The following is a 72,089-nucleotide window of genomic DNA, read 5'->3' as shown; positions in this document are numbered from 1 at the left end:
TTTTATTGAAGGAAACAAACTCAATATATCAAACTAGCAAGAAACTTTTTTTTTTTCCAATATTGTTTCCTTTATTAAAGAAGAACCCCATTCTACATCTGCCATTAAGATTTGGATGGTGGGTTGAGATCACACTGAAAGTCAGGGTGGCCTACATCAGAAAAGTTGCATTTCACAGAACATTTGCTATTGATATGTTGGGAAAGTGTCAGACTTGCGGGAGGACTGGAGAGTATTTGCATGATACATTAATAAGAAACAGTTTATTGTGCTAGATTACTAAAGCATGGTTAATTTTGAAGCCAAAGCCCACACATTCTTAACTTTGTTTCCCAGCTGAAGAGCCAGTGTGCTCATGTATTGTACAGGAACCCGAGCCTTGTTCTTTGAAAGCAAACCCACTGTTTAGAAAATCCAAAACTCAGCTAACAGCACAGCATAAAGGCAACACACAGGATATTGTTTTAAGCTGTAATGAAGAAATGTCACTACATTTGATAGCTTTATTTGCAGCATGTGTGTTTTGAGAAAGCAGGTTGCATACGTTCTTGCTTCACAAGTCCTGTGAAACTGAGACCACTTCAGTTGTCTCGGGAAGTTCAGTATCTGATAGACTGACAGGAGATCTACATAACAATTCTGAGAGGTTTGAAAGATGCACTGACACATACTCCTTCCTCTCTTTCAGTTTTGAGAAGGAGTTGTTCTTTGAGACTGCTCTCCTTATCCCAGGAGCATTTTGAAAACCAAAGTCATTTCTGACCTGCAAAGTTTAACTGAGTTTGCTGTATGACATCCCCAGCTACTACTGCTCTTGTCTTCTGGAAGCATTTGTCATCTTTCCCACCTTAGGGAAAAAAAAACCAACCTATGGAAATGCATGTGCTCTAGAGCTAATATTAAGCACACTATTGACAAAATAGTCCTGTTTCCTGTGATCATATGTAGAATTAGATTTAAGTATATTCTCAGTTTAATCAATGAAATAAAATTGTGTAACCATGAGTTCAAAACTGATCGTGGCAGCCACGATTCTGCAGAATCAAAATGATATCAAACATTGCTGCAATTGGCAGGATCTCTAAAGTCAATGTTTAGGAACTGAGCAGTACTTTTTATAATAATAGAGTGAGAGTGTGTGTGTGAGCTTCTAATCATCTTAGCATTTTTTTGCCAGGAGGGAATTTCCTCTCTTTGATAATGGTAACAGGCAGTGGCTTTTGCTGAGGCATCAGAGCTCCACCTCTCAACCACTTCGGTTAACATAACATTTAACTTCACTGTTGCTGCAGTGAGAAACGCTTGAGTTGTAGATGGTGTCCCTTGGGAATTGCCCTGGGTTCTGACTTTTCTTTCCTTTTTTTATTCCTTTTTTTTTTTTTTCTTCCTGAAAAATACCTCTGATAGTAGCTTTCTGGATTCCTTTGATGGTTTGTTGTGGGTTGTGTGTGGTAGCAAATAAAAATAGTACTCTCATGGCCTTTAACTGGGTCACAAAATAGTCGCATGCAATTTGGGAAGGGGTTATTTCCACCAAGGTAATCTCTGCTCCTGCCCCCGTCACATTGAGTTTGTGATCATCTATAAGCCAGTGGGGTAGAGAGATAGCAAAAAAAAAGTGCAGTCAGACAATAGTATGCTAAAAAAATAACTAATAAAACAGATACTGTAACAGTAAACCCGTATGAATTTCCCTTTCATTACTTATAGAATGCCTCTGAAGATACATTTCTCAGAGTTGTAGATATGATATTATCGTTTTATCACAATAGTGTGCTTGTGATGCATGGAGATGTGGATATAAAACATTTCTTCAGTAAATTGATACAGAATTTAAATGTTAATATCAGAATCCATCCTTTACTTTAATAAGAAGCCAGGAATAGAAGTTAAGACTTTGTTTCTTTCTTCTTCATTCCCTCCTTCAATACTGCAGACTATTTACTGTTGTTTTGTGAAAAAAATCCTGACCAAGAAAGCTTTAACATTTAACATGTATCAGTAGCAACCTATTTTCAGTTGGTGTGTAAAATTAGGAAGAATGCATGGTCCAGATAAAAAGTGTGGAAATAAAGAAACCCCTGAGAGTCTAAAATATATGTGAAATGTCTAAAATTGATCAGACTGATGAATGAAAAAGTCAGTGTATTGAGTTGCAGGTTTTGAACCCTTGGGCTAAAACCTATTTAAAAAAATAACCACAAAACATTTCTAGATTATTATCTGGTTTACTTCCTATGGACTCTTAGTACTTGATCCCTCTTTCCCCATCAGTGTTTATTCTCTTCCTCGCAATCTGAATTCCACTATTTTAATATTTCATTCTTTCACTACCAGTACTTTGTACAAATTTGAGGTGGTCAGTAGCACCTTTTGCAGCAATCAAGTACTTCTGGGGGCATTCAAAATCTATCCTTACCAAACTGGGCAGTATGAGTGATTTCAGTCCTCTGGTATGTTGAGGTGCAAGTTAGTATTTTGGACTAAGTTAGTATTTTGAACTAATGCTTCAAGCCTGTAGAGAAGCCTAAAAGATCTAGCTTGGGCTGAAAGAATCAGAAACATGAAATGAGAATCATTCTAAAACGTAACATTTCCATGTTTCCGTTAATTTATTATGTTTTGCTTTGGGGAGAAAAAAAGGAAAGAAAAGAAAACTCAAACATCAAAGTCCACATAGTTTTCTACACACAAACGAGCATTTCAGCTAGATTATACATGTAAATAAACTTGCAGCTTGCTCCTAAGACTTAAAAAGCAAAGGTCAGATGATGGAAATAAAGGGAAAAACGTGTAAGCCTGTTTGTTCTGCATTTCTTGGCAGCCAATACATTCAGTATTCTGGTACTTGTTATGCAGAAAAATAGAGCTGCCTTTTGAGGATAATAGCAAAAAAGGCAAAAGACCAGGTTTGCTCTACTTGTAACTCCGTTGGTGTCAATGGACTTAGACAAGGAATTCATTTGGCATGGGTCTTCAAGTCACCACTTGAGGTTCAAGTGCTAAATTCTTTTAAGACCCAGAAAAGTTATGCTGAGTAAGGCTGTCAAAAAGATCCAATTAACTCTTTCACCTGGAAAAATCTGGGACAGAGCAGGCCCTGGAGCACAGTGCTAGGAAGAGTCAAGCTTTGGGAAGGAAGCTTCGGCTGAGGTTTACATAGTTATTGTCTTTGAATTATCAAAGCCCGGAGTGGGGCTGAGGTACTTAGGCCAGAATGGGAGTAGATTTAGATGCTCTCTGGGATATCTGTGTTTTGTGCAGTGATGCAGGCTCCCTTCTCTCTATTGCACTGGGCTGAACACCATAGAGAAGAGGCTCCTCTTCCTCCCTGTTCTGATTTTTATCTTGTTCTTACCTGTGACTACTGAGCTTCACAGTTGCTCTCCATCACCTGTGCAACTAGCCAGGAATAAAGCCTGCATAGCTTGTTAAATGGCAGGGAGGCAAAAAGAGTCCCATAATTTCAGATTTTTCTGTTGCTTTATTTAGCAGACATATAGTCAATGACTTGAAACTTTCCACTCCCCCCCCCCCCCCCCCCCCCCCGGCTTCTGTCCACTTTAAGCAGCAGATACAGCAAAGAGACTGGGTATCTTCAGTGCTACCTTCAGGCTCTTTTTCTCTGCTATGCAAGAGTGGGATACTAAGTTATTCTTTTCCCACATTGTTGAAATTTGCATACAGAATGTTATTTTTCTTCTTGCACAACAAATATCATGTGCCCTGCAGAGAACACCTGCTGGCATTTCAATGGAGAGGGTATTTCAATTGACATGAATTGAAATTGTTAAAAATCCCAGAAATTAAATCCATTTGCAACATGAAATGTTCCATTTTATATTTTCCAATTACCTTTTATTTAGACTTGATTTATATATATTATTATTAATTATATTTATATATTATTGCATTTCATTAAGAAAATAATAAATGTTCCTTTTTATAGACACTTATTTCTGAAGTCTACATTTATTTTATTTACTTATTTTAGTTTTAGTACACAACCCAATGGGAGAGACAGCTCATAAGTGATTAGTACCTGATTCTTAGTTTACCAAGTGCAGTCACATTGGCCCGTTGGTACGACAGATTTTAACTCTGTTGAACTAACCTTGATTCTTTTGATTCTTGATTCTTACATTGCAGATAAGGAATTTTTGCCATATCATGTTATCTCCTAATGTTACATCAATATACTTGTGCCAAAAAAAAAGGGAAAAAAAAAAGAAAGGTGGTCTAGATGCAGAGTAAAATTGAACAGAGAAAGAAGGAACCTCCTTAACTCCCCTTTTTGGAAAGCAGAGCCTCTACTCTCTTTCAGAGCAGGATATTTATTACACCCTAGGTAGACCATCCTAGATCCAAACCCATTTGTTTCAGGTAGGTTTACACAGCAAAGCAAATGAAGGAAAACATTTTTACATGTGCTGTTTTATAGTCTTCAGTTGTGACTGCATTTATCAGAGGACATGAGACAAATGTAATAAAGAGCAATCAGCTTTTTCAGTACTTACTATAGCTAAGGTTGCACAGTGGTTTCCAGTTTAATTCTCTTCTCAGCCTCATAATTTTCTGATGCTTTCATTCCTGAGAAGGGGCTTTTCCTTACAGTTATTTTTCTTTGGAAAGTTTGAGTGACTTGGCTCAAATATTGCGAAGAATATTGCAAAGAAAATGTGTGTATGTAGACTTGCTAATTATAAATATTTTTATTGTTTTAACAACTCTTCAATGTATGCATCTGGGGAAGGGAGGCTGAAATTTCAGCTGTTTCCATACCACGTCAGATGTCTTTCTGGGCTACTGGGAGTTTGGATTTTGGTTTGAGATCTTCTGGAATACCACTTGCTGTGCACAGACAGCATAGCTCATGTATATCTTCCTCGTGGTACTTTGTGCTGGGGAGCTTTCTGGTAGGGCCAGCAGTTGTCCTGCTCACGGAGACGGGAGGAGGATGAGAAAATTCCTCCTGACTTGCTGCTTCTCATCTGCATGTGTGGCTCATGTCACCTTCACTGTGTTTTGCTGAAACCCTTCCTTTTGGAAAGTTCTTTCTCTGATCAATACTGATCAAGTACACACTGAAGATATTTTGGAGGAAAGAATGAAGTGTCTTAAAATATTTTAAATCGACTGATTGTGTTGGCTTTCGAAGTGATGTTATCAAGGGCTTGCAGGGCTGGTGATGTGTTTCCCTTTGCTTTCGCTATCCTCCTAAGAAACTGGTGATTCACACTCCAAAGGGTTAATAGTTTATCAGAAGGGGTGATTCAAATTCTAGACTGTGAGCAACCAAGCCAGTCACAGCATACTGTGTGGCTGATTAACTGTGACACCATCTTGGACTGTTTTAATCTCCAAAAGGAGTTATTTATGAGGAATAACAGTAACGTTCAGTACTTGTCTTTCAGGAAAAAAAAAAAAATCAGCAGGAGAAAAAGTCATAAATACAGATTTCAAAACAGTTTTATTGCACCAGTTGTCTTCCTGCTCACGAGGAGCATGGCATTAGGAATTAGAACCAAAAATACAGCAACCAAAGGATGTGATCTTTCTTCTCCCGCTTCCGTGAGCGGGGCTGCCCGCTGCGAGCCTGCCTGTCTCCGGGCTGCGGTCGTGCCTCCTGCTCCGGCAGCCGGCGCGGGCCAGGCAGCAATTACAATGGCAGCAGCGCTTGCTGACAGCTCCGGGGTGATGGTAACCTTTAGAGGGAGAGGTGAACTGGGACTTCTTGATGTGGCCGGGCTGGGCGGGCACGACGTCAGCCTGGAGATACTCTGCAGCCGGCGTCAAACCCCTGACAGGGACGTCCGCGGCGGCAGCCCGGCGAGCGCTGACTGGCTGGCTCCGAGTGCTGGCGGTGCTAGCAGTCCCGCAGCACGGAGTCGACAGAGATGAAGGCTGAGGAGGAGAAAGAGCTTCATCCGCATGGCAGCCTGTCCCAGCGGCTGCAGAAGGGGCTTCCTTGCACTTTTGGGTCACAGAGTATGGCTGCGGCTTGCACATCTCCTCTGTGAGGAGGGAGCCTCGATCTCTGGAGGCGTTTCAAACCCGCCTGGATGTGTTCCCGTGTGATTTAGTCTGTGCGATCCCGTTCTCGGAGGTTGGACAGATATTGAGAGGTCTTTTCCAATCCCTACCACGCTGTGATTCTGTGAAAGAGGAGGTGGTGTGGGCCGACTCTCGGGCACCGGTCATACGTGAAGTACTGGTAGAAACACGGCGTGAGCTCTAACGAGTGGTTCCCCTGGTGCTAACATAGAAATGTTTCCCACGGTGAAGAGTTTTGTGGTGGCCATAGAGTGTATTAGTGTGGATTACTAGAGCTGTTATCTGCCTGTTATGCTTTCACATAGCACACCTCAACTTGTCCTCTGTATGCTTTCCTGGGACCACAGTCTTGGGACTTGAGGGGCATTTGGACAAAATGCTGGGGTGAGAGGATCCCCTTGCCGTTTGTCCCTGCCCTACAACTATTGCCTGTGCTCTCTTGCATTTGTAATGTCATGCAAAGCCTTCTCGGTGCGGGGGGGGCGGGCGGGAATTGAGGGGGTTTGGCTGTGAGGTGAGTCACTTTCTGTGATTTTGTGAATACGAAAATGATGAAAAGACATGAACCCTAAAGATGTCCATACAGAGAGCTGTCGGACAGAAGGGAAGGAGAAGCTCCTTAGATGTGCTTTTCAAAAAGAAAATATATTGTTGAGCTGTAGCCTTAGCAAAACGAGGCATTTCCTGATGGTCCTGATTGATTTTTTTTTTTTATTAGTATTATTATTATTGTTTTAAGCCAGAAATTAAAGACAGATTAGGCCCCAGGGGCAATGCTAAGGGAGGTCTGGCCATATCCAGGTTGTGACAGTTGCTGTAAGGGGGCATGGAAATTTAGTGCAGCTGCTGAACCTGAAAAATAATAACAAACCCCAATACACCTCTATGTTAGAGGATGTCTTTAATACAACATCTATCCCCAAATCCTTTACATAGAATTAAAAGCAGATTTAACTTGAAGGACAGGTAATTTTGTTTATTTAAAGGTAAAGGAAAACATAGGACATTAGACTGTACTAAAGCTGGTGTGAATCAAAACGCATTCAACTGAAGTGTCTTAGAGATGCTGTAAAACACACAGGATTATAATCTGGCCCATAGTATGTTGCATTTACTGTGTATAATCTGTCCCTTTGGAGGGGCTCAGGTAAAGGATCTTCAAATTTTCCTTGATTTGGGTTTTATCCTTAAAAGAAATACATTAATTTTTCATGTTCCTTTACTTTTTGCTTTTATCTTAAATTCTGCTAGACTCTGTATTTTCCAAACATTTCCTCCTTGAGAACATTTCAGTGGCAAAAGGATTTAAAAAAGCAAGAGGGGAATGAAAAGGTTACTCTTTTTTTCTGTGTCTTTTGTGCTCCCCTAAAATCTTCTTCCCCAGGAGAAATGAAAAAGGGGACACAATCTAATGGAACTCCCTGGCACAGAATCTAAAGGGAAGAGTTCATACAGAAAAATAAAGAGACAGAAGAAAAGCAATCAAAAAATTGATATTTTAAAATTAAAATATCTACCAACATAAATTTTTGGCTGTCATATTTATTTATGTACATTGGCAAGAATAAATAGTGAAACTGGTAAAATTCTGCAAAACCTTTGTTTAAACCACTCAGTTTATTTTGCTACATTTCTCATCAGGTGTAATTACAAGGAATAAAAAAGAATTTGTAAAGCTTGAAAAAATATATCTGGAACATTTGTACCACCATTTGTTCAGGGTATGAATGCTTGCTTTAGAAATAAATGCAAGCTTTACTCTGTGATGTGTATTTTCTGTGTGGATGTAAATAAGACAAAGGAAAAGGTTAGTTGCTTTACAGGAAAAGCCTAAAGATTCTTTTGCTGATTAAGTCCAAAAGAGATACAAATACCTATTTCGTTATTGAAATACATATCTATATTTAACATGGAAAGAGAACTGTGTGAGAACTTGTGGCTTGCCAATATAGTTTGCAGCTGGAGGTCTCACTGGTGTTTAATGAACATTCACCCTCTTGATTATTGGGATTTTGTGTCTGAGTTGTAACCAGCATAGCCTCTCCTTCTGCCTACTGGAAATCTGCAGGAAGAATTGTCAATTAAAGCCGAATACGGGGATCTTCAAACAATCTGTCTTTCCAGTTAGGGCAAAACTGCCACCTTTGGAAGATCCCAGAAAGATTCATGCTTACCTACACAGCTGTCAGCAGCAGGTCTGGTCTCTGCAATACAATACTTTGTGAGAGATTCTGGTGACCGTCCCATGTGTTACAAAGCCTTCGCTACTGACTGTGGGTTTTGGAGTAATACTTCTTCTGTTACTCCGTGTGCTTAGCTGCAAAACACTGTCTTGGGCAAAAGACTGGATTATTCTGAAATGTTTGACTAACTGTGTGTGGGCCTTAGCTTCTCCAATCGAGGCATCCAAACTTATTGATGCACTGAGTGGTGAACTCTTTCTCTCTGATCTTCAGTAGCTTGATATCCTCTGCTTAGTACACTTCATGCATTTAACCACTGTGTTTTGTAACTGGTTCCTCTGGTAAATCTCCATGACACTTAATTGTTTTAGAAGGTCCTAGTGGCTCTCAGAATCTAGGTAGTAGTGTCACAGTCATAAATCTGAAAATAGGAGCTGCTTCTTAGTATTTTTGCCTCCATATTACCTCGTTTGAGGAGACATGAAGCACATCTGTTTTCAAAGGACACAAGAGTTTCTTGCAGTGAGGAGCACAGGAAATGTACACCTAGGTTTGGAAGTTTCTGTTTGGCCAGTTTGAAGTACACAAGGAGTGGGGCTGAATGCAAGTTAAAAGTGAAAAAAATTCCCAAATACCAAATAGTTTATTTCTCTACAGGTATATCCGTAGATCATACATGTTAAGAAATAAAGAAATCCTCCTCCCCACACAGGTTTAGTGTTCTGTCCATCTACTTCCAATTTCTTTGGTCTGGAGAAGCATGTTGGTCTGACAGCAGCTGCCAGTGAAGTAGGTTGTTGCTTCCTCTGGAGGGAACTGTCTGTCAGGGAAGCAAAGCAAAACAAAACCCATTTCCATTTCCTCAGAGATGCTGCAAGCTATCTTCAGAGCAATGAGTTACGAGATGGATCTCACTCTGCTGGGAAGACACTTCCATTCCCACTAAATTTAAATTAGCATTTGGAAACTTGGTTGAATCCAGCTGAGTGATGAACTTCATACTTAGTGAAATTTGGAGTAATTTGAGAAAAAAAAAAAATAGTTTGGGCTCCTGCCCTTAAATATCTGAAAAGCTTTGGGCATTTCTCCCTAGTTTTCTTAGTGCTCTTCAAACTTCTAGAGGTTATGAACATATGAGGACTTTGTTATTTGCATCAATAGATATACATTTAGTTTTGACAGTCTGCTTCCGGTCTGGTCCTTTAGGTGCTGTGTGCCTCTCTTTAATACTGCACATGTCCATTTATTTCCAGAAGATCTGAATGATAGTAGCATGAGATCACCACATTGTGTTTTTTGTTGTGGTGGATTCTTTTTGTCTGTCTCATCAGTTAATTTTGTTCTCTTTGTAATCTTCTTCCCTTATTCAAAGCAACTCTGGAGGAGAATACTCCACCCACCACTGACATACCTTTCTGCTCATTTCTGGATAAGGGAAACACAAGTGAGATAACATCCCAAAAAGTTATAATTTGATGGAGTTGCTATTGTTTTTACAAAAGTTAAACAAGTCAGTGAATAGACTTAGAGCCCAGCTGAATATACCATAAATTCTGAGTTGTGTCACAGCATCTTGGAGAGAAGGAGGATCTTTGAAGTGTGAATTAACAGAGCCTCCATGTATTTTGATCAATAATCGAGACCCACCTATAATTTTATGAACTGTCTTAGGGGTGAGAAAATGACATTTTGCTCATCCAGTTTTAGTGGTAATCTCTCAATACCCTTCTGGCTTGATTTTTTTATGGCTTTGCTACCCTCTGTGAAGTAGGACGCATCAGGGTGAAGACTCCATGTTGGCATATCTGGAGAATACCAAGAATCAAGAAGTGAACTGAACTTAGATGCTCTCCCCAGCAAGAAACTCATGGATAATCCATGATAATAGGAAGAGAAAATGCAGGACTGGCTTGTTACTAGAAATCAGTGAGCTACTTCCAGTTTGTGTTTCTCCATCTCAGTGCAATCGTCCCTAACTGGGTGGGTGGATGTCAGCCTTCCTGCATTTGCATGTGAGGCTGCCTACTCCTGCATGTATGAACTGGGTATGTATGTCCAAATGGGCAGCTGGGTCACAGCTCCCTGCCTGTGATTTTACCCCTTTTGTGTCTCTGTGGAGTTTGCATGGCCCTCTGCCAACTGTCTTCGAAACTATCCTGTGGCACTGATAGCTGTTTACTTTTGGGCTTGGGAGGAGTGAAACACCAGGATGACTGTGTGTCGAAAGACAAGTCAAAAGAACAATCACAGAAGACTGCTTTTTATCATTTTATTGTAAAAGTTCAAATAATTTTCTGATTTTTCAGAAACATTTGCTTACAAATAATCTGGGATGAAGACAGAAATGTGATTTTAGTTTATTTAAGGCTGCACAAAGATGGAAAAAAAGAAATATAATGAAGGCAAACTTGTGGTGGTGGTGGTTGTTTTCAATTTCTTACTCCTCGCAAAGCCCAATACTGGGGGGGGGGGGGGGGGGGGGGAAGTGACATTCTAATTCTGAACCTAGTTTTCTGAAATCAAATACTGATAAAGTTGCTTTCAGCTTCAAATCCAGTAAATACACAAGCTCATCTGAAACCCAGGTCAGAGCAAACACCATGCTCTGTAGAGCAGTTTAAAATCCAATGTAGGGACCTAGGTGTCATTTCAGTTGTTACTTTAAAAATGTTTTACAAAAATAAACGAGTAGCAATTCCTCAAACTAAGAGATAAGTAGATAAGAAATATTATTATAAAAAGTCCCCTGAGATGGTTACATTCTCCCAAACAAAACTAAGATCTCAGCTGTGGAAAGAGAAGTAAAAGAGTCTACTCCTTACCAGTACTCTGTTTAATGTAGTACAATCCCTAGTAGGACACGCTGCCAGCAGTCACATGTTGATAGATACACAATGCTGTAAAAATCTTACCCAGGGTGGGGAGGCTCATGGAGTATTTACCCCCCTGCAGAGAGCACCTAACCCTCAGGAGGGCTTCTGCTCGCTGAGAAGTACTGGGGGTCAAAAACCCAACTACCTTCTCTTTGGCTTTTCTTGCCTTAGTAACCTCCTTCTGTGTAGCTGTTAGTTTAGAAGAAATGACATTTCAGGTATGCCTTTATTGTTCACTGGCAAGGATTGATAGCTTGGAGGAGGGAACCCTCAGGAAGGGGGGAAACATGAAAATTCTCTGTCTTTTTCCCAGTGCTCATACATGAACATGTGGGACAACAAGAGGGTTGCTCTCAACATCATTTTTTTTCCCCTCCACCCCACTTTCAGGGGAAAGACAAAGGCTTGTAGCTGCTCTGTGCTCCATGGTAATGTTCTCTACACTAAATCTTTTGTAGGTTAAAGGGAAAAGTGCAGAGCTAGCTTTACCCCAGTTCTGCTGATTTGTTGCCCTGCCTTCCTGTTTACTTTTTTTTTTTTTTTTTTTTTTAATTAAATGTGGTCTGATGCTGGGATAAGAAAGTGTAAGGGGCATAAGGGCACTGGAGTGGATGGATGTTGTTAGCACCTGGATGTTTCACAGAAATCAGATGTGTGCTCATGCCAAGGAAATTGAGAAGATGAATACAATGCAAGTTTCTCAGGTTGCCAGTGGTGCTGTGGCACTGACAAGTGTCACGTCTAGGAGCAGCGCAGCACTAGTAGCTGGACATGATCTTTACCTGGGCACCAGTGGAGTGCAGGCTTGGGCAGGGTTTGCATGCCAGCCCTGCTCTTTCACAGCACTGCAGGACTGATGTCCTTTCCATTTCTGAGCTTTTTGTGGAGCTGGAGCACCTCGAAACAGGCTTCAGTTTGGCAGTGCAGTTTGGGGAGCCCATGCTGGCATCTGTCCTCCTCAGGGCTGGATCCTGTGGCGGCAGTGAGGGGCAGCCAAGAGCATGGCACAAGTGTCCAGGGCTGTGTGTGGCCATGTGGGGACCCTAGGCAGATCCCTGTCTGGAGAGAAGGGGAACCTTCTATGCTGGGGAAGGAGTGGCCTCCAGAAAGGTGGGAGCTGGGGACTTTTGGGGGTGCAAAGGGGGTGAGAGTCAATGCTTGGCATGTCCCTTCTGGGTTTGGGGGAACGGGGAAGGAACACCCACTGCTGACAGTTTTAAAAAGTGAGGCAGTGAGAGGCTGCCAGAGGTCCCTGAGTGGGAGGGGGAAGCAGCCCAGGAAGCCCCCCAGGAAGTCAGCACCTCTGACTGTGTCCTGGCGCTTCCACCACGGGTTGGGGCCAGCCCTTGCGCTCCTCTAGAGTCCCTCATCCCACTTCGCCGCTGGATGCCCGGAGCTCCTTGTCCCACACTGGCTGGGGTGCAGGAGGAGGAGGAGGAGGAGGAGACCGGCAGCTTGCATTCCTGCTGGTTGCAGAGGCTGAGGCAAAAGACAGAAAAAGGAGGAGGGGAATAAAAAGTAAAGAGGAGGGAGAGAGTGAAAGAAAACTAAGCCCAGCTTTTGCCGGTGCTGCTTGGATTGGATCTGGTTTGAGTTTCCTCTCTGCTGGCTTGTGCAGCAAGAGAGGAGGAGTGGGGGGAAGTAACTCGCTCACTCTTCATCTGAAGCTCAAGCAAACGTGCTGCTGCCTGCACTGGTGGGGAGTTGCCCTGGCTGCAGTTGCCTCCTAGCTTATTGCTCTCAGTTACTAAAGAATTGCCTGGACTTCTCGAAGACCTGGAGGAAAAAGCCATCGCTTCACAGACCTGATAGCTGTTCAGTGCTTATAGACTTGACACTTTTTTTTTTTCCTAGGGGATTTTTTTTTTGCTTCTTTTCCTCCCGTGTATCTCAGTAGCAGTTCCTTGAGTGTGGCATTGAAATCTGTTGCTTTAACAACTTTGGGAGATATTTTAAAAAACTTTTTAATTTTTTTTTTACTCTTTTGTTTTCTTTACCTTAAAAAATAAAATCCTTTTGGGGGGAGGGGAGATGATCGTGCTGATGTGGAATAAGTGCTCCTGCTGTCTCCTCTTACTAGCCGCGGTCCTGATTGTGGAGAGCTCCCAGCTAGACAGCTCCAGCTCCAAGGTGAACTCCATCAAGTCCACCCTGATGGGGGAGGCTCCAACTCGGGCAACCAACAGATCTGCAGGGATCCACCAGGGACTGATGCTTGCTAGCAGTAAGAAAGGCAAAATGCTAGAGCAGATGGGAAAACCTCCCAAACACTATCACCGGCAAGGAGAGGTAAGATATCGCTCATTGCTCAAGTGTCTGTTGGTCTGCATGCTGTGTGCAAAGAACTGCTTGTCTTCCCCTAAGACTGTTTTCAAAGCTTTACTGTGTTACATTGATTTACTTCATCAGGGTTGTCTGGGACAGTGTCACCTCCTAATTGGTGTTAAGGACTGTGCAAGTAGAAACTGGAAGGTTTCAAACCTTTCATTCTTCTTGGTAGGACTAATAACAGATGGAAAAGAGTAATCTAAACCCCCCCTAATCTTCAGCGTTTCTTTGTTTAAATCCTTTAAAGAGCTGCTAGAAGTAAAGGAAGAGATCTCAGACACTCTGAATGGAATTTGACTGGGTGAGGAAAATTTGAGCGCGAAGTAAAAGCTGTGCTTAAGGTGGTGAAATAATCTTGGGTTTAAAAATGACACCTAGCAAGTCAGTCTCTGATATGGTGAGAAGAGAAGAGCATGCTGTCCCAGGGTTTAAGTCACATTCATTTGTTTAATATGACAGAAAATAAATTCTAGGTTTCTTGTCCAGAATATGTTCCAGTGGTTGTAGAAGTTTTGATTGGTTATGTCCAGCTGAGATAAGCAGGGAGTAAGAGCCCTGAGTATGAAGTTTGAGTGAAAGAAATTAGAAAATAAAAAAAGAGGAAACTTTATTAAAAAGAATGAAAGAAAGAAAGGACCCTGACTTATTCTTACAGTCTTCTTTTCTCTCTATCCTGCTTGGAAACTTGGCAGTCTGATAGAAAATTATCTTCATTCAAGTATCTTTGTGGTAAACTAGAAAGCAGCATTCTAAGCCATGAGTCTCCTACTTCCCTATCAAGTCTCAGCTTGGCTGATATGTTGTGCATTGCGGTGTTGAAAGAGACATAACTCTTCAGAAGATATAGATTTTATATTATCAGGTATTATTAGTGCCTCCAAACACAGCTGCTTTTCATAAGCAACAGTGCAGCAGCAAGGGAGCTGCCAGTGTTCAGCACTAAAAGGCAAAGTACGCAGTGCCTGAAGGGTCTGTATCTTGCCTACATTTTCCTTAAAGCAGCAGAGAAGCTGCAAATTCAGGCAGTCCTCTGTATTTGTAGTGTTGTTTCACATCAGCTTCCTAATAATTGGCTGTTACCATTTGGTATTGTGTGCAGGCGTAATAACAGTGGTGCTAGTTTTGTGTGTGAGAGATTTTTTTTCTAAACTCCTCCAAGCTTTCTTTTCCTAGCCACTCAATTGTTTTATAATTTACCCAGAATTTGGTTGCCTCTCCTTACCTCTGAGCAAAGTTTAGTAACAGATGCTGCGCTGAAGTTTCATATTACTCAAGTACTGTGCTCTTTCCTAGTGCATGTTGTAGTAATTACGATATTAAATCACCTTGAGGAAATATTGGAACGTGATAGGCTTCCTTACATGTTCTCTCTGGGTTTTACTTTCTGTATAGTCACAAAAAGGCAAGACCTAGGATCTATTTTCCCACTGAGTGTTATCTAGGCTCATGAGATTTAGTGCAGGTCCTTGTGGGACTGTACTGTACAGTCCCAAACAAGATACAAATTTTTGCCTTTTGGGGAAGTCTTGCCAACTTTCCCTATGCACAACATTCTTGGCACTTTGGTGCATGCTCAAGGCAGTGTTGGAAGTGATTGATTACAATTCACCCAGCTCCTGGAAAACAAGCTGCACTGCCCACCCATGGCTGCGTTGGCAAGATTTGCCTCTTGTTTGCCAGCCTGGACTGTTTGGTGGGGACTTCTTGTTACTGGTGTGAACTCCCAAACTATATTTCAAGTCAGACCCAACACTACAAGTATCTGTAATGGTAGAAGAGGTGGCATGCCTGTTAAGATGTTCTGTCTGGAGCACAAGCAAAGAGCCTGGAGAATCAGTGACACTGGCTCCCAGGGAGCAAAGCCTGACCTCCTGTCAAGGGCTCTTGGTGCCCTCTCTCCTCCTGGGACTCTGGCTCAGCTCTTGTGCAGCCTCATGCAGTGTAATCCATGTGAATGACTCAGATTTGCTACCAATAACTGCAGACTCTGCTGCCAGTAACTTGGCCACCCACCTGAAGCAACAGAGGACAGAAATGACAGAAAAGAAAAAGTAGTAACTTTTGTGATCATGCAACTTTTGTGATCATGCTTTGTCTTCGGTGGTACTTCAGGTTACAACATGGGTAAGTTGTGGCATTTTTTAGCAGCGGTATCACACATCTCAACCACTTATGATGTGTGTTGGGCCAACCACTTACGAGGTTGGGACTCAATTTTTTCAGATTGTGGGATTCTATGCTGAAGTTCTGCATGGCATGCTATAAAGGAGCATGTTATAAAAGAGTATGGCATGTTATAAAAGAGCAGGCCTGTGCTTTTCTTTCTGAAATTATCTGCTGCATTAGTGGAATTTGTACTGTGTCAAAAGTAGTAGTATCTCTTGTATCTTGCTAACATCAAATGGAGCTGTCTCATTTACAGTAAGGACTAAAGCTGAAGGGGAAACTAGTAGCATCTTGCTGTTGTGACAGCTCTGAAATGTGCAATTGACTCTCGGCAGCTACATGTAAGTGAAATGGTGGAGCTCTCACCAAAATAGATTAAAGACCCATCAGCCAGCAACCTATTGACTTAGACAGGTAGAATAATGCACTTTCAGAAGGTTTCTCTAATATGAGATTCTCAAGACTAGAAGCAAACTGAAAGTCTTTAATCAGCAATAAATCAAGGGATACAATAGTTCATGGCTTATCTAGAGTGTTGACATTTTTCAGCTGGTAGTCACAGTGCTTCTGCCCAGAAAAGCAAGATCCAGCGCTCCTTTGTCAGGCAAAGTTCCAGCTCAAACTAATGAAAATACTCACATAAGCAAAGCAAGCTGATCTGCCTTGCTGGAGGGACTGGTGGAGCAAATGTGGATTTCAGTGAGACTTACGTTTTTATGTCTTTCCGAGGAACAGTATTTGTTTTCTGTTCTTATTCCCTTTACTGCCTTGGATCAGCAGCGAATGAGCAGCACTGACGTGCTAAATCAGTGAGATTTCACTGTCTTCACTGTCACTCCTGTTTTCCCCTTTCTGCAAACTGTTAATGTTTTCCCAGTTCCACAGAGAACCAGAAAGTATCTACAGCATTTGCACAAGGGAAAAATATGCTCAGAAACAGGACTTTACAGTTAGACTAGGTTACTTTTTGGGAGCTCAGGACTCTATGCTGTCTGCCATCAATTTCCTATCAAAACCTGACTGAGAGAACGGTCTTCTAGGAAGAACCATCACCTCAGCGCTGTTGCCTCCCTGGGAAATTGTTCTGGATATATCCTCTCTCTAAATAAATACCACACAGTGAAGAGAGTCATAAATGAAAGAGGACAGGTTAGCAACAATGGTGGATTAATTTTTCTGCATCTGAACAATAACTTTCACCATGTTAGGGTAAGCTCTCCTGTATCAACTAGAGAGATGCAACTTGAAAGGGAAAACCAGCATATCGTAGCCATAACTGAAAGGCAAAACCATTCCATAGATTTTGGGACATGGCTCTATGGCTTCTTGAATTTGCTTTGTCATCTGTCTGACTCCTTGATGCTGAGTTATATTCCTTCCTTTCCTGAGGCTTGTCCCCTCTGTCAAGTGCTGGGGTCTGCACACCTTTGTATCCAACTGCCTCTAATGATGCGGTAGGCTGAGATCTAGCAAACTTGATTTTCAGTGGTTTTCTCCTTTAGGCTACAGGCACTACTATCTTCTGTCCTTCCCAAGTTGTGGCCACAAGCAATTGCTTTGGCTATTTCCCCAACAAGATTTGTCTCTGGCTCCCTTTACTGCTGCATAGCTCCTTGAGTTTGTGATTCCTGCTGGGGCTGTTCTTGCCACTTCCCCCTTACATGACGGGAGCAGCAGCAACAATGGGAAGAGCTGCGGGGCTGAAAAAGAAATAATGAAGTCTAGAAATGTGAGAGAGGACTGAAAACCTGGGTAATACTGCAGAAACATAATCAACAGATATCAGATAAGCTTTTCTATTCCACTGTACTCAGTTTAGTATTTTATATTTATTTATATATATATATTTAAGCTCTATCACAACTTGAGCAAAGAGGCTTGAGACCACAGACGCCAAACCTAAAGGGCATTAATCCAAATGGCTAACTTGACATTGATCTCATGAGTGCATGGACATCCATGTGTTTCTTCAACAGGATGTAGTTACCCACAAGGACCGGCTAGAAAATGCTTGGACAATGCTTTGTAGCAAGTAAAACAGCATGAGATGTAGTAATCAACTGCAGTGTCCTGAGAATGTTACAATAAAATGTACCAGAGACACCAAAAATGTAACCACAATATCTTGAATAGTTAGCAACCAAGCCAGTATAAATTATTTCTTCATGGGATTAAAATTAAATTAATTACAACACCTAGAAACTATATCCAGCAACAGCTGCTTTTTAAAGTAAATTTAAAAAAAAAAAAAAAAGTAAAGACAGAATTGCTAAATCTGCAGTGGTCACCAGAGAACATGTTCTTTGCTCTTGCTGTTTGCTGCAAGAAATGTGGGAGACACACTGGTTTACTGGCAGTGCTCTTGCTAAATAGCCAAGTGGCTTGACTCTTGACTGTCAAAATGGGATGGATAGCATTATCTCCTTCCTGGGTGATGCTTGGTGTTCCCTTCAATTTGCTATTATCCCTGGAATCCTTGGCATAAAGCAAAAGCTCCTGCAAAGTGGCTTCACTACAACTATTCCCTAGGACATTGATGTGCTATTGGGAGTGCAAACACTGAAGAAGGGTGAGTTTCTGTCTGGAGAGTCCATCAGAGTTTAAGGATGCCAAAAAAGATAGAATATAATAGAATAGACCAGACCAGGTTGGAAGAGACCTTAAAGATCATCGTGTCCAACCTATCATCCAACCCACCTAACCAACTAAACCATGCAACCAAGCACCCTATCAGGTCTCCTCCTGAACACCTCCAATGATGGTGACTCCACCACCTCCCTGGGCAGCCCATTCTAATGGGCAATCACTCTCTCTGTGTAGAATTTCTTCCTAACCTCCAGCCTAAACCTCCCCTGGAGCAGCTTGAGACTGTGTCCTCTTGTTCTGGTACTGGCTGCCTGGGAGAGGAGACCAACCTCTGCCTGTCTACAACCTCCTTTAAGGTAGTTGTAGAGAGCAATAAGGTCACCCCTGAGTCACCTCCTCTCCAGGCTAAACAACCCCAGCTCCCTCAGCCTCTCCTCATTGAGCTTGTGTTCCAAACCCCTCACCAACTTTGTTGCCCTTCTCTGGACACGTTCCAGAAAGTCAACATCCTTCCTAAACTGAGGGGCCTAGAACTGGACACAGTACTCATGGTGTGGCCTAACCAGTGCAGTGTACAGGGGCAGGATGACCTCCCTGCTCCTGCTGGCCACACTGTTCCTGATGCAGGCCAGGATGTCATTGGGGTTGCTGTGGCCAATGTGCAGAACCTGGCACTTGGATGTGATGATGAAGCATGATTCCATTTTGCCCTCAGAAAAATGAATCTGATTAAGACATTATGTTTGATTAAGTGATGATTTGCAGATGCAAATATAGCACAGGTTTAATTTTGATTTTAATTATCTCAACACCGGATGTATCTTGCAAGCACTTCATATCTCACAGTTTGTCACTTGAGCCTTTCTTCCTTTTACAGTTGTATTTACAAGTGCCTCACCCTGAAAATGTCATTTAGGAGGAATCTAACTCTGCAAAGGAGGAGTCCCATGAAGCTGCTGCTTTTGTTTGTTTCTCAAGCATTGCTTTCCTCTGGATTTTGTGTATCTGTTTTTTTTATGTATATCCAAGTTTTATATATACATTAAATATAGTAATTTGGAGAACACCTTAAAAGTAAAGACCTTCCCTTCCTGCTTGACCTTTTCAAAGTCCCTGCCAAGTCCATGCTATCCCTATAAGCATAGCAAGGGTCAGGGTGCAATGGGCCAGCAGCCCCCTTGCCCTACCCTGGCTTGTGGCTTGCAACCATGCCCTGGCAGGGTGCTTGGGAGCTTTGTGTCAGGGTCAGCAATGCAGTGATTAGACACGTATGATAGATCTGAGAAGCTGAAGTTTCTGTGGGGAAGAAAACCAAAAGCCACCTCTCTGCTTTTCCTGCATTGGTAAAGCTCCAAGTTTATTTAAATATTTTGTTGCTGTTGTTTGGGGGGTGTGGGGGTGTGTGAGGAGTTTGCTGTTTTGTTGTTGCTTTGGGGGGATTTTTGTTAGGTTTTTGTTTGTCTGTCTGTTTGTTTTGGTGGTGGTCTTGTTTTGTTTTAGTATGTGTTGTATTTGTTTGTTTTTTCGAATGGAGGCTGATTCTTTGGAAATCCTTGTCATTCAGTCCTGTGTTCTAGGCTGTATTTCTGGTGCTTTCAGGTTGAAGGTAGTTTCTATGATCTTCATATCCATAGGTGTGAAAGGCCCATACAAAGACCAAGAAGATCACAAGGTTGGCTTCGTTACTTTTGAAACTTGGTTATTCTTGCAAAAGTCTTTATTTTTCATCACAGCCCATGAATGTTCCAGCTGTGCTTTTTGATCAAGTACTGGATGTGCAATGACCATATGTGTCCCCAAGCCATCACTTTCCCTCAGTATAATCTCTTGCCTTTTTGACTGAAGCGCAGGTTTCGATGGAGAATGTCATGAACACAAAGCAATTTTCAAGCTGCAACAAAATGTGAATGGGTGAATTGATGAAACTTCCAGGCTTTTTGCGGAATCCTGTGCTTTAGAATGAGCCACAGAAAGTAATGTTAGAGAGATGGCACAAAAGGATCCATATGGTCACACTAAAGGATGAAAGCACAGCAGTTTTCAAACAAAATAATGAGTTCTGTTCATCTTCGTTACATTTTTCTTGGGATCAGCCCTAAATCCCTCTGTGCCTTAGACATTTGTGTTCACACAACCAGAACTTGAGTTATAAGAAGGAATGGATATAAATATGCAGTGGGAATGTGGAGTTCACTCATTTAGCAGCTATTTAATTCTTACCAAAGGAAAGACCAGGGCAATGCTACAAGAAAAGGAAAAAATAAAGTTAAAGGGTTGTTTTTCCCCCCTCCTCAAAGTGCATAAGTGCATGGTTTAGCCACTTGGGACTTTCTTAAAGCTAAGCTTTGATATGATTGAATTTTCATCTGTGCAGTAATGAATCTCGGAGACATGTGTGTCCTACATATGCAGTGCAAATGGCACTGGTGTAGCGTTTGCAGCAGCAAGCCAAGGTGGGCTGTTCTGCACATGCTCAGCAATGAGGTGTTGCTTCACTCCGCAAGCCCTCGGCCTCATTCTCTCTGCATCATGTAAGTGTGAACCAGGCTGTGCATGCTTTTAAAAGCGTATTTATCAGCCCTGTGAATGAGAGATCAGGGCTCAGTTCTACTCATTTTGGCAGCTTGCACTGAGTGAAGCAGAGACTTGCTGTCAGTGTAATCTTTTCCCTGCAAGTCTGAAATGCCTAACACAGAGAGTTCTTATAGGGAACTGGAAACTTTTGTTCTTGGAATCTCACTCTTAACTAGAACAGCATTGGAGAAATTAATGCATCTCACCACAGGACCAAGGCGAATGTCTGCTCTGATGTCTCCTCTGCACCTTCCTTACTGACCTTGGTGTCCACATGGTTATCTCTCTCAGATCCTATTCCTCTCCCAAACAAAAGAAGCCCCAGACAAGACAAACTTCCCTGGTAGTTTCCCCCCCTCTTCAATAAGTTATTGCAGAGGCTCTGGTTTGGCTGGAATTGGGTCTGAACGTGGAGTCAGGGGAGCTTCTCAAAGCTTCTTACAGAAGCCCAGGCCAGTAGCCTACCAAAACCCTTCCAGACACAAACCAACAAACCTGCAAAGATTCAAAACCTGATCGTTTTGCTGTAAAAAAAGCTCTTGGGAATTGGGAGAGGGAACTGCATGTAAAGCCATTAACACAAATGTGAAATAGTAAGGTGAACTAATCTAGCTGGTGTTTACTTTGTCAATTCATTTCCAGAATGAAATGAAGTCTTTCATGAAGTACAGACACAGTACTCTGGATGGCCAGTGTCAAGTACTTGTGTCAACTCAGAAGAAGCCATAGAAATCTAGGTCTTGTGTTTAACTGGGGTTTGGGTGCTGTCTCAGATAGCTTTGTTGTTTTCCATCTCATCACAGTATCGCTAAGGTTGGAAGAGACCTTGAGGATCATTGAGTCCAACCTGTCACCACAGACCTCATGACTAGACCATGGCACCAAGTGCCACGTCCAATCTCCTCTTGAACACCTCCAGGGATGGTGACTCCACCACCTCCCTAGGCAGCCCATTCCAATGACTAATGACTCTCTCGGTGAAGAACTTCCTCCTCACCTCAAGCCCAAACTTCCCCTGATGCAGCTTGAGACTGTGTCCCCTTGTTCTGGTGCTGGTTGCCTGGGAGAAGAGACCAATCCCTTCCTGGCTACAACCACCTTTCAGGTAGTTGTAGAGGGCAATGAGGTCTCCCCTGAGCCTCCTCTTCTCCAGGCTAAACAATCCCAGCTCCCTCAGCCTCTTCTCATAGGGCTTGTGCTCAAGGCCTCTCCCCAGCCTTGTTGCCCTTCTCTGGACACGTTCAAGTGTTTCGATGTCCTTGTTAAACTGAGGGGCCCAGAACTGGACACAGTACTCAAGGTGCGGCCTAACCAAAGCAGAGTACAGGGGAACAATGACTTCTCTGCTCCTGCTGGCCACACTATTCCTAATGCAGGCCAAGATGCCATTGGCCCTCTTGGCCACCTGGGCACACTGCTGTCTCATGTTTAAGCAGCTGTCAGTCAGCGCCCCCAGGTCCCTCTCTGTTTGGGAGCTCTCCAGCCACTCCGACCCCAGCCTGTAGCTCTGCATGGGGTTGCCGTGGCCAAAGTGCAGCACTCGGCACTTGGACTTGTTGAATGGCATCCCATTGGATTCTGCCCATCTGTCCAGTTGGTCGAGGTCCCTCTGCAGAGCCTTTCTACCTTCTAACTGACTAATATTTGCTCCTAACTTGGTGTCATCTGCAAATTTGCTGATAACTGTCTTAATGCCCTCATCCAGATCATCGATGAAGATGTTGAAGAGGATGGGGCCCAGCACTGATCCCTGGGGGACGCCACTGGTGACTGGCCGCCAGCTGGATGTGGCACCATTCACCACCACTCTCTGGGCTCTGCCCTCCAGCCAGTTCCTAACCCAGCAGAGAGTGTTGCGGTCCAAGCCACGAGCTGACAGCTTAGTCAGCAGTTTGCTGTGGGGGACGGTGTCAAAGGCCTTGCTGAAGTCCAGACAGACCACATCCACAGGCCTCCCCACGTCCACCAGACGGGTCACCTGATCATCGAAGGAGATCAGGTTGGAGAGGCAGGACCTGCCCTTCCTAAATCCATGTTGGCTGGACCTGAGCCCTTGGCCGTCCTTCAGGTGTGCAGTTATTGCCGCCAGGATAATCTGCTCCATCATTTTCCCTGGCACTGAGGTCAGGCTGACTGGCCTGGAGTTTCCAAGTCCCTCCATCCGACCCTTCTTATGGATGAGGACCACATTGGCCAGTTTCCAGTCATCTGGGACCTCACCTGTGAGCCAGGACTGGAGGAAAATGATGGAGAGCGGCTTGGCCAGCTCATCTGCCAGCTCTCTCAGCACCCTAGGATGGATCCCATCCGGTCCCATGGACTTGTGAGTGTCCAAGTGGCTCAGCAGATCCTGAACTAATTCCTCATGGATTTCTGCAGCATTACACTGCTCCCTGATCCCCATCACCCAGCTCAGGAGGCCACTCATCCTGAACTCCTGCCTTGCTGTTAAACATTGAGGCAAAGAAGGTGTTCAGGACCTCATCCTTTTCCTCACCTTCAGTCACAGTGTTCCACTCCAGGTCCCATAAGGAGTGGAGGTTCTTCTTGCCCTTCTTTTTAGTGTTAATGTATTTGTAAAAATGCTTTTTACAATCTTTCACAGAGGTGGCCAGCTTCAGTTCCAACTGGGCCTTTGCCTCTCTAATTTTTTTCCTACATAATCTAACAGCTTCCTTAAACATACTTCGAGAAGCCTTCCCCTCCTTCCAAAGGTGATACAGCCTCTTTTTCCCCCTTAAATCCTCCAGGAGCTGCTTGCTCATCCAGGCCGGTCACCTTCCCCGCCGGCTCATCTTTTGGCACGTGGGAACTGCCAGTTCCTGTGCCTTCAAGAGCTCCTGTTTGAAGTAGGTCCAACCCTCCTGGACCTCTCAGTTCTTAAGAGCTGCTACCCAGGGAATTTTACAAATAAGTTTCTTAAACAGGCTGAAGTTTGCCCTCCGGAAGTCCAAGGTGAAGGTTCTGTTGGTGCTCCTCCCTGAAAATAGTTTTTGAGCTTAATGCTGCAAGTTCTACGGAAGACTTCATCTGCTGCTTACTCCTGGACTAGATTTGATGGTGTGCCTGAGTGGGGGCCCTGTGCTTACTGTGGGTCTGTTCATGGTGAACTTTTATAGAACATGGGTTTAAAAGGAGAAAAATCTCTGTCCAGTATGACAGAGCTGCAAGCAAGAGATGGTATCATAAGGCTTGGCAGACAGCTTGTCTTTGCAGTATGTCTTCAGCAGCAGCCAAGTGAAAAATAACCAAATGAAGCTTCTGTTGGCCTGACCTGGCAGGGCAAGTACAGAACTTGCCATATTTCTTTGGTTTTTTTTCTCTTGTACCTTGAAAATGAGACAGCAGAGCCTACCTCCAGTTCACTGTGAATTCCCTGGGAGAGTCAGGATCCTGTTTCTTAGCATAAAAATGAAAAGCTTGTATTTCTCTCTGTCTTGTGGGCTATTACATTGTCCATGAAACAGAGACTGAGCTGTGAGTCTCCTACTTCTCTTTGGTAGGAGGAATACTGGGTAGATACTTTACATTTGAAACATCATCTCCCCCATCATTCTTTAGGCAGGAGGGAAGGAGAGGGGATGTCAAATGACCATTTCTTCTTTTAAAGGTAGTCAGAATAATGGTATCCTTACCAAAGAGTTGCAAATTGTGATTACATACTTGACATACAGCTTTCACATTGAGAGACCATCTGGTGAGTAACTTGAAGGGATAGTAGTAATGGAAGAGGTAGAAGGGAAGAAAAAGCTGAATACTGTCCTGTGTGTACATCAAGGAACAGGGTGATCATTTTACAGACTGGAGAAGCTGGTGTGGTACCTGATGAGCATTAATGAGCATTCAGAGGTAAACAGCCTGGCACCAACAGTCTTCTCTTTGCAGGGGAATTATCCCATTAACTCCCTGGGATGATGGCAGCCACCAAGTTAACATCAAGATTGCTTGATGTATCTAGCATAGCCTGAAAGTTTTACCAGACCTGTACCTCTTAAATTCCAACTATATTCTGTGATGTGTGAAATGGACATTGTGAGGTTGTCCAGTGAGACTGGAAGTTGTTCTCTCAGTCCCTCTCAGTTTTTTGTTAGTCCACACAAAGCTAAATTTGCAATGTATAATTCATAACCAAACAGTTCAACCAGTCCTTGTGGTGGGGAGAGAAAGAGGGTCAGAACTGAAGAACAGAAATCCTGGTAGCCATGGAAGGACTGGGAAACCAGCAGGTTGCCATCCTCTCCACATGCCTTCTCCAAGGTGGAGCCAAGTGTTGATGCTGCCTCGTATGTCATCTTAGGGGTAATAAGGAAAACCGCCTACCCAAAGTTAGGTTTGAAAGTCTATTCTATGTTTTGGTGGAGGGGCTAAGCTGCTTAGCTACATAAGAGGTTGTAATTGATTGAATAAATATAGAGGGTTTAAAATGCTCTTCAAGAATGCTTGTAAACTTCTGTGCTTGGTTTTGTTCCTGTTGCTATCTTCCAGACATCCCGCTCCTTGTGAGGGAAATGGCTTTTTAACAAGAAGAATCCTCTGGAAATTGCTTTCTGAGGGGGTCCCTGCCACAGCAGCTGCAACAAATTGCAACTGTACTTCAATCCCAATTGTGTTTTATTGCTAAAAGGATAAGTGACCAAATGAATACTTGTATTAGAGCTTTGTGACAATTTATTAAGTATCAAAATGTCATGTGTGGTGTTGTCTAACCAGAAGATTAAGGGTTTTCTCTGCAGAGGGAAATTTCTTTCAGACTTTTTACCAGTGCTTGCTGATCTCAGAGTGTCCTGTGGTTAGGCCGACTTAGGGTTTTCCTTCCACTGAGACCTTAGTGCTGGGGCCTGGCCAGTGATGTCAGAGCAAGTGGAGTGTAACCAGCACAAGGCAGATGAGAAGAGAAGTCACAGCACTGCAGTCTCATGCCTGCTGATCCATTCCCTGCTGTGTAAACAAGTCTCCAGGGGACATTTTCTGAGCGAGTTGTTTTTGAGCAGCGGCATAGCTTTAGCATAGCTCAGATTATGGTAATTGGGAAGCATTTTTGGAATGGTTTTTCCAAATAAGCAACACGGAGTCCAGGGAGGTCAAGGAAGGATGGAGCAAAACCGTAGGATGTTACAGGCTGCTTTCTTGTGTCTTTGAGCAAGGTTTGTCAGCTGGAAAGGAGATGCAGGTCTGCTTGTCTTTCTCCCAGCCTCTCTTCTTCCCAGCAGGGAAGAAAAGGAAGACTGTCCATTTCTCTAGAGTGACTGGAATGGGAAAGAAGTTATATCTTTTATTAGATGAGAAGCAGGAGGCCCTAAAATTTGTTACTGCACAGAAAATGTAAAATGTACTGGATAGTGCAGAATTTTCTAAAGGTTTCAGAAGCAGGAACTTAGGCTTTCTCAGCCTATGTCTTTGTAAGCATGTAAAAATCTTGGGTTAGATATTAGCTAAACAACTGTGATCGAGATGAATAAATAAAAATGCATTCATTATAACTACCAGGGGAAAAAAACTAATTCATTTCCAATTGAAGTGTAGAAGCAGCAGCTGGCAGTGAAGGGAGATAGTTTTCTGGTGGTTGGAAGAATGAATTCAAAAGTCAAAGCTTCCGGTTTAACTTTTCCTCAGCTGCTTTCCTGATTTGTCAAACAGGGAAGAACAAAGCTGACCCAGTGCTTGACAGGTATTTTGGATGTCTTTATTAAAAAAAACATTTGCAAACTGTTTAAAGACCTTTATGCATGGAGGTGCCTCACAGGTAAAAGATGTTGTCTTGAAATGCAATGTCTGTTGCTGGTGCCCTTCAATGAACTCAGGTTATGGAGGGTTTAAATACCAGACAGCAAAACGAGAGACACTCCTTGGTCCCTGGGAAAGCAGATTTTGAATGACCTTTGTGGGTCAGGTTCCCTCCTTCCCCAGGCATGCTGGCCTTACCATCACTGCTGTAGGTTTCAGATTTGGGTTTGCATTTGTTCATTACAGTAGCAAGGAAGGTGTCTTTTCTTAAGTACTATTCTCTTAAGTTATCAGTGAGGGACCGATAAGAGAGTCTTTGTTACAGGCACACATGTGCTCCACAGGTGTGAAGGGAACTCTTAAACTGTTTATGAGCACACAAAGCCCCACGAACAAAGAGGGCAGAAAAGAATGTTGTCATTTTAAGGAAAAATATGTTTTAAGGCCCTGTTAAAAATAAAGCCAAAAAGGAATAGCAAATGGGCTGCAGATTGTCTGTGTAATGGGGATTAGCACTGCAAAAATTTTTCATTTTTCTGAACAGACATCTACCACAGACAGGCCTTGGCCAGCTGAGACAGCACTCAGCACTGGAGAGGGTATCCACTTTCAGGCTCGTCTCAGTGAAGTACTCACAAAATCCCCCTCCAATAGGAACAAGCAGATGTGGAGTAGGATAGCAGCATCTTGTCTCTGTTTTAGAGGGTTTAGGTGAATAGAAGCCAGTGCATACATTGTGCAAACAGATACGATAGTGGTGTATGAGTTCCAGGTCTGGGGTGCAGTTATCAGTTAAAGTTGATGGGTCTGAAGTCTATTTTATAGCTAAAGAGCCAGAATGGAAGGGTCACAATAAAAGAAAAGCCCTTACCTTGTGTAATAGCCACATGATGGTATCTTCACTTTTTCAGGAACAGCTTTCGGGTCCACTCAGGGGAGCATCCGTAAGGGTGGTAATAATTCAGTACCCAAAGAAGTGATGTAACTTACTTCCCTCCAGCATTGTTTCCCAGCAGATGCACCAAAAAAATGTGACCACAGACCGAAGTTCATGCTGTCTGGAAATGCCACACTTAACTCCTTACTCTGCAAAATGTGCTGGTTTACTCCCTGCCTTATCCAAGAGGTGTCATAAGAAGGCCATCTGAAAGGTTAGGTCCTTTTTAAAGATAGAGTGAATCTGAAGGGTGTTTATGTACCTGACTCCCTGAATGCTTTCAACTGGAATTAGCTTCTGCATACCTTTAGGAAGTGGGATGGTGGCCTTTCCCACACAGGGAGAGTAACTCAGCACAGAGGAAATCATCTGGCTGAGACTCCCTCACTGCAAATCATGCCCCAGGATGTAGGTTGTCTTTCATCACTTTTACATAAGACAGTTTGATTTTGGCCATCAGAATAATTAGTTATTATTACAGACAAAATCAAATCAGAATAATTTACCCTGTTCCATGGATGATGAAAGAATGACACGAAAGATCAGTGACAGATCTGTATCTAATGTACCAGGCAGCTCCTCTGGCTTGAGTGGGTTTCAATCTCCACCCAAAGTAACCTTTTTCTTAAAGCAATGTCTGTGTGGGTTTTTCTCATGGTTTTTGTTTGGTTGGTTTGTTTTGTTTTTAAAACTGGACAAGGATGCAGAAATGTTGCAAGCAGAGCCGTAGCTTTTCTCTTTAATGAGCCTTTTCCTGACCCACCCTATGTAAAGGAGTTGACACATCATATGTTGTGCAGCTGCGACAGCTACACTGGCACATCTATCTGACACATGAATGTATTGACTTTGGCCTCTTGGAAGCACTGGACCCATGCTGTTCTCCAGAGATGTGCCTCAGTCATTTCCCAGATACAGCAGCGGTAGGAGCGAGAGCTGCAGTGGAATTCACTAATTCAGATTTAGCTGATTCTGTGAAAACAGATTGCACAACAGAGACTGACACTCAGATTCTGGATTTGATTTTCTCTCCTTCCCTGGTTTGACCTCCAATGCTCTTTCTGGCTGTGGGTCAGTATCTGGGTCTCCAGTTGTAGGGTTTGTATGTGTGTGGGATTTTTGTGTGGATTTTTGGGGGATTGTTGGGTTTTGTGGTGATTTTGGCATTGTGTTTTTTCAAGTGCAAAACTTCTGTGATGTAGCCCTTAAACTTGAGCTGCATCCCTTGACCAAAGGGCAGACCAGTTGCTGTAAGGTACCAGCTGGAGGGCTTGAAAGGCTGTTTCTGTAGAGCAGGATTGAATTGATCGATGCTGCTGAGGCAGCATGAACAGAAAAGACCAGCCATGAGTACAGCTTGTGAGGTGTTGATTGTACAGCCTGAGTTACTGCAGGGCAGGGGGCTCTGCTGCTTCTGGTGCTCTTGACATCACTGCAAGTCTTTGTGCTTGTATGCTTTGACCACTCATTAGTGAAGTATCAAGCTGCTTTTTCTTTTGATCCCTTCTGTCCTAAATGACCCTATTGGCACCAAAGTAATTTAAACAGTAGCTTTAATTTGTGAACATTTGCTTCTTCTAAGTTTATTTTCACAGCATGTTTCACTAGGATATTTTCCAGAACAAACTGTCTTGGTAACATGTGCAAGGCTGAGACTTGCCCCTTCTTTCTAGACTGCCTTATGAAACACTCTTGCCTCTTGCTTCTGGCCTACCTTATAAAACACTCTCTCACTACTCAGCCTTACTTCTATTTAGAAAGATAATATCAAGGTTAATGTTTCAAAACAGCACTGTCTTACCAGGCTGATGACAGATCTAAGTCAAAGGACACATTTTCTGGCAAACAATTTACCATTGCTCTTCTAATACTTGTGTGAAGGGAGATACAGCTCCCGTAAAACCTTTAAAACCTTGAGCTGTGAAGGATAACCCATGTTAGGATAACTAATAACTGACCAGTAAACAGGAAAAAAATAAGCAGCTCTAACTGGGGAGCTTTCACAATGCAGGGAAGCCATAAGCAGAGCTTCACACAAATCTGTTAGAGACTCTTCAACTTTTGGTAATTTGTCTGGCAAACAGGGGTTAAATGAGACACCAAAGTTCTTACTGTTCTGAATATATTTCATTAGAAACTTAGGTGGACCACAAAGAGTTGCAATAAGTGCCACTATACTGAGTTCCTGAACAGCAAACTCCACAGATAAAAGTCCACTTTTTAGGTATAAAGCAATGCATGTGGCATAATGTGATGGCAGTTAGGCACACACAGTGATAGCTTTTAAATCAGAGTTACTTTAGCTATCAGTTAATGATGAAGCAGCAGAGAGAGAGAAAAAAATAAATATATTATTAGAAAACCCAAAGCAGAATATCAGGAACTGAGAATAAAACAAAGGGCATTTTTATACTTCTTCTAAGTTTGTGGTGCTGAAGAACTGCTAAAAGCGGTCAGGATTAGATGTGTGGAAGAGGAGGATAGCAGGGATGATCAGAGCAACAGAACTGCTTTAACACAGGAGAAATTGAATAGGACACAATGCCAAAGTTTGCAAAAGGCAGAATAGGGCAGAAAGATATGAAATAATGAAGAGTGAGGAGCATCGCTCAGCATTTGTCTGAAAGAAGAGCCGAGAACAGACAGTGTGAAGTTATCAGGCAGCCAGGGACTACTTTTTCATATTGTATAGCTCATTGCCACACAATGCTGTGGGAGCCATATGGAGCTGCTCAGATGGAGATGAGACAGACATGGAGATGAGAGATTGCACTGGTAGGTGCTAAACACAGTGGTAAACTTCCATCCTCAGCTGTGTCTAAGCTGCCGTTGGCTGAAGCTAGGAGAATGCATCTGGGAGAAATCCTTTTATACTTGCCTGTGTTCTTACTCCTTGGAGCGTTTGCAGCTAGCAGGATACTGGCCTGACCACTTTTGATCTGATATGTTGCAGCAACTTCTTTGTACTTATGTAGTCTACCAATAATTTATTATTATTGTCAATATATCAGCATCCATTTATATTTAATCAATATCATAAATAACCCATTTCATTACCCCAGGTTTTCAGGAAACTTAGGCATATATAGTTCAGTATAAGCATCTGTGTTGTCTTTGCCTCAGGATGTATGTATATAAATAATCATCAAGTAAATATTTAACTGCTTTACTGAAATTGATCTTTGGGTCTGTGACAGTGAGTGCTGATTTTCATGTCCTCTCCAGTGCCTGTGGGCAGTAGTGTGAATAGTCCCATAAAAGTCAATGTGGGTTTGTTATACAGAGAGATTTTAGACAAAATGTTAAATATTCCAAGGAGACTGCTGCAGTGGATGGAAAACATGACTACAATGAAAAGGAAATGGAAAGATGAAGAACAGGACCAAGAGGCTTAGAAGAGATTTACAAGGTATGTAGCATGCACAAGTTGGGGAAGACATTTCAAAGAATATTACTACCATTTAGTCAGCTATGGAAGTAAATACCTTCAAAAAGGGGTCAGATTTTTAAGTAGTTCATCACTCAGACTGATGGGTTTTTTTGGGTTTGGGAGGTATTTTTGCTTTCCTTTGTTACTTCTTCAAGCTTTTTTAACTCCCAAGTAGATTCTTTTTTTCCCAGATTATCATTAAAGATAGGAGTGAGTATTTTCACACTTTATAGGAACTTCATAAATAAATCCTATAATTTTGTCATGAGCTTCTATGGTAAACTCTGTATAACTCAGTGAATTACATTTACCTTCAGAAACCAGCTCAGTTCTCCTGTATGTGCAGTTATATTTGAAGGCCAAGTTCACCATAGGTCCTGATGTGGAAGGAGCAGTCAGTACTTTTTCCTGTCTCTTGGTGAAGTATATTCTAGGGTGATGAAAATATGAAACTCTGGAAGACAAAACTGAGATTTTTCTCCTTTAAATATACTCTGTAGTTCAATGATGTATTCATAGAACAGTTTACTAGTGTGAATTATATTTATCACTTCTGTCATGAGAACAACCTTAAAATTTTTGAGAAGTCTAACATTTCCAAAGTTGATAGTTTTGATGAAAACTACTCTCATGCAAGGAAGGTACAAGGTTAGTTTGCTCCATTTACAAATAGATACAGACATCTAAGGACAAAAAACCCAACTCAGGATTACAGTCAAATTACTCAAGAATCTCCTATTTTGTCTTTCAAATCTATTTGACCAGAGATTTTAGGGAGCCTAAATTTTTAAAAGTCACAGTGTTATAAGTGCTGGCAGGGAGGACTTGGGGGGCGTCTTCCCCTGCTTTCAGCAGCTCTCCCTGGCATCAGGAAAAACTGGGGATTTGTACAGTCTGAAACAAAATTGTGTTCACCTCCAATTGAACCTGTAGCTGAGTTGCAGCCTCTGGGTATGCCCTCTGACTTAATGAATATTGATACTATTAAAAAACAACTTTAAGTCCCTCTTTTGATCCCTTCTTCCACCTGCAAAGTCTAACCACTTAAGAGCCATGGTTAACACACATTTAAAATATTCAGCTTTCAAACCTGGATTCTAACCACCCAGATTCAGTGAAGTGCTTGGTAAAGCTGCTGCACTTCTGCTGCACTTGAGAGCTAGATGTGATGTCTCAAGCAGCACCAGGGGAAGTTTAGGCTCAAGGTGAGGAGAAAGTCATTCATCATTGGAATGGGCTGCCCAGGGAGGTGGTGGAGTCACCATCCCTGGAGGTGTTCAAGAGGGGATTGGACGTGGCACTTGGTGCCATGGTCTAGTCATGAGGTCTGTGTCGATAGGTTGGACTCGATGGTCCTCGAGGTCTCTTCCAACCTTAGTGATACTGTGCTACTGTCTTGTGACTAGCTGAATGACAATGTATTCAGATCCAGTTCTAGCAGGCACATTGGACAAGACAATCTTCAGAGGTCCATTCCAACCCCCTACCATTCTGTGATTCTGTAATGCTGTACATGAGTCTTGATAGATGTGCTTAAAAAAAGGAGATAATTTAGAAATTGTTTTTCTGACACAGAATTTGAAATAAGTAGTAGGCACTAAAATTCCCTGAATTTGGAGCAGAGTCTCACTTATCCCTTTCCCAAAGACATCTATCCAAACCTAAGTCTCTTCTGTGATTCAGCAAGAATTCCTACTAAAAGAAGTTTTAACTTGAGTGTTGTATTACCTTCAAAGCATTTTATCAGCAGCATTAAAGGGTGCATTAGCACCCATAAACAATGGCTACCCAAGAGGATGGAGGAGTCCTGTGGAAAAGACAAGGGGTAATAGAATCTCCCCAGGAGTAACTTGTGCCTGATTGGACTCCAGAAGAAAAAAAAATCCCCATGAGAAGAGTTAGACATTGGAACAATCTCCCAAGGGAAGTAGTGGATTCCCCCACATTGGACAGTTTTAAGACTCAGGTTGACAGGCTGCTAGGCCATCTCATTTCAACTGCACTATCACCTAGAAAGGTTGGACCAGATGGTCCTTGAGGTCGCTTCCAACATGGCATTCTGTGATTCCGTGGAACAGAGTCATTCAAACAGCTCCAAGTGCACAAAGGAATTACCTTCCTAAGATGGTCCACTGTTATGTCAGTGCTAATTAAACTGAATGCAGTAGGACTTGCTCTAAGAGCAGTATTTAACAGACCATCTTATTCAAAAGCATAAAGCAAGCACCCTTGAGTGGAAACCTATAATTTTAAACACAGTTTGGTCAACTCAGTCATCAGTTCTGCTAAACTTCTATGGCATTGATTCAAAAAACCTTGTCATTATATGCCATCTGAGCCTCTCCAGTATGTAAAAGTGCTGCTCTTTGAAACATATTTATCTTAAGGAACGCCAAACACTTGGAAGATGATAGTCGAGATGACCATTCCAAACATTTATTCAATAGGAAGCAGAGTGTTTTCAGAGAAGAAAGATGAAATAAGTTAAGAATGGTGCTAAATGTCATAAAGTTTAATAGGAAGCACCCAGGTTGAAAGTGATGCTGCCTAAATCATTATTCCTTTAAAGAGGTTTTTATAGACTTGCCTTGGAAATGTTTGCTTTTAAAAGATGCAGTACCTAACATATTTTCCACTTTTGAACTCAATTTTTTGACAAAATATTCTGGTTCCAGAATTCCTGGAAACCTCAAAACTTAGAGAGGGCTTTTAGTGCTTTAGATGAAAGAGGAAAAAAAATTGTAATGGAAATTGCAAGACTTCACTGGGACTGCTGCATTTTCTCCTACAAATTTTTGGAATAAAAAGCTTCTTGTTTTGTTTTAATTATCCAATGAAAAAAATGTGCAATTTTCACAATTTGCACAGATTCTAAGCAAAGGAATATCACAATTTAGTGCATATAGGGGAAGTATTTGCTTTGGGAACCTGTGTTTGCTCTTGAAACAACAGGTTACTGCTGCATTCATTTTCCATCCTTCTTGGCTTTCATGCTTGCTCATCCATCTCTTTCCCACATTATACTGTTCAGTTTAGCAAACTCTTGAGTGTATAGAAATCTGTGTTCTCAGGACTCTGAATTAGACTGCAACTCAGTTCATCTGACTTTTGAAACTAGGGCTATAATTCCCAGTTCATTTAGATACTTAACAATCCTTTAACCTCCTCTGGATTTCTAACTGCTGACTCGCTTTTTAGTCAGTAGAAGTCAGCCAGTTTTCAGATCAGAGGCATGTGGTGACCCTCCAGCAGACAAACATTTTCCACCACCATTTTAAAGAGAATAAAAATCTAAATAAGTAACCCCCAAGGTTGAAAAGAGCTTGACCAAACATTGGTCAATTCCACCAGAAAAATAAATTTTCAGCAAAGGGATCTTTCATTTGAAAATTGGATCCAGGTTGTACAAAGTGAGAAGGGTGAACAACTGTGTCAAGTAGAGAGCAATGCAGTTTGTCTGCTCAGTGTGTTGCCACGAGGTACTAATGTTCTGCTTATGGAGAACTGGGATCTGGGCAACAAGTAAACGCTTTGTTTATCAGCAAGTTGTTGAAATCATGGTACTATGAACACTATCCTTCAGGAATTACACAATTCAGGCATATGTATCATCTACCAATTAGTTCAGACCGATAAAATTCAGGGCAGGTTCATCTGGCAATGTGTCTTTTGAAAATGAAGATTTATGTTCTTTGAAGGATAGTAAATCATGATGTCTGCATGTCAACAAAACAGAGCACAAAATGGGACTTTTGGGAAAATCAAGCTTGTCATTCCCTGTGTATAGTTTCCTCTAACATTGTTGTTCCTGGGTTAAATTCATGATTATTGACTTTATATTCCCCTTTTGTGAGGAAAAGAATTAGCTTCTCCCATGGAGCTAACTTGAGGATGAGTTGTATTTTATCAAGGATGGAGGAAAAGAATAAAATGTAGGGACTCAATAGTCAGTTCTCCTATTATAATGCAGTGTTAGAGCTTTGCTGCTTCTTCAACTTGAAATTCTTTTCCCCCTGAAAAGAAAAATCACTGCAAGCTATTATAAGGTGGAACAGCTCCTTCTTCCTGAACTGTACTGATTCTTTTTATTTATTTGCTTTTCATCTGCAAGTTCTCTGAATTGAAATGTCAGCAATCCAATACCTGCAAGTTTGGGATATTTGTAAGAGCTGAATTTTGTGTGCCTGGTTAATGTGAAGTTTAATTGTGCTGCAATTTTAGGCTCAAGGTGAGGAGAAAGTTCTTCACAGAAAGTTATTGGCCATTGGAATGTGCTGCCCAGGGCAGTGGTGGAGTCACCATCCCTGGAGGTGTTCAAAAAAGGATTGGAGTTGGCACTTGAAGGCATGGTTTAGTTAGTCATGAGGTGTTGGGTGACAGGTTGGACTTGATGATCTCTGAGGTCTTTTCCAACCTTATTGATTCTATGATTCAATGAATTGACTTAGCAAGCGATCAGTAACAGTAAGGAGAAAAACAAAAGATGTTCAGAAGGTAACTGAAGCATTCCTACCTTTCAGAATTGTAGCCACGGATGTAACTTTATGGATGGCATTGTAAGAAGCATGCCTCTGGGTTTCCTGCTCTGACAGCATATCCAAGTTTGACCTGTATGCTATTTTTATATCTTTCTTACATATGCACGTGCACACACAGATATATACACACACACACTAAGGATGTTTATTGTGTGGGGATTAAGCAGGAAAGTTACCATTTGTTTCCTGTTTTTCACCAATACTCTGATGTTGTTAGAACTCCTTTTGCAATATCTAGTAACAAGAAAAGGAAACAAATGTCAAAAAGAATATTTTCTTGGAAAGTTTTGATAAATACACAAAATGTTCAGGTCTTGTTAGGGGTATAAAAAAAATCTTTTAGAAATTAGGTCTCCAAAATGTGATCCTAAACTTAGTTTTTCAGGTTTATTCACTGCTGTAAGCATAGCAAATTGCATTCTCTAAACAGCTTTTGAAGATGTTTGAAACTTGGAATTAAAGTAAAATCGTTCCAAAACAGATTTCTTTTAAAACAGCATGGTGCACTTCCATGTGTATTGTTTTCCAGTGTTTAAACACAGGATGAGGGTTATTTTATCTGTTGGTTATTAAACCTTTCCTCTTTCTGATTACCACAATGGCAAGAAGAAAAAGTAGTATTTACCACACACTTTCTCCTAAGACTTTTGTCTTTTGCCATCTCTCCCAGTTTTGTGGGCTGAAATTGTCTTGCTTCTGTATGGTGGAGTTCCTTCTGTAGTATCTTCAAAGCAGTGGACACCTTTTGATTTTCTGCTGTCATAGACACAGGGCTTCAAACGAAGGGACACTCAGACAGGACTCATTGGAGATCAGGGCATTCTCTTTGCATTAAGACTTTGAGGAAAATGAGAAACAGCAAAGAATTTCCTGACTGCTGTTGAATCAGAATATGATTTCTGTAGAACTGCAGATCATCACACTGACTCCTATTTTAGAGGAAACATAACACAGGTGAGACTGAAATGGCTGATCTATATGTGTATGTATATATATTCATATACATGTGTATATATATACACGCACACTCTCTGCCTCAAAGCTTGTTAAAGTCAGCTCGGTGTCGACTGATTTCAGCTTGCAGGGACCACATTGACTAAGGTCTCCCAAAAGAAATAACTGCAGTTATAATAAATATAACACTGATCTTGTATAGCTGTACAAGAAACGTGGAAGGGAAAGTACAATGTAACCATGTGGCGCAACTTGACAGCTCCTGTGGAAATCAGTGGGAGACTGCCAATTTCCACCAACAGAAAATCTGGCCCTGAAAATAACTTTATCTTCCTTTAGTTCTTATTGTACCCAAAGTACAACACCACAAACCAACCTGGCATTAACATTTGCCTCGTGTAAGTGTGTATCTTGGCACGTATGACCCAGAACAGACATCAGCCAGCTTTCTGAGTCTGATTCTGTAAAACCGTGTGTCAGCTGAGGTTGATCTGCAAATGCAGGTTTTGTTCTACTCCTTAGCTTCAGAGCCAGTCTTCAGAATGTGTCCAGAATGCCTGTTTGCTCACACAGATGTATTAGCTGCTGGTGTTTTGGTCTCATGTTCATCATGAGAACATCAGGAGATGCAGCTGTCAGCTGTATATATAATGATTTCTAAACAACTTCCTACTCAGCAAGGTAAGGATGGGATTGATAAAATGAAGCAATGTCCATTTGACACGCAGCGCTGTGACTCACTGGGTAAAACCGCTTGTGTGGTGTGACATCGGTGAGTTTTCGAAGCAGATATTTATCAGTCCTGCTGGTTTTGTGGCACTGAGGAAATAATAAATAAGTGTAAAAGGAACAGCTTTTTAAAGTTCTTCTAGGAGAATGTAAATCCCATATTTTCCAACAACGTGAATGTGGCTGCATTTGAACGCTAAACCAGAAAGGTTTGTAGTGCATATGGTACCTATTTGAATTTTTTAAATGTCTAATTTCTGCTGTGGAAATGGAGAGCAGCTTGAGTTATTTATTGTGGGTTGCAGAAGGAAATCCCGACCCTTTGCAGGGACATGTTAGAATCCCTGCACCATTCAGCCAGTTTTCTCCTGTCACACCTACTTAAATGTTCAAAAAGACGCTTTTATGTATTGGGTGTGCTCCGGATCGGGCTAGTTTCTGAGCACTTAGGACAGCTTTCAGAGATTGCTGGTGGCTCCCAGTAGATTGTAATTCTAGAAACGGGAGCCTGATACTAAGCATCACCACCTGTTCCCCATTATTTTCCTTCAGAAGAAAACAATGCCAGTATAAGATTACATACTAATGGAACCCATTTTCACTAAATAGGTACATTTGGTCACATGTAATTTGGTGGCCCATAAAAGACAAAAAGAAAACAGTAAACTGTTTTCAAAAGAGAGAGGCAAATACAGTATAAATGAAGAGTTTCCTAACCATGTTAACTAAACCCAATTCTTATATGGCAGGTATACCAACATGCAGTGTGTAAGTACATACAGATCCCTTCTTCAAATAGTTGTGTTTTCCACTTGATTTGTTGACATATCCTGAAATACTTTGGACCTCATTCAGCAGTTTGTAAATCCACTACAGAACTCGATTTAAATCCTGTCAGCATTTACACTGGAACTCCTCTTTCTCCATTGCTTGTAACAATGCAGGTCTTGTCTCGATTCAGCTTCCTTTGCTGCCTCTCAGTACAAAAAAACTGTAAGCATATATAACATTGTTATAATGATGCTTGCCAATTCTGCAGTTGCTGGTTAGACTCTGTTAGCATTTGCCATAGTCAGCATGGTGCCACATTGTATCTCTGCTGCAGATTTATCTGGAGAAGTGAGGGAATTTTAAAAATGAAATCATTAGTGCATTTCTGTTTAGGTTGTACTATGTGCATGTGGTACATTTCTCAGGAATACAGGTTTCCTGCCCTTGAAATCCTGAGCATGGTAGCATTCATACAGAGTCTGTGGTAGCCTGGCTTATGGCAGTCACCAGTCCTGGTCATGGATACAGCCCAGTCTCTGAATGGTACTCAGTCTGCTGCTTAGTCCTTTTTGTTGCTCTTTTCCCTTTTTGCCAACATACTATTTCCAAGGCTGTCATAGAAAAATGCAGATTTTTAGGGTTTTTGGTTTTTTGGATTTTTTAAAGAAGGTTTTTCCTGCTTGTGCTCCATCAGACTGTCAGTAGTCTCTCAGCAGCACTGCTTCTGCAAACTCTTCAGCAAAAACTGGTGGGGTTTTCTGAAATAACATTTGTTTTCTGAAGTGATAGTTCCTGCATTTTTAAAATGAGAGTTAGCAGTTGATTGAAAGGCAGCAAGTGAAGAGCCACAGTACTTTACCCACAGCTTTATGCTTCTGGGGAGATGAGGTGTTTATTTGCTGTGTGTGCGCTCTGGAGGTGCCACCTGCCAGTGCAAGCCCCATGTCTGTAGCCTTGGCATCGTGGTAGGGCACTTCTAGGTGGCAAGCACATTGCTAAGAGACAAGGATAGGTTTTACTCTCATCACACAATAGTCAAAGACAGATATTTTAGGCCCCCTTTTTTGACAAAAGTTAGGCAGAATTTGGGGAACTAAAAGGTTTGTGTTCTACATTTCCTTGTGTGATCCATAGGAAGGCATCCAGCAGGGACCTCTGAAGGAGCAATGCACTGAAGTTACGGCTGACAGTTGATGGTAGAGATCCACCACCCTTCTCAGCTGGTGCTTGACTCTAAACCCACAGATCTTTCCTATTTTGCCACAAGCAGCAATACAGAGCAGTGTTCTCTCCTTCAGGGCAAAACCTTCAGTCAGTAATCTCATCAGAATCAATGGGGCCATGGGCCCATTTTAGGTACTTGGGTCATTTTCTAGCATAGGTTTGGGTGACTTCATGGACTAGCTTTAAATGTAAGTGTGGTCTTAACTACAACTGACAATGGAGAAAGACTTGGGATCAAAAGGTAATCTGGTCTCTCTCAAACTTTTGTTCTGTAGTACTCAGATGGAGTCTTAACTCTGAAATTGGAATGTGTTTTGCTCAGAGGAAACAGAAAAAGTAGATTTATGGAGTGCTCTATGGCTGCCTTTGCCAATACAGTAATGGTTTGTAAAGACTGTTTCGATTTGCAAATGTGCCTAATGACTTAAATATTTATAGACATGGTTAGTCCACAATATCAGATTATTTCAGCTATGAAAGAGTTTACTTTCAGATGTACAAAATGGATTTTGAGGACATTGTCAGGCCCTGATATGACTGTTTGCATAGGTAAGTGGATGTGGTGTTTCAGAAAAACTGACACACAGCTGCCATGTATCAATGGCCTTTAGTCGTGCACTAAGTCTTTAATGAATAAATCCCTTGTGATGCCCAGGAAAACCATGGGATTGTAGATCACAGCAAGGACTACTCACCTTAGGGAGAGGTTACAAGATCATGCCTTTTTAACCTTTGGATTTCCTAAGTAAATTAAAACTTCTCGTCTGATTTTGGCTGGGAAAGCCCCTTTGCGGGCCAGCCACGTTTCCATTTGTTTACATCAGTTTATTTTCTCAAAGAGCAGATAAGAGCAGTGCTGGACTGAACATCTAACAGACAGTACTCTGGCAGAGCCGGAGCCTGCACCCAAGCAGTGAGCGCCGTTACAAATAGCTTTGCTGTATTCATGTTATTCATGTGATCTGGGTAAGTCATGAACAGAGCTCTGCCTAATGGAGTTTCATTAAAGCAACAATTTGCTGCTTTGCTTTTGAACTTTCCAAAAGTCTTTCTTGAGTTACAGCTGATATGAATGATAAGGGTACTACTGAAGGTTCCCCAGCAAATCAGTAACACACAGGCATTCTTCCATTCAGGTGTGTGGTGTATGTACATGAAAGGCAGGCCTAAGACAGTCTTATTTCCAGATGTACTTTGACTTAAAGACTTAAAGGTAATTAACTTAAATAGTTTGGTTTTTTTTTAATATGGTAAACAACTGTGGCTTAAGCATGAGTAGAAAGAAGCTGACACTACAAAGAAATGAGGAAAGAAGGTTGGAAAAGGTTTGTATAAGTAGCTGTAAGAGGTTTCCTTCAGCAAGTTTTATAATGAGGACTTTAAAATACAGGAGAGTAGTGGTGAAGTAAATGAATTGTAAAGGGGGGGTGTGTAGACTTTGTCCTCCACAGAAATATGGGATAACTGCATTAGTATGTGCTTCTTCCTTCACTTTTCCCAGCTAATGTGATCAAACATGGTGAGTTTTGTTAATAGAAGATGAGGAAAGATGAGAGAAGATTTGGAGAGGGATGTTTTGGAACAGAATGATTGTGTTCTCAGAATGTTCTAGGAAAATGTCAAAATAGTGGTGCAGTTGTATTAGCATTTTGAAGTAATACTCTAAGTGATGAGCAGTACTTGTAGGATACATCTTACTGAGTGTGATCTGCACTGATATCAGTGGTCCCAATGCCCTTTTATGCATTCAACCTGTAGGCTTCAGCAGGATTGCACCAGTTTAACTAAGGAAAAAGACTCTCTATTGAATAAACTTGGAAAAGGGTATTCAGGTCAGATGAAATCTTTGCAATTGTGCTATCTGTTATCTAAAATTAAACTCAGTATTAAGTAATTGATATGCCTAATTGTGACAGCTCAAGACAGCTTGATGCCCTCAAATCAAGAATTCTGATTGCTTCATTATACTGGTGAAAATGCATGGTTTTGCTTCAGTGACAAAGCTTAGCTTGCTACAGCATGTATCCTAACTGTTAAGTCTTTGGGGTAGAGCACTGTCTTGCCTTTGGGCCAAGCCCTGAAGTGTCATGTTTAAGGGAAAATGGAATCTCTGCATTTCCAGGAAGGGGTATTTCTTCCTGTTCCTGTCTGGACAAGGGTCAAAATGCAAAGGTGTGGCAGCAAAGCAAAACCTTGTGTTTAGTCCCTCTCTGCTGTGTCCTGGTGAACATTTTGCATGGCTCACAGGGAGCTAAATTCCTGACTTACTGAGGCAGTGCGTAGCTGCAAGACTGTATTCCACTGCCTCAGTTTTGAGAGATCCTCCCAGCAGACAACATGCAGTTTGCTTCTACTTCACATGAGCCTTTGAATTGTCTTGGAGGAAAATGCACCAAATCTAGGAGACACTCAAACACTGATTCTTTGTTACTTCATGGACTGATTTTCTGAAGGCAGTGGGAACTTTGCTTGTTTTGGGACCAAGTGGTCTGTGGAAAAGGGCTCATTTTCTGCTTTATTTTCTGTATGTTTTCACAATACATGGAAACATCAGCTGAAGTTAGACACTTGGATACACAAAGAGCTGCTAAGCTAGAGTGGCTTTTGTAGCTCTTTCAGCAGATTAGGTCTGCAACCACCACTGATGTGCCGGTCCTGATCAGCTCTGCAGCCAAAAGTTCAGTGCAGGTGGAGAGAAATCCTCAAGCCTGAGTGCTGGTCAGAACCCAGTGTTAAAGACATGGTTGAAAGAGCACTTCTCCAGGCAAATGTTCCTGTCTCACTTGTTTTGAGTGTGAAGTATCTTGTGCAGTCCTTCTGTCTCCTGGAGAATTAGAAGAGCAGGGAAATGAAAGGGAATTGGTTGATTTGGGAAATAGCCTTCACACGACTGAGGAAAACCACCTAGTGTTACTTCATTACTTTTCTTTGATGAAGCTCTTTTCATTCATGTCAGTCTACTCTGCTTTTCTGCCTCCTTGCTATGTGACTGGGAAAATAATCTGTTGCCTAAGAGGTGAATCATGCTTTGTGCAAAGTATTACAAATATGCTTATGTTCTCACAAGCATAAACACATAATAACATCAAACGTTTTAATAATTGCACTGCTGCTAGCTGAAATACCCAAGAATTATCTTGAAATATTTTTATCTGTCTAATCAAAACATCCTTTTATTTTGTGGTTTTATGTTGTTGTTGTTTTATTTGTTTGGGGGGGTGGTGGTGGTGGTTTTTTCCCTGGATGTACAGGGAAAACAAGAAATCACTTCTCCTTTACATCTTCTAGCAACTCTCTAGCCAAAAGATAAGGAAGGATATCTTCCTTTGCTGTGTAGCTACATAGCTACGGTCAATGGCTGGTTTCAGTGTGGAGTTTAAGGAGAGCTCTATACATATACATGCTCAAAGAAATGTCTGGCAGGAGTTAAACAGTCTGAATAAGTTCATCTGTAAGATATCCTTCAGACAATCGTTGTATTCCACAGGTATCACTAAAAAGTAGGCCATGTTTTCATACTTGGCTGCTAAATGTGGCCACCCTCATTTGTGTTTGTACCTCTATAAAGGAGATAATTATTAAAGACAGTCACTTCTGTTTAGCACATCTGAAAGGAAGGGCACAAGTTCAGAAGGAGGAAAAAATCATACAGTTATATGGATGAGGGTTGAAGAAAATTACTTGTGTGCTGTGGACTTGACTTACGTGGCCTTGGGACAGCCAAGCCATTTAATCTACACTACATTAGGTCAATCTGTTTAAAAGGAGAAAGCAAAATATAATAATAAAAAAGGGTAAATAGAACCAACCAACCCTTCAAATCTTTTCTGCCCTCGTTTGATCTTGCCTCTGCAGGCTACCTAGTAGTTACAGAACTGATCATATAGAATTATAAGAGAGCATGGCACCCAGACACTGCCTCTGGTCATTCCTCTAAAGCAAATAGCAGGAGGAGGTCAGATAAGGCCTGACTCTGTTTGCACTCTGGGGCAAGTAAATGTGGAAAATGCTTGCTGGCGAGGCACGCAACACCCCAGAGAATCCAACTCGTGCAGAATAAAAGTTGTCAAGAAGGCGGTGCAGTATTACCATGGTTCCTGTCTCTGTGGCTATTCTAACAAGTATTGGATACACGTGGAAGGTGTGTGGACTGAATAGTATCAGGTTGCTGCATCTGGCTTGGCTTTAGAAGTGGAAATATAGCAACAAGATAAACGAAAGGGCCACCCACTGTAATGTGTGGCTGACCAGTATAAGGGGGGGGGGGGGGGAAATCTTTATTGGATATTTATTCCACAGGCTGTTACAAAGAAACTGCTCTCAGTCTGATGTAGTGCCAAGCACAGAGGATTAAAATTTTAATGACTGTTTGTTATCAACTTCCAAGACATCTAGGAACAATGAAGAGATTCCATAACTCCACATAAAGAATATTAGTTTCAGATAAGAGAGTGCTTGAAAACATAAGTTCAGAAGACACAGTAAAATGTAGCAGGGAAGAAGATGAATACAAGTCTCAGCTGCAGAACATCTTATTTTGAGGGTGGAGAACAGATTTATAGCTATTTAGTTGTTAAATGCCAGAATCCTAGGTAATTGCATGCTGACAATGACTAGAATGGGACAATGTCTGCTCTGGAGTGATTTAGAAATCGCACAGGATTATTCCTGTTTCTCTGAACCTTTTTTCTGGGGGGGAAGAAGAGGGGGAGTGTGTTCCTTTATCAAGAGATTATTCTTTCCTATAGGTAGTGGGCCTGAGTATGGATTTATTTGTTTGTTATTCCCCCCTGTTTATTTTTTTTTTTTAAATGAATTAGATAGTCTTTTAAATTCTATTATGCTGCCTCTTCTGTGTTATGACCCCGAGCACTGAAGGAAGTCTTGCTAGAAAATGGAAAGGGGTCATAAGATTGAGAAGAGGGTGTAGTCAGAGTGCAGGGTCTGGAATGAAAGATGATCCCTCCGTGGCTATTGCAGACTGAAACTATGAGCAGCCCCTACTAACTCAGGGGCTGCAGACATACATGTAGTCTAAAGCCACCCTGTTCCTGCCTCTTGAACTGCATGTGCTCAGCAGTCTCCTCTGAGAATTGGGGCCCAGGTTTGTTTGAATTAATAGTGAAGTCATTACACTATGTAAATATGTTAGTGTTCATCTGGTTTTACTCACAAGTTATTCTTGCCTTGCTGTGTTGTTCCTGTTTTCTTGTTTGTGCAAAATTAACCAGGAGCACTTTAAAACTGAAGAGAAAAAAGGGTAAATAGTGTTGAAACCTTGATTGCTACATTATTCACCACAGGCTAAAATTGAATAGGCAGCTCTAACTCAATCATATAATAAGAGTACAGTGATTTTATTAATGTTGTTAGGGGCTCTTTCCTTTTCTGCTGTCTTTGGCCTCCTTTGAGTAAAGTGTAATAATTTGTCTTAATAGCCTGGTACTGTAATTTTTACTTTTACTGAGGGGTCAGCTGAACAGCAGTATGAGCCTAACCACTTCACAGAGCTTGCCTCAGCCCTCAGGGGACTATGAACAAGCCCTTTCCCAGGACAGCTGCTCTTTTGCAGGTAGGTTGCATGAGCACTGCTGACCACTTGTACAAGCATAACTGCTCCTAGAATGAGTCAGGATGTGGATCCACATTCATATATTGGAATTCTTGCTGTTGTTATAAAGGGGAAAGCCCCAAGGTGCATTGTTGACTTGTCCTGTTTCTCAGTCTCACTCATGCAGACCAAATATAAAACTTGAAGAACTATCACCTTTTGTTATTCGTGGTGGTTGGTTGGTTTCTTCCTCCCTCCCCAGTTCTTTCCTTGCCGTTAAAACTCATGAACTTCTGAAACCAAATCTCTGAATTCTCTGTGGTGGATGAGACTGGAGAGTGGGAGCTGGTGTGGGTGCCCCAGCATTTTTTCATTGCTTGGCTATTAAAGCTAGGCTGACTGATTTTTGGTGCATGATTTCAGTTCTCTGTAGGTGGAATTCAAAGAACTTGGTCACTCTCAGTGGAGTTCTCACAGCCACTATGTTTCTCTGTGCATGAAAAAGAGGGAAGGTATTTTGAATCTCAGAAGACGAGGTGGTTTCTGATGCACAGAGAAATAACTGAGGATTGAAAGAGGCATGTGAGCCAGGTGATCTCACACAAATGACCATCAGGGAGGGAGACAATAACGCTGACATTTAGTAACAATGTTAGATGCAGTCAGCAGTCTGCCGAGGTGGAGACTGCGGTTCCTCCCTCTCAGACATATGGCATCTGGCTGTCTCTCCAGATGGCATGAACTCGGGGCTTCATAGCTGTCCTTTTAAAGAAAAGGGCCAGAGAAACTTCATTTTGGACACCAGTGGCTAAAATACTTTGTATTCTGCGGCACAAAGCATGTTCTGCAAGGAGTACCTAAGAGTCATTGCCAGGGTGAGCACCGCAAACACTGCACAAATATTTATAACCTGGAAGCATTTTCTCTCCAGACTAAGGGAGTTTTTGCACTGAGTTCAGTCAGACAGGGTTTTCCCCTGGCTTTGTCTAGCTTTTGAGATTATTTAAAAGCAAAGGAAGTATATTTCTTTAGTAGCTATCCTACAGAAGGTAAAGCTATGAACTCACTTTTCTTGCTGTGAATATATGTTTGCAGAGATGGTTCCCAATAAAAGATGCACCCAGAAAGTGCATCGTGATTTGATAATGTTCACAATAGCAATTTACTGCCAGTTTCCAGTAGAGTTATTCTACTCCCAGTCACAAATCTAAGTACCTGCCTGTGGTTTAATGCTTAGTGCTTGGTGAGCCACAGGAACTGCCAGCTCTTTCCAGCTGGATAATATTCTTAAATTAATAAAAAACCCTCCATACTTCTAGAGTTAATAGATCCAGAGGGAAAACTGGTTTTGGCAACCTGCTGTTCATCCATCACAGTAAACATGTTGATCAAACAGCCAGAAGAATCTCACTCTGGAACAGATGCTAAGTAGCCAATTAGAGACAAAACTAAAAAGCAAAACCATCAGAAAAGGGGTGGGGAAAGGGCAGAGATAAAAGGGCAAGAAGAGAACAGTCTGCTGAAAAGGCTGGACATAGAACAAAGTATGTGCTAACAAATCCTTATTCTTCAAGCAGCCTTTGGTGCTGCATTCAAATTACACAAAATCAAGACCTGGAGGCTTCCTGTCACATGGATTTAGTGCTGCTTTGCTGACCTCAAAGATTACCTAATGCTATTTTGATGCCCTCTGTTGTATTCTTGCTGCTGGTAGTTCACCAGACAATATCAATCATATGCATGAGACAAAATCCATATAATTTGAGGTTAAACTAACTGGTCCCCAAACAGTCATGACAAGATGGGAGGGCATGGCCTGAAGTTGCTCCAGGGGAGGTTTAGGTTGGATGTTAGGAAGCACTTCCTCACAGAAAGGGTAATTGGACACTGGAATGGACTGCCCAGGGAGGTGGTGGAGTTGCCATCTCTGGAGGTGTTTAAGCAAAGACTGGATGTGGCATTTAGTGACACGGTCTAGTCAGTGTGGTGGTGTTAGGTCATAAGCTGGACTTGATGATCTCAGAGGTCTATTCCAGCCTCAACAATTCTGTGATTCTGAACCTTCTTTAATCATGTGTTTTGTAAGGTACCAGTTCTATGGATCAGGAAGCCTCCTTCAAAATCAAGCAGAGTATAGCATCTCTATGGTACCTCCAAATGTTTAGAAGAAAACACTGCTACGTAATTCCATGGTAGTGATATGAGATAGAGAGGGAAAATGTGAGCACCTGTGTACACATAATACACTTCCTCTGAAATGTCGAGAGTCATCAGACAAACACCAAGGCGGATCTAAGGTTGATAGTTTGCCTTAAAGATGTGATGGGACAGGAAGACTCATATCTGTGCAGCCTTGGGAACTGCAATGCATATGCTATGTTCTGGTGGTAGTTCTGTGCTGTTCTGTAGTATAAACTACAATACACATCTGTGCATATTTTGGATGTTGTGTGCTGCCCTTTGAGTCATTTGGGAATATAACTCATTTCATATAACTTACCTATATGAGGAACAAAGGGTGGACCAAGTTGAACAAACTTGTAAAGTGGATCACTTTAAGTTCCTTAAATCTTTGGGTTTATACTTTCATAACACACGTAAAACATACTAAATTGAAGCCAGTGTGGTTCAGAAATAGTAACTGCTCAGGAACGTAATTTATCCACTTGCAGTCTTTCAGATGACATTTTCTGTATGTCTTCCTGGAGCCAAGGATAGCTTTAAACAGACACTGCCTCTTCCCAGCAGGACACAAAATGTAGGTAGCTCTGTAAGAAAAGGTGTTGCCTTATAAGCTGTTGAATAAGGTGTTCTACTGTAGCTGTAAAATGCTCGCTGAAATCAACCATGTGGGTCAGGAGGTCACGTAGGGTCAGAGTGTGAGGGAGATTTCCGAAGGGAAAATTGGTTTTCTGTCTGCAGTGGAAGAGGCACCATCAGCACTGGCTGGCTCTGCGTGCGACAGGGCAACACAGCTCCTGTGTTTGTTTTGAGGAGTTTGACTCTCTTTCCACCAGGCACAGCTACGCCCTCCCCCCTTAGGCACAGCTCCCCACGCAACTGCTTGAAGAGTGGGAAGTTGTTTCTCATGACATTTTTTGTTGGGATGAGGAAAGCCTGAGTCAGGGCTCACGTGTGTCCTGCAGCCTTGTCGGTTCAGAGGGACCTCAGTGAGGTTTGTTTTTTGGTTGTCAAGATCTGAGTTTTCTTTGGCTCTAGCAAATCATGAGAGCTGGACTACTGCATGCTTTAGAAATGTTCTTCCCCTGGTGGTCTAGGAGTGGATTATTACTTTGAAACATGAATATTTATTGTCTTAATAGCACAGGCTTCTTGGACCATTAGCCACACAATTTGAGGGAACAATCTTTGGAGGCTGCAGTGTGTGCACCCTGTGAATCAGACCTCATGAACAGCAGTGTTAAGTTAAAGAGTTAAAAAAAAAGTTGTTGCTATAAGGGGCAGCAGTTGGTGCTTTTCTCTCTGGGTCAGGCAGAGAAGTGGTTCAGAGTTGTGTTATTTTAACAAGAAGGTTCAATGTGAAAAACGGAATTGTTGAACTCATAATGGCAACTGAAAGGATTAAATCTGTTTCACTGCAACTACTGTGAGTTTTGCTTTCAGGAATGGTCTGTGCCACAGCAGTCACTGAGAGTTGAGAGTTTCTGGTGAGATCAGTCTGAGACAGGATCCATGTCTGGAACTGTCTGAGAGCACAGCATGATTTCCTCTGTGGGATAAATTAACCATGGCTTTCTACTTGTGCACAGTGAGGTCTCTCGCTATCATCTATGCTTGTGTTGAGCTAAGAATAGAAAAAAGCAACATCAGCACTGCTGTGGGAAAACTCCATTGCTCCAGATGGCTGCTGATAAACTCTTTTCTCATTTGGGATTAAAACCAAAATAGTAGTAAATGATGCTCATTTCCCATCCTCATTTTAATGTACATATTTGCTTAGCAGCTAAGAGAAAGCTAGGCTGGAGTTTGTCCATTAGACATGGATTTGTCTGAATGCACTTCAGAAGCTATCAGAAAGCAGTTTAATTGCCATGCAGGGAAAAAAAACAAACCAGCTCATGAAGAGTTGGGAGTTTGTTAAAACCCTTTGACCTTTTCCTTTCCCCCCTACTTTTGCTTTACCACATTTCCATTGTTATGAGGGTTTGTATCCTGTGAGATCATGTTAGGTCTTCTTGACTTTCATAGAGAGGATCTTCGTTCCCTCTCCAAAGAGGTGAGTAGGACAAATTCCATTTGTGATGTATTCATTTAGCTCTATAGGCCATGCGTTGCATGCAACTGTCCCACCAATGCTGATCTGCTAACAGCCAAATCAAATGTGAGATCCTGTCTCAGAATCAGGCCCAGGCAGGCAAGGAGCCGCGCAGTGACGCACACTCTCTGTAATCAGTCGTGACAGCAGGAGCTTTGGTCGAGGCACATGTTTGCATTTCCTCATTTATTAGCCTGCTTTTACTTTGGATCAACTCATGTCTCTGAGAGAGAAAAGCAAAAGCAGACCTGCACCCCTGTGGCTATTTCATATGTTTGCTCTATGCAGACCAACTCCTTGCTCAGAAAGATAATTTTGTCCTGTCCAAAGCAGGACAGGAAGGAGAGGCTCTCACCATGATTGAGCCAGTTAGTTGCTTCATCATGCCTGATGGCTGTGGAATATTAAGCAATAGGCACAGACCCAGGACCAAAAAGCAAACAAGTTCTATTGTTCATCTCTTATGTGGAGGCTGGAAACTCTGTCCTCTTGCCTATTGTTCAGGCCAGTTTAAGAACGTAGTAAGCATGCTGGCTGGAGAGAGGTCAGCTTCCACCTCCTTTACAGATATGATTTATAAAAGTATAATTAATGCAAACAGAGAAAATAACCATTTTTCCCTTAAGTAATAGACCAAGTTGCAGTCCCAGTTTATTTGTGGTAAGCTGGCTCACAGGCGTGGTATAAAAACAAACATTTGTGTTGGTGTGATAAAAGAGAGATGTGTTTTGAGAGCAGAAAAAGGCATTTCTGCTGGATGTGGTGGCATTACCTGGGGGCACAGGTATTTGCATAGTGTATTCATAATTAGGGATTCTGCATGTACAGGATTGAGTATCAGCCTAAATTTGCTTTCTGACACTTTGGCACCTAGGGAGCAAAATCCTTCCTAGGATAATGTATGTGTCCATTTTCTTGAGCCTCTGTCTCACCTTGGCAGTAGCTACTGCCTCTTTGCCAGGTGGGAGAGAGTGATAAAAGATTGCCCTGGTAGTTCTGCAGTGCTCTTACTAGCTGTGGCTTTCCTCCTGTTCCTCAGCTCAGTCCCCACTACTATCCCATGATAACTGTATAAGACAGAAGCTGGCCAAGTGTCCAGTACAGTAACTGCAGCGATATTGTCACTTACATGGTACATGAGACTTCAGATCTTGAGTGTCCACAACAAAAGGGTAATGAACAATGTCCATGCTGTTTCTTCTGCTTGGGGTGGTAGTAACTATGATGTCCTGTCAGCACAGATTGCACATGGACTTTATAATTAGTTTTTTAAAAAAATAAATAACTAACTACTTCTGGGGGAAGTCACTACTGATATCTATTCTGCAAAATCCTTTGTTTAGGCACAGCTCCTCTCTGTTGAAGGAAAATTTGAAGCTAGCAGTGTTTAGGATTCCTCATACTGGATAAGTGATGACAAAGCCTAGGTACCAATGCCAGTGGCTCTTCCTGCCTTTCTGTGACACAGCTAGTACAGCATGGAGTAGCTTCAGCATAGAAACAAAGACATCATAATATGAGCAATGAGAGCCTGGTGACTAAGACACTGGCTAGAAATACTGTCTTCAACTATTTGCTGAAGGCCATGATGAAATTCAAGCCCTTATCTCCCAAAGCTCAGTGAAGCGTGTCTGCTATCAGTCTACTCACCACCCTTCAGCACATTGCAGCATCTGTCTTACTCTCCCCCGGAGTGCTTGTCCATTGTGTTTTATAGTGGCAGACAGAGAGACTCCATAGAACAAGAGTCCCACCACTTAGTATTGCTCCAGCCTGCAGTGAAACTCTGTGGTTTAGAATGGCCATATAAAAAGTGCAGGATAGTAAATGGCGCCAGCAAAATTATCAGGAAAAAGCTCATTACGCTGAAAAAAAGGGGCTGAGCTAGATCTTCTCTGCCAAAAGGGAAAGATAAAGGTAGGCATAAACCCCACTCCTACGTGCTTCTCAAATCAAGGGAATGACACCAGCCACTTAATCACGGAAGTTAGAGAGCCAGTCCCTTCCTCAGCCTTGCTGTAAAGTTAATACAAAAGGACAGGATTTGGTGGCACTTCTGGAAGGACTTTTTCAACTATAACCCCCCCCCCTCCCCCCAAGTTTTCTCCTTTATCATCTGTATTGCTTTCCTTGAATATTTCTGTTATGCACTCTTGGCATTTTGACTATAAGTTAAGGAAGGATAGGGATGAAGATTCATGTTCTCTTCCCCCTCAAAGTTTAACATTTACATGTTGCTATGACCTGGCTGGCAAAGGTTAGTCTTTGTGTACTGCTGCAGGGGACATCCTGGCACAGCATGAGCAGCACTGATTTGTTTATCTAGCCCAACTCTTCCAACATTGCAGAAAATCCAGCACATCTTTGCTGTGCTTTCTTGGACACACGTTCGACAGTATCTGTCTTTTACACAGGGGTGCAAAAGTAATTGGAATGATGGAGGAGAAAACATCCCAGCAAGCAACGTTCTTAATCAGACAACGCATTCTGAAATCGTGACTCCTAATCACAGGCAGATCTCGGTTATGTTGTGCTATGGGTGACTTGAGCACCTCTAATCTGGGCTAAAAAAATTAAATTAGATTGTTTAAATGCAGTTTCAGGGAGTGCTACATATTTTATCTCTCTTTCATCTGGTTTCTCATAATATCAAAGCTGCATTTAGGGGATGGAGATTTACGACCAGAAAATTAAATGTATAGCTGAAGATTGTGAAGGGATGATGTGCCTTGTAGAGCTAGTGATCAGTGCTGGGGAAGCAGAGCTGGTTTATGGCTTGCTTTTCCCCTCTCCATCTGGGACTGATCTGTGTCTTTGTGTTGTGTATAGGAAATGTTCTCTGCAATTCATTAAACGTAAAGACTGTTTCAAGCGCTGTGGTGTAGATTTTGAAATCCTTGAGTGATGCACAGACAATTGTTAGCATGTACGTTTTTACAAGTGTGTTTTCTTTAGCCTATGTTGGGTTTGTTTTTTAAAAACAACAAGTATTTATACCTAGATTGGCTCAGATGCTGCCAACAATAGGACAAGTGTGGGCACATTTTCACTCCTGTTAGTCAAAGAAATCTATACAAAGTATTATTTAGTGTTTTGGTTTGGGGTTTTTGTGTGTGTGTGTGTGTTTCAATAATGAATGCTGCACAGTGATAGAAATTACTTTTCTGGGAGCAGGAGTTATTCCAGTGAATGTCTAGTGCCTAGGAGACAGATGTAAGACTGCATAGGCACTTTTGTTTCAAGCTCCTTGTGATTGATAGCTAGAATATCAAATTAATGGTGGTTTTGGAAGAAAGATCAAGGCAGTAGATGGCATCAGGCATCTGCAAGAGGGTTTTTAGTATAGCTGGCTGGCAGCTGGTCTTCGGGTCTTTTGAATGGATTTGCCAGTTGTTGTCTGAGCTATATGTAACACAAATTATTTTTTGATATGTGCTGCAGTCATTTACCTTAGGTAGGTCTTAGGTTTTGGCTTCCTTTTCTTCATTTTAAAACTGGCCTCTTTATCTAGGATGGGCTCTGGAGTGAACTGAAGCTTGAGTTACTTCATTTGCCTTAGAAGTTTTCTACGTTAGAATTGTCTTCTGTTACTTTTAGCATTCTGAAAGACCGAGTTCAGAGCTGGCACTTAGCTGCATACCTTAAAATATCTTTTTCAATGTCACTCAGCCTAAAAGCCAAAAGTGAAACAGGCCCCAGATATGGTATGTGAGAGTGTTCATTAGCACCACTGAGCATCAGGGAACTCTTTTATTTTAAAAGCTGTTTGAGGAACCAAAAGAAAACTGCAAGTAGGCTTCTAACTGACAAGTTGCAGGTGTATGCCACATGCCCATATTGGAAAAAAAGATGCAGTTATGAAGGTCTTGATGACAGACAAGGGTCTAAAATGCCTTCATCTCCAGGTTTTGGCTAGTTCATCTGCTTTTTATTTGCATTTCCCCCATCCATCAGTATGAGTATTTTCCACACAGTATAACCATTCACAGCTCTGTATAAAATCACTTTTCTGCGCTGTAAGATCCTTAGTTTAGTAAGGTCTCATTTGAGTAAGAGAAGCCTTAATTTTGTAGTAACTGTTTCACAAATGGTGCATCAATGTTAATGAGCTCTTTCTGGAAAAATGAGGAAAGGAGTAATGGGATTGAAGGGAGACCACTTCGGTTCTGCTGTGCTGGAATCTGTAGAACCCACTTATGCCTCAAGAGTACCAAACAGGCAAGGGATTGTATTTGTCTCTTACTGCTGCTCTTGTATAAAAGATATGGCCGTCTTTGATGTTTATCCTCTGGAGGACGAACTCAAGAGGAAATGTTTATTCTTAGGGGAGAAAGACTTACACATACGTCAGGTTACTCCAAACAGCTGCACTCTGGAATTATCTTCAAAGACACATATTCAGAGGGCAGAAATAATGGGGCAGCAGCACTTGGGAAACATCCAGACAGCACTTTTGGTACTGCAAAGTGCATTTTAACAAAGGCAACAAGGAATCAAATCATAAGGGAAATGGCATGGTTACTCCTGCCATTAATGGCGCTAGAGAAACTTGTCTGGTTTTAGCATTGGACCTCATTTTTCTTCTGCTATTCTCAACAGAATGGCATAAAGATGGAGAAACAAGAAGCTGTCCGTCGTAAAAATCGATTTTCAAAGCAAATTCTCGATGGCCTCCAGGTTTTTCTTTCCTGAGAACAATATAACCGAGCATTGATTCAAAATGCCATTGAGACAGTAATCAGCCTACACTGAAAGTTAGTCAACTGACCTTTCTGTTTGTGGAAAGTAGTTAATGGAAAGAATCATTTTGAAAATAGTAAAAGCAATTTTTTTGAGCTGTTTAAATCAAAAATAGAGAAAACAATTTTCCACAAAATGCCCCAAATTTATTCTCATCTTTTTTTTATCTAAACAAATTCCTCAAGCATAACTTTGAGGAATTACAAAATAATACTACGTGTATGATTAATAGTCAGTAGAATTAGATGCAGACAGAGAACACAGTTGTAGCTGTGTGGGAGTCAACAGAAAGGATCCTGGAATGTGGCAGTGTGTGGTGTTATGTCTCCTTGAGGCTTCATGTCTTTTGCTTTTGTAGGAATGACTTTTTTCTCTCTCTTTACAGGACCATACAAAGCTTTCAAGTTGTTTTTGTTTGTTAAGAAAATAAAACCAAAGGCTGGCATTTTTCCGTTAAGATAATGCTGGTTTTGATGAACATAGCAGAATTGAATTGTGTTTGTGTGTCTCTGCTTGCAGGGAATTACATGTGCCAGGCAGTTTGTGCTCTGTAATATATTCCATGCTGCATAGCATGGGATATTGTTTAGCAGGTGACAGATTTCAGGAGTATACTAAGCCCACAGCTGAGGTGAAGGTTATCATCTAAATGAAATACTGACCAGTGATGGTGGTTGTCTTCTAAGAAGTCTAACTGGAGTCAGCCAGTTGTGAGAGCTGCAATTGCAAAGGAGCTTGTACTGATGCGGTGTACATGTTTGCTGTGAGAACAGTTAACTCATTATCCATTAGTGGGTATTCCTATCAAAGGAAAATGCCTTCTTGGAGTTTAAATTTCAATGTTACCCGCTGGAGGGTCCGTTTCAGGACTTTTTACTGACTGAAGGAGAGCTGTGGCTCTGTTCACCCTTCACTGTGGTGTTTTAAGCTCTTGTCTATGAATGAGACACCTGACCCCACAAAAACATGAGTTCTCTTGTGCAAACATGTTTGAGGCAACAAAAGATGAAACCACAAGGGAACTGGTTGTATCTCATGATCCTTTAAGCAGATCCTCATCAGCGATGTGATATTCGAGACTGCTAGATGGCTGCAGTGAAGCATCCCTGGCTGCAGTGAAGCATCCCTACCTGCACCTCAGCTGCCTCTCTTTGCTGGGGGGTGGGTTTGTTGGTTTGTTTTCTTTTAAGTGAGCTGCACGCAGGCCTTGTACAAAAGAATGCGTCACTGTGAACTTTACTTTCTCTCCCCCCAGGCCTATCCCTGCACCAACGATAAGGAATGTGAGGTCGGGCGGTACTGTCACAGTCCTCATCAAGCCACCTCTGCATGCATGGTGTGCCGGAGGAAGAAGAAGCGTTGCCACAGAGACGGCATGTGCTGCCCTGGGAACCGCTGCAACAATGGTACCTTGCTCATTCCTTCACTCTCCTCCAGAACAGCAGCAGTTCCATAGCATGTGTTTCTCTGAGCCTTCCCAGAAACAGTAATTTTTTCCAAGTGACTGTGCTGCTTTTTCTAAACCAAGAAAATTTCATTATCTACTTCATTCCACTCCATTTTCTTTTGTAGAATTTCTATGTTTAGGGTATGTGTACTACCAGACATTTTCCTTTTTGGGGGTGAGGAAACCCAAAATGCTACTGCTGACTGAAATCACTGCACTACATTCAATGTGGTTTGGTCACTGGAAGACTGCACAAAAACCATATTCTAAAGAAAGCAAAAGAAACTTACTGAATCCTTAATCAACTATCCCTGAGAGGGGAGGGATTATAACCATACTCTTTGCATTCCTATACTCTCCTCTGAAGACTGGAGGGAGATGTCCATGAGGCATTCTCCAGGTGCTCAGACCATAAGTCAGAATAACAGTGTTACTGTCTGACAGTGAGTGAAGCAGAGCTGCATAAAGGTTAAGTACCAGTATCAGGGATAGAGGTGTGACTTAGAACTGAATGTCACTGAGACCAAGCCCTAGCCCCTTCCTGTTCCTGGCTTGTGAGCGTCTCTTGGTTGATTTTCCTCTTGCTCAAATTTTTGACCAGCTGTCTTTTCCATACAGGTATTTGCATACCAGTCACTGAAAGCATCCTTACACCTCACATCCCTGCTCTGGAAGGGCCACGCAACAAGAAGAATGGTCACTATGCTAGCAAGGACTTGGGATGGCAAAACCTAGGGAGGCCACGCTCCAAGATGTCACACATAAAAGGTAAGATCATGTTTGCACTGCACTGCTTTGCTCTTTCAGGTTACAAACCATGATAGTGCTGTAACCAGAAACAGGCAGTAATTTCATGGGGGGTGAACCTCTATTGTAAGAACTTGTAGCATAACTCTAAAAGTGATGTAACATCTAGCAACAGTTCCTGTCACTGAAATAGCAGCTACTTTCTTCTCTGTCAGAGAAAGGCTGATAATCCATTTTTAGTTGTGCAAGACTGCACACAACCTCCTGGTGTAACAATCATGTAATTAAGCACTTGCAGTTTTATTTACAATGCTGGAGCTGAATTTGTCCTTCCTAAGTCCCATGGCAGGTACCATCAGTTACCCCCTTGAGCCTTCCTGATTTGTATTTTCTGTTGTATTTACACCTTTCAAATAGCTACACATGGGAATATCATCTCTGCTTTTCCTGAGGTTCATTTGACTGAGGACTGACTCTGTACTGTCACATTTTCCCATGAGGTAAAATAGTTTGGTTGCTCTTTTTAGGACATGAAGGCGATCCCTGCCTACGGTCATCAGACTGTATCGAGGGACACTGCTGTGCTCGCCATTTCTGGACCAAAATTTGCAAGCCTGTGCTGCATCAGGGGGAGGTGTGCACCAAACAGCGCAAGAAAGGCTCCCATGGACTGGAGATTTTCCAACGATGTGACTGTGCCAAGGGCTTGTCTTGCAAAGTATGGAAAGATGCAACCTCCTCTTCTAAATCAAGACTTCATGTGTGCCAGAAGATCTGAATGAGGATTGAGAAGGCAGTATTGAGTGACTGTGGCTTTGTGTATTTAATGCGTTACAGCGACAAACAAGAACTGCAAATGAAAGCAAAATGGCTAAAGTAACGGTTAGGGTAGGAGTAGAAGTCATACCAAGTGCATTTCTTTTTGAGCTGGTGGTAAACACAAGGTGCAGCTGGAGTTCTCCTACTCCTACTGGTCATCTCTCCTGTAAATAACTTCTACAGTTTGTGGGAAATGCTAGATTGCAAACCAGTACAGTGGGCATGGATGTCACTTACCTTGCTGTGTTCTGTGATGTTTCAGGGCTGTTAGTGGGTTTCCGGCCTGGTGATGACTGCTAAGAAAATTGTATACATTGTACATAGGAAGCAGTGCACTCCAAGAAGACTAATCTGTCAGCAAGCGATTTGCCACATTGCAGCTGTGCAAAATGGAAATAAAGTTACTGTGAATGTCCACACAACCTTGTCATTCAGCAAAAAGCAAGCACTCCTGCAGGACAAGAGTGCTCTGTTTTGGAGGCCCTCATGAAAGAGGTGAAAACTCACCCTCTCACAGCAGTTTCTGTAAGAGGAGACATGTAAACCTGGGGTTGTTTCCTGTATGTTGGTAAATTGAAATGCTTTATGTAGTTCAATGTCATAGTATGGCACTTAAGAGCTTGTGTTTGCCTCGGTTTACTGCTAGTATACATTAGGTTGAACAGATGAAGCAAATACATGCATGCTGAATCCAGAATTATATACAGACAGTTGCTCATTAGTCCTAAATATACTTTCCTTGCCTAAGCATACTTGCATTATAGACATTTCCAAAAGAAACAGCAGCGTGTTGAAGTGCCTAACTCAAAGAGCTATGAAGTTATTTTACTGTTTCTGCTATAACAGATGATGCAGACATTTGTTGAGGTGTTTAGAGCACACTGCTACAAACTCAATTTTTTACATTTCATTAGTACCAACAGGCTACTGATGGCACTCTGGAGAAGTATAACATTTATTTCTTAGAGGCAGCAGAGAAAAAGGAGTTGGCTTTTGTGAGAACCCCTTCTCCTGCAGAAAAGGATGTAAGAAGATGGCATGACTGCAGTGACTCGTTAAACTTCATGTGATGTCACAGCATACCAGCCTCCAGCACGTATTCATCCCGGACTTGATGTCCTCAGTCTGGACTGTTCTGCCAGGAATGATGGAAGTACATGGACTGTGGAAACAGCTGACATGTCTACATTGTTTGCTTATTGGTTACAAAGGACACTCTCTACACCTTTACTTGTCTCCCAGGTCTTTTCAAACTTTTTTCATTTTACTTATTTGCAAATATTCCGTTGCATAGACTTTGGTAAAGAGACTGGAAGTCTGATTCTAGAATTGATCTACTGCTAAACTGTAATTACCCATTTCTAATTACCCACTTACAAAACATGAAACACAAGGGAATTTTATGGTTAATGTGTTCTGAGCAGCACAGGTAGACCAGTGTGACTGAAGGCCACGTCACCCCTACCTGACATTTTTTTGACCAATGTTTTTTTTAATGCTATAACTTAACTACACCACCTGAATCAGACTCACTATCTGGAACACAGACCTCAGCTAGGTCTAAATGAAACTCTAAATAAGAAGAGCATTTCACATGCCTCTTTCCCTACTGGGGTTAGTTTTTACTGACCATGAGTGACTGCTCACAGATAGTCTTCTAATAGTCTCAGTCAGAGTTTTATCTTGCAGTCGTATAGTTGCAACGCTGTCTTTCAGAGTTTTTCCAGCACAACTGAAACAGGAATAAGGTTCAGAAATAGCATAATTTCAAGATGTTAAAAAAGTACAGAAAGCAATGTTGCAGATGTTATTTACCCTGACACAGCACATACTCAGTCGAAGAGCTCTATTGCTCTCACTGCAGCTAGAGGTAAAAGAAAATGATACCCAGTGTGAACGAGGGGGGCTGCAGGAATGAGCTCTCAGCAATTCTATTGTAGGCCTGTCCCCCTTTTTCCTCTTGCAGAACATAGTTATTTGGGATAATTTATTTACAGGAAATGTTTAATAAGATGTATTTTCTTATAGAGATATTTCTTACAAAAAGCTTTGTAGCAGAATATATTTGCAGCCTGTTGACTTTAATGTAGAAAAATGTATAATAAGATTAAATATATTAAATGTCCTTTCCCATTCTTCCCCAGTATTTTACCCATATTCTTTTCCTTACCTGCTGCTTAAGAAGAGTAGTTCTTTCTGGAAACAATCTGTTAAAAAAACAACTACATATTGTGACTGTACAAGAAAAAAAAAGCATCTGATTGTACTGTACTTGTGTCTCAAAGTACCATGTAGGCTGAGTTTTGGTAAAGCACATAAAGGTCATCTTAAAAGCCCCATGTTTCATTGCTATAAAACTAGTTTAAACAGCAACTCACTCTCTGCTTCTCTTGGGCCAATTTACACCTAAAAATTAAAGAATAAGTTTTGAAAACAATGCAGCTGAATACACACTGTTCAGTCAGCCGGGTTAAACAGAAGAGGTAGCCAGACACACTCCCTGGATAGTGAGAGGTACCACAGAGGCTCAGGGTGAATAGAGCTGGTGTGGAAATTACACAGCATTTTGCTACAAGGTGCAGCACAGAAACACACCTCTGCAAGGTCTCTGACTAGCAGATAGCAGCATGAGCTCTGATAACATGTAGCAGTCCATATGGCACAACTGAAAATATTGCTCCTAATGGCTGCCATGTTCTGATCCCAGGAAAACCCCCACAGAGCTCAATAAATATTGCGAAAGAATGGCTGTGGTTATTGAGCAATGGTCTCAATATCCTTGTTACTTGTTTCTGGTAGCCCTTTGCTCACAGATGTGCAGTTGCAGGATGGAGCAGTCTCCAAGTCACACTAGAGTTTGTACAGAAATGAAAAGGTTTCACTACTGTTACTTGCAGTATTTGGTGGGTAGGCCTTCAAAACATAGTACCACAACACAGTAAGAACATAATAAAGCTGTGAGCGTCTTCAGAGCCCGAGGCCTTCAGCAGAGCTTGAGACTGCCAAAGCCTTCAGAGATTGAATCTGGGAGCAAAAACAATAGGCGCAGGCGGGGTCCATTGCACACCACAAACACTGAACAGCATAGCTGAACTGAATAGCATGCAAGCAGTTTTGCAACACTGAAGTTTGATTGTTCAGAAGCCATTCAGTTAATATTTTGGGAGGAATATACATCAGTTTGAGAATAAAAGAACAGCTAAATTTGGGATAAATTGCTCTCACTCACTGTGTCACTCATCAAGGGAATTAAGAGTGATTGAGTAATGTTTCAGAAATCTGCTGTCATGACACAAGTACTGAAGAGATTATTGCTGAACAATTCAAATACTCTTCCTATTAGCCTAGAATAGCCTCAGCATTGCAACATCTCTTTGGAAACACTTGTTAACTTTCCTACAACTACAGGATTTCTACTCTGTAACAGCATATATTGAATCTACAGTACAAATGTGGGTCTGTATCTATTAATGTACTATTTACTGTGTCTCATGGTGTTTGCTACCTATAATATTTATAATTTTAAACCCCTTTTAATGAAAGCAACTAAAATAGATGTATGCACTTACTTGTATAACAACAGTTCACTTCCAGCACACATCTAGCACCTGACACCTAAAACACAATTCACTGGAATTCAAGTCATCTTCTGCACGTTCTGGCTTTCCTGCTTGTTGTGTCAATGACAGCAAAGAAAAAAATACAAAGACAACCCTCACCAAAGATCATGAACTGTCTTGGGCAAAGGCTGAGAGAAGACATTCTGAAACTGTTCCTTGCCAACAACCCACCAGTGCTCTCTGCTTTCACTACAGAGTCCTGCATCATCACCTCCCCCAGGAAAGGTTGACACTATAAAAACCCAGGTGTTCATTTTTCATCCCTTCTGGTGTCCTTTCCTTCTAGGAAAGCCATTTAAAAGCCCAAATATCCTGAAGCTCAAATCCAGCAGAACCTTGTATTAGCAGACATTCTAAGCCAAGACTTTACAGAATCACAGATTTAAGGAGTCTTGAGAACTATTGTCTAATTTCCAAAAACTTAACTGCTAAGAGAGTTATGTATATAAGACTACATTTGCGAAAAAATAAAGAACTCTAGCTTTTTTGGATTGTCAGCTGACTGTTGTGAAACTAATGTCCACAGTGTGCTTGAGCGGGGAGCAGAAATCCAAACTCCCTCTCCCAAAACAACCTCACCTGTAGTCCATAACAAGGGGAAGTGTAGTTACTTTTCTGCACTAGGCACAGCTTTATGCCCCACAAAGCCATTGTTAATCTTGTGTTTAAGTCACTCTGATACAAATTTATGCTTTCTTACGTAGCACACTAGCCTGATGTATGGTGGTTGAAACCCCTTTCCTGGAGATATTCAAGGTGAGACTCGACGAGGCCCTGGATATCCTGGTCTAGTTGGGAATCACAGTATAACTTAGGTTGGAAAGGACCTCGAGGATCATCGAGTCCAACCTATCAACACAGACCCCATGACTAGACCATGGCACCAAGTGCCACGTCCAATCTCCTCTTGAACGCCTCCAGGGACGGCAACTCAACCACCTGCCTGGGCAACCTGTTCCAATGACGAACGACTCGCTCGGTGAAGAACTTCCTCCTCACCTCGAGTGTAAACCTCCCCTGGCACAGCTGGAGACTGTGTCCCCTTGTTCTGGTGCTGGTTGCCTGGGAGAAGAGGCCAACCCCTTCCCGGCTACAACCACCTTTCAGGTAGTTGTAGAGGGCACCCCTGAGCCTCCTCTTCTCCAGGCTAAACAATCCCAGCTCCCTCAGCCTCTCCTCATAGGGCTTGTGCTCAAGGCCTCTCCCCAGCCTTGTTGCCCTTCTCTGGACACGTTCAAGTTTTTCGATGTCCTTCTTAAACTGAGGGGCCCAGAACTGGACACAGTACTCAAGGTGCGGCATAACCAAAGCAGAGTACAGGGGCACAATGACCTCCCTGCTCCTGCTGGCCACACTATTCCTAATGCAGGCCAGGATGCCATTGGCCCTCTTGGCCACCTGGGCACACTGCTGGCTCATGTTTAAGCAGCTGTCAGTCAGCACCCCTAGGTCCCTCTCTGTTTGGGAGCTCTCCAACCACTCTGACCCCAGCCTGTAGCTCTGCATGGGGTTGCCGTAGCCAAAGTGCAGCACCTGGCACTTGGACTTGTTGAATGCCATCCCATTGGACTCTGCCCACCTATCCAGTCGGTCGAGGTCCCTCTGCAGAGCCTTTCTACCCTCTAACTGACTAACATCTGCCCCTAACTTGGTGTCATCTGCAAACTTGCTGATGACTGGCTCAACCCCCTCATCCAGATCATCGATGAAGATGTTGAAGAGGACAGGGCCCAGCACTGATCCCTGGGGCACACCACTAGTGACTGGCCGCCAGCTGGATCTGGCACCGTTCACTACCACTCTCTGGGCTTGGCCCTCCAGCCAGTTCCTAACCCAAAACAGAGTGCAGTGGTCCAAGCCACAGGCTGACAGCTTGGCCAGCAGTTTGCTGTGGGGAACGGTGTCAAAGGCCTTGCTGAAGTCCAGGTTGACCACATCCACAGGCCTCCCCATGTCCACCAGACAGGTCACCTGATCATAGAAGGAGATCAGGTTGGAGAGGCAGGACCTGCCCTTCCTAAATCCATGCTGGCTGGACCTGAGCCCTTGGCTATCCTTCCCTGCTGACTGCAGGAAGGTCAGACTAGATGACCTTTGGAGGTCTTTTCTGGCCTGGACCATTCTATGATTCTGTGATCTTTCTGATGCTGCATTAGGAGAGATGCTGCACAGAGAGTGAAGGAGCAGAGTTAGTCCAGAAGGCTGGGCTCTCTCATTTAACTATTAATGTTTCACTGAGATGAACAGAAACTTTGTGCTACAGTTTTAAACATGCTCCCCACTACCAAATCATGCTTACAGTGCAGCACAGACCCTACATCCACTCTTACCTTATGTTTTACCTTCAGCTTCAAACAACTGTTGGGAGCTGATGGAATTTGGTAGATGTCTCCTGCAGCCTTCACTTTCCTTGCTGCTCTGTCAGCTTTTCACAGACCTGTTTAAGACACTAATGAGGGAGAAAACACAGAAAATGATGGGGCTGGAGAGGCTGGACTGGAGAGAGCCAACCAGAAGCTTGAAAAGTGGGGGAAAAAAATCAACCCTGAAACTTAAATTAGATGCTGCTGCAGAAAACATCAATGTTCATCATACCCCACCTGATTACCAAAAACAGAGGAAGGGCAAACATGCTCTGTGTGTTCCTGTACCACATCCCCACACCACTGATCCAAAGCAGGAAAGCCTGATTCACTCTGGTCCCTCAAAAGCTAAAGGGTTGAGCCTATGTCCCCTGGCAGCAGCATGCCTCTCACCTTGGTCCTCTGTGTATCTGAATCCCAGTAATTCCAGAGACTTTGGATTTGTCACCAACCCACTGCTATACATTGCAGCCTGCCCATGCCTAGGAATCCCACTGGAAGACAGTGGAGAAGGAAGGAAGAGGCAAAAGCAGGAGACAGCTGTTGCATTGCAGAGCTCCAGCTGGTCCCAGAGCTATTATTTTGACCACCACTGACGGGACTGACCCTGATGGATCTACAGCATTGGATGGAGCTCATTGCAAACTTGTTTATTCTGGCAGCTCCCTGTTTTTTTTGGAATTGCTTATTGTTATAGCATGAGTGTCAATTACTTATTTACAAATGTCTGGTAGCAATAAACTCTTTGTTTTTACAGTACCGGCTTGCAGCTTGGTTTAGAAGTGGCTTGCTGCACGCCAACTTCCTGAAGCACAGGAAATAATCTTTTAAGAAGCACAGGCTTGCTTTTTTTATATTTTTTTCTCCTTTTTTAAAGAAAAAATAATAGCTGAAGAAGAGTAGGAAAAATGCATAATTAATGCAAAAAGATTTCCTGACAGAAATCTTCGCCTGACTCCATGGCAAAACTCACACTGCAATGCTCCACTGCTCTTATCAAGGTTGACCAAAGAGTAGTCAACAAATCAGAAATGTAAAACTGCATGGCTGCTATGGCATGTGGAGCCCATGTTTTCTTTTTCTGTTTCTTATTTCTGAAAGCATGTTATTCATCAATATTCAAACTTATTTAAAACATCATCTATTAATCAAACACTCGCTAGTTCAGTACAACTCGTAGCATAGGACTCACGGATATTCTTTACTTAGTGACAGTAATTTTTAATGGAGCCATCAAGGCAGGCAGATACTTAAAGCTTTAGAAAAATCTACCTTAAAACTATTTGGGCAATGTCTTTGTGTCTCTGAGCAGTTAGGGTTTGCCCACTCAGGTGGCTTAGTTGGTAGCTCATTAGACCCTTAATGGGAAGGTCGTGAGTTCAAGCCTGCAGTGGGCAGTAGTGTCCTCCCTACTCTAGTCATGAGGTCTGTGGTGACAGGTTGGACTCGATGATCTTTGAGTTCTCTTCCAACCTTAGGAATACTTAAACCAGTTCTGGATATTGTAACAATGCTTCTAATAACAGATGATAAAAGAAGACCCTCATGCAGATGGTCTCAAAGAAGAGTTACTTTCTGTTCCAAATAACATTTAGCTCTTCTATTATGTTAATTTCAGAAGAGGGTGATACCGACTGCTTTTCCCAATGCAGCACACTGTTTACTGGCAATAAGGTGTTTAAGTTTGGAGAACTCAGTTATTAAATCCTTTTAAATTACTTGAAAGATAGGGTTCTTCATCATGAAGCATCCTTCTCCTGTAGAGATCAGTCTGTTCCTGTGGAGGAACTGTCTGCAAGTCATAAATGATTTCCATTAGAAATTCATCAGGAATGACTGTAAATAACTGAAGTAAGAGGCTTTCCCTTTTCTACAATGGTATCCAGTGAGACCTCAAGAATGTATCAGAGCCTATGAATTTAACAGATTAATTTTCAATTCTTTGCACCACTGGATTTTTTAATCCTGACATAGATGAGAAAATGCCAAAACATAATTCTCACAGTATCTCCAGCCTGATAAGAAATAGAATCTTGCAATAATGCCCACTGCAGGACCTGTTGTCATGAGATTTGCAGCTCAAAACTAAACACTCAAAATGCCCAGGAGTAGTGAAGCAGAATCCAAAATTCTTTTTGTTTCTTTGTGTACCAACTTTTCTCTGGTAGAAATGTATGGTTATACAATCCCAATTACACCTTGTTGTGCAACACTCAGAATAAATACCTCTTCAAAAAGCAGGAGAAACCAAAAGAAGACATTTTCCCTCAAAGTTAAATGCTGAAGACTAGAAGTCACCCATGACATAATGCAGTCATTTAGCACTCATATTGTACATGAACTGTCTTAATGATTCAAACTGAAAATACACTCAGTGCTTTGGTGCAACTCACCTGAAGGGGTGACACCAGGATTGTAACACTGTCATCAGGCACACATTGCACTGCTGCATGCCTTCCATCACTTACAGCAATAGGATTTCACCCTGGGTGATTACTTAGTGAAAATAACTGTTGATAAACAAGCAGTTCCCATTATGGTGCCATAAATCTGGCCGTGTAATTTATGTGTTGACACTTTATCACCGTTGGTCACACAACCTCTCTAAGTGAATAGGGAAACATTGGTATAAAGAAACCTTGCTTTGCATGCAAACATTGTAACTACTTAAGTGGATCATCAGTAAGGGTCAACTTCCATAGTGTTGTCTTCCCCACCTGAACAAAGAGGTTCATTTGTCCATGATCAAATGTGTATTCAATGAGCTGCTCAGCTGTGTTATCAGAGGAATTTTATCTGTCCTAGAAACAACACAGGAAATTAGTTTCCACTGAAGAATTCAAATCTATTATTAATTCACATTTTTGCCTTTAAAAAAAACCCCAGACTGCTAGAATTTGCAGGCTGTTTCAGAAATATTCCATCTCTAACTGCCCAGTTGCAGAATGTAAAAGAAAGTAATTGTGTGAAAGGCAAGAGAAAAGAGAACTGAAAAGTTGTTTCTAATATTTACTGAGCACTAACAAGCTGAGTAGGAAAACTGTCAAGGAAATACGACAACAATTTCCCAAAAGCTTGAAATAAATGCTAAAGTCCCAATTTAGTTCAGTATAGTCTAAGTAGTTTGTAAAACACATCTCTGAAATATAAACACTTTGAGTACATAGAGGCTGGTTTACCAGTGATCCAATAGGCAGAAAGTCTCACAGAAGTCAGTGCAGCAAGTCCCATGGAAGTCAGTGCAGCTCTTCAGGAATGTTAATGAATGTCTTTGTGTTACCACACAGCACAGGTCACCTTTCCTGAAAAATAAAAGCAAATGCAGAAAACGCTCAATGCAGGACTGAAAAGACTTCAGAGATCAGCAGCAACAACATTGCAGGAAAAAATCATGGAGGAGAATAAGGAGGATTGGTTCAGGGATCAAGGGTTTAGTGGCTATTTTAGAAAGAAAATTACTGTAATGGTGATGATGAATTGCTATAAAGAGAGGTTTAAAGAAGGTAACTTGATACAAGAATTTAAATTTCATTATGTCAGAAAGAGTAGGTTAGCATAATCCTCCTGTGTGTAGCAAGATACTGCATTTTACCTGCTTAGCCCTTCTAAATACAGCCACACTTTCTTAAAGCACAACTTGCACAAAATGTCAAATAATATTTCCCTCCATCACCTCAATTTGAAGTGACCAAGAGAAGAGGAGACTTGTTCCACATTTAAATACATCTGGCTTATCCCCACTTGGTTTTAGCAGGATTTTTTTTCCTGACAGATGAAAGACACACCTAGTACCTACAAACTTCTCCTCATTGAGCTACTTCTGCAGTGAAAGCCACTCAAATTTTGCTCTCCCTGTGAGCCTTCGCGTCATAGTGTTTTCTGCTGAAAGCAAGTTAGCATTATGAATGGCCAAAGAGAGGTTGCAGGAGGTTTTTGACAATTATATAAGGGTCTTCTCTCTTAGTCCTGATGTCCCTTCTCTGCTGGGAAGGGGTCATCAGATGATAGAGCAACTGCTGCAGTTTAGCTCCAGATACAGGCTAAACGTGGACGGTAACACTGGCAGCAAGAAATGGCTTGTAGCTTTTCTTCTGTTTGCTACAAGAGTCAGAAAATACTAGCAACAGTATTTGTGAGTATTCCTGGGAACATGAGGTTAAATGCATTTTTAAACCTGTTATCTTTGATGCTTAAAATAACATACAGGTACTTAACAAGGGATTTAATCAAAGAGGAAACCTGTCACAGGCATTCTCTTGGCTTATTTTATCTGTCTGATTGTTAGGTGTCATGACAAGATTAGTCATACAGACAAGAGATGCTGTCCACTGCTTGCCCATGTTTCTCCACTAAGTGCAGGTAGAGATCTAACACTCAGATGGGTAAGGATAGACAAGATTGGTTGTTCCCTTGGTGCACAGAAGGAAGGGGTTTGAAGGAGCATACAGACAGCAGGAAGGGTGGGTCAAATACTGCCTAAGTTCAGTACTTGAAGATCTATCACTATCCATAACTTAAGCTTCCCATATGCATATGATACATTTTTGTACCCTTCTAATCAATACTTCACAAGTTAGCTCTCATTGTGTCTGCTTCTTTTTCTCTGTTCTTCATGCCTCTAAGAGTACAGATCTGCCTTGATCCTCAGGGACACCTTTCATGCCCTCATGAGCACCTCTCCTCCCTTTGATTTTAGCCCCCTGCTTAAGATCCTTCCCCCTTCCCCCCCCCTCCCCCTGCCCCCCCCCCCCCCCCCCCCCATTGACTGCTCATTAAATTGTCAGCTGAAGTTTTCACTGTCATTAAGCTTCTGGTGGAGATCCCCTGTAAACAACCAAGACACAAGCATCTTTCACAGCAGCTGAATCACCATCATGTCTCTACTGGTTTGTTCTACTCATTCCTCTCATCCTAGTCTGCAGCCATCTCTCTGTACTTGAAATCCTAACTCTTTGGTGCTGGGACTGACTAGTTTTTCTTCTATATGGGTATAGCAATTAGCACAAGAGCATCCTAGTACACAGCTAAAGGTCTATTATCTTTACTATTTTTACTACCATATATAATTGGAAACACAAACACCAAATGGGAGTATGAAAACACAGCACCATCCTGCTTCACACTACAACAGTTTACAGGCTGTGGTCCATGAAACTCCTGTGTTCCAAGAGCTTAAGCTAGAAAACATGCCTGCTGTTAGTAAGCTGGAATAAAATTAGGGGTCTGCAAATCAAAAGAGAGGGTAGAAAAACACTATACTAAGCCAAGGGTGAAAAACCCCATAAAGATGGTCCTGTTATAGCTTCTGGGAAGTAATTCCATCTTTTCAGCAAGAATGTGAATCAAGCTGCAGATAGCTGGGAAGATACACACCCTGCAAATGCAAGCTAGCGAGTAGCAGTGCTCCAGTATCCTCATCCAGGAAGGCAGGACTGCTCCTTCTGCAGCTATACGTTTCCATCTATGACAACAATCTCTCCATTACATTTGATATGACACTAACTTCACAGACTGCTACAACTGCTCCTAAGGCAATGCAGTAATTCAAACTGCATTTCCCAGGTGGGCAAGACAACCAAGCAGTAGGTGGACCTTCCTGTTAGGCTTGGGTGTTTTCAATAAATGATGCATGAGAGTCATATGCTAAACTCGTTTGTCAATCTTATTTTTTAATCTATTGCCTGGAAAATGCAGCAACCTAACTCTGGACTGATGGAGAGGAGACTTCGGAGCTGTGAATTAAAAGCAGTCTGTTAGAGGCAGTGAGGATAGGTGCAGGTTTTAGCCAGCTTTATAGGAGGTGGAGTTGTTTCTGAGAAGGGTCTAGACAGGGCCAGTAATTACGAAGGGGGGAAGAACAGGTCACTTTGTCAAGCCGGTTTTAAAACTCATGACCTGTCACATGAAGCACCCGGGTCCAAGGCCAGCCACAAGCAAGGGGATTCCATGCTGTCCCGATGATACAAAGGTAAAGTGCTCAGCACACATTGGTCATCTTGGACCTTTTTCCAGAGAAACAGTGTTCTCAGCTTGCCTTAACTTTGGTCCAACTGGCAATGCTTTTTTTGTTGCAATGAAGCCCAAAGTGGAAATAAGCTGGAGAGGTACACGCTTTCTTTTGTCCTGGCAGGTGCCTCTCCAAGGAGATACTTGCACATTGGTGTGGCCACATGAGTTGGGCCATAGACATCAGCTTGAGACACACTATTCTCACTCAGCGAGGTGACACAGCTTGGCCCACGAGGAGGGGTCCCCTTGAGAAAGAAGGAGGCCGTGTGCACTCCTGGTTCTATTACAGATCCTGAGCAGGCCCCTGGGAGCCCCATAAGAGCTCTTAATTGAAGAATATGAATTCATAAGACTTAAGCTGCCAGTTCTGAAATGGTGGGAACTTTTGATTTGTCATTTGCCTGAGATGTCTCATGAGGACAAATCAAGTGAGATTTTCAGAGATGCTGACCTTTGAGCATTTTTCCTGCCTTTTGAATTGAATTTTTCAATAACTTCCATTAAATAAATTCTTCTTATGACTGCTGTAATTGCTACATTGCTATTGCAACACTTGCACTTGTCATATTGTTAGCAGACATACCTTCAGAAGTGCAATAAACTTCTAATACACTGGATATAAAGAGTCCATTTGCTTTTGTAACACTTTCCCCACAGCATGCCATGGGCTTGGACAACCCACTGTTAAACACAATGCATGTCCCACAGAGGTGATCTCCTCTGACTCAAACCATGTGAGCTTTGCAAAACAAGCTGCTTGAAGGCAACAACCAGGCAGTAGAGCCAGCAGAGTAGCTGTAGTAAAAGGTAAAGCAGGAACTGCCTTGAAGCTTATTCCACTCTTGTCGCAGTCTTTTCACCTCTGCTGTGCTCCACAGCCACCCTTCTCCTGTTGTTTCCCCACAAATCTCCCACTTTCCCTGTCCTTTTAATCCCTTAATAATATTCCTCTGCCAAAAAGGGAGAATTATGATGTCATTTACCATCACAACATTGATAGTTTGCCCTCTCCCTTCCCATTTTGTCTATTTCTATACTATCTTGTCAAGGCAGGAAGATTGTCTCTCTCAGTGTCCAGCAAACTGTGGCTGACTTCCATTGGTCCCTCATAAACACCACAATCAGTGAAACCTCTGCAAGAAGAAAAACAAGGAAATTTTTTCTCCAGGACTTTTGACAGTGGTGAGATAATTTCTCAAGCTTAACTGTAACAGAAAGCACCATGGTCTCGTCATGCAGAAAATGTATACCATTAGGTCATTTGACTCAAACTGGAGAGTTGTCTATACTCCTAGCACAGACTATAAATCTTCACTTGTAGCCTAGTAAGATGCTTCTATTTCTTATGTTCACTACCTTTTCTCTTTGACTTTTGCCTTACTGCTGAGATAGTACAGCTACAACACGTGGTTTCTTACAAACCTAAAAACCAGAATACAACCCAGACTTCCATTTATCACAAGCTCCTCGATGTTGTTGCTCTACAGTGCTTTTAAACTGAATATTTACACCAACATTCAGATCACAGCAGCACCTCAGATGATCTCAGCCCTGCCAGGGATATGCTTGTCAGCATTCACTTCTACTACAGAAACTTTAAAATAACCTGCTTTTTAAAATATGAGGGGTAAAGTCACAGGTCATTAGAATCCAAAGAAGCTTTTGCCCCAGAGTCACTGAAGTTTGCCAGACTGGTGGAGAAATCTCCAATTCATAAGGTAAGAGAAGAAAGATGCACAATGAAAAATCAGAGAGTATGAGGGGAGCACAGCATTCTGTAAAGCTGGGAAACTTCCTTCAGCAAAGCTGCAAAACAGTGTTTCCCAGGTTTTGTAATGTTCTTACTTGTTATGTTTCTGAACAGGCACTTAGGGCTTTTCAGAGCTTCTGTTTGCACCAACCATCATCTTTCTGTATGGCCCTGTGCAGCAATGACCGAGGTGCCTGTATCAGCAAGACTCAGTGCACATCCACTGCCCAGTCACCAAGCCTTCCCTAAGCCATGACTGAAGTGTGCAGCAAACCCTCTCATCTGACTCCTCAGAGCCCTCCATGTGAATCCTCAGTCTTCTGCTTTCTTGACTTGCCCTTCCTGAACTGTCTCCTTCACCCTCTTATGGGCACAGTCCCTTGGCTATTACTTGTAATAGCCACTAGCCCTGTGGGTTTTAGGCTCTTGGCCAAGTTTCAAGTTTCAGTGTTTCCCTTGCTTTTCACCCCCTGTATGCTAATCAGAGGTTCCCTAGTGGGGTCCAGGATCTAGATGTCTGTTTAACTTCTGTCCTCAGCATTTCAAAATCATTAGTCAGGGCCTGGACTGTAGCCATCGGAATATGAGTATTGTAAGGTAAACAGTAACTCCCACATTTTCTTCACCCCCTGCATCTGGAAGACAAATAATGAGTCCCACAGTGTATTGTTTGTCCTCATCCCATATTAATTCTCGTTATAGCGATAAGCTAAGAGCTGCTCCCTGGCTATTAGGTAGAGCACAGCAAGGTACCTAAGATGTGAGGATGGCAGACCTGTGCCTTCGCTTACTTCACCATATTCTGAACTTTCTCTCCAACTAGCAAGCCTGGTCATTGTTGCTCGAGTTACCTATGACAGTCTTACTACCTGCATGAGAAATACTTGATCCAGACCAACCTATTTTCAGTGCAAACTTCTACAACTAAAGACCCATCAGTCCTAGGGTGATCATGTCTCCACCTGCATTACTCGTTAAGTAACCAAACCATTAAACTCCTCTGTAAGTACCATGCCTGAGCTCACCACTGTTGCTTCACCCTTGGGTGAGATAATATTTCACTTATCAAATCCCAGTTTTGTGGAAGGACAGAAGGCAATGTGACATTGTAGAGGACAGAGGAACATTGAAACCAACCCTGTTAGTCTTGGGCTCTGTTAATCAGCTTGAATTTTCTTTTTGGCATCCGCTCTTTCCTAAGGTGTCTTTCATATTCTCTAATCACTGATTATATTCTCTGATCACTGATTATATCATTTCACTTCTGTAAGTGCAAATTCTAACAGTTTCCTTCAGTTTAACTTGTCTCTTTGCTTACCGCCACTAGATTCTATTGCCAGTCTGCTTTTTGGCTTTGTGCTCAGTACTGTGCTCACATTTAGACTATGTAGATTACACAAAATGTACTATAGTTTAATAAACTATGTTAAACTATAGACTGTTTGAACTACATAAAGTTTGGGGATTTCTTGTTTTCATATCCATTTACCTAGCAAACCTATCCACCTTCTTCACAGTTGGTGAGGGGTTTGGAACACAAGCCCTGTGAGGATAGACTGAGGGAGATGAGATTGCTCAGCCTGGAGAAGTGGAGGCTCAGAGGAGACCTTATTGCTCTCTACAACTACTTTAAGGGAGGTTGTAGCCAGGTGGGGGCTGGTCTCTTCTCCCAGGCAACCAGCACCAGAACAAGAGG

At 42.1% G+C, this 72,089-nt stretch overlaps 1 protein-coding gene and 1 long non-coding RNA gene across 2 annotated transcripts; one reads left to right on the top strand and one right to left on the bottom strand.

Annotated features, from left to right (window-relative positions):
* The first annotated feature begins 12,594 nt into the window (after positions 1 to 12,594).
* On the top strand, positions 12,595 to 60,746 carry DKK2 (dickkopf WNT signaling pathway inhibitor 2). The gene is made up of 4 exons (XM_068136881.1): positions 12,595 to 13,399; positions 54,894 to 55,044; positions 55,704 to 55,853; positions 56,360 to 60,746. The coding sequence occupies exons 1-4, from the start codon at positions 13,142 to 13,144 to the stop codon at positions 56,608 to 56,610; spliced, it is 810 nt and encodes a 269-aa protein (XP_067992982.1). The 5' UTR covers positions 12,595 to 13,141; the 3' UTR covers positions 56,611 to 60,746.
* On the bottom strand, positions 54,300 to 57,016 carry LOC137440602 (uncharacterized). Its single transcript, XR_010987198.1, has 2 exons — positions 56,889 to 57,016; positions 54,300 to 54,439 (listed from the first exon to the last, which is right to left on the bottom strand). It is a non-coding gene; the product is annotated as an uncharacterized lncRNA (long non-coding RNA).
* Positions 60,747 to 72,089: the final 11,343 nt, after the last annotated feature.

Source organism: Melanerpes formicivorus, unplaced genomic scaffold (genome assembly GCF_026170545.1).
Source record: "Melanerpes formicivorus ecotype bairdi unplaced genomic scaffold, bMelFor1.0.p_v2 SCAF_4, whole genome shotgun sequence".
Lineage (NCBI taxonomy): Eukaryota > Metazoa > Chordata > Aves > Piciformes > Picidae > Melanerpes > Melanerpes formicivorus.
This window is presented reverse-complemented; position numbering and strand designations above follow the sequence as displayed.

Coding starts and splice junctions, on each gene's coding strand:
- DKK2 (XM_068136881.1), top strand. CDS start 13,142: ATGATCGTGCTGATGTGGAATAAGTGCTCCTGCTGTCTCCTCTTACTA. Junction 13,400..54,893: donor ACTATCACCGGCAAGGAGAG/GTAAGATATCGC, acceptor CTCTCCCCCCAG/GCCTATCCCTGCACCAACGA. Junction 55,854..56,359: donor CAAGATGTCACACATAAAAG/GTAAGATCATGT, acceptor TGCTCTTTTTAG/GACATGAAGGCGATCCCTGC.